The 72,089-nt window shown below is 41.3% G+C and overlaps 1 long non-coding RNA gene across 2 annotated transcripts; it reads left to right on the forward strand.

Moving 5' to 3' along the window:
* The first annotated feature begins 5,925 nt into the window (after nt 1–5,925).
* LOC112447148 (uncharacterized) lies at nt 5,926–30,865 on the forward strand. Of its 2 annotated transcripts, XR_003035257.2 has the most exons (4): nt 5,926–6,068; nt 17,944–18,049; nt 18,280–18,383; nt 28,762–30,865. It is a non-coding gene; the product is annotated as an uncharacterized lncRNA (long non-coding RNA). The 2 variants fall into 2 exon arrangements; XR_003035258.2 differs by lacking the exon at nt 18,280–18,383.
* The last annotated feature ends 41,224 nt before the right edge of the window (nt 30,866–72,089 follow it).

Below are 72,089 nucleotides of genomic sequence, written 5' to 3' on the forward strand. Positions count from 1 at the left end.
TAAATTGGAATCTTTTGGTGGCTTCCAAACATGGTATTTTTAAAGGTCTGTGAATGATTCCAGTCTACAGTCAAAAATGACAACATCTGGTCTAGAATACTGTCTAGCATAAAGGAGAAACCTAATAAATTCGGTTCAGTGAATGGAATTCAGGTTATATTAGAGAGGTTCTAAAGCTAGGCTTCCCAGGTGGCTCAGTTATAAGGAATCTGCCTGCCAGTGCAGGAGATGTGGGTTTGATCCCTGGATCAGGAAGAAGCCCTGGAGGAGGAAATGGCAACCCACTCTAGTATTCTTGCCTGGAGAATCCACATAGACAAAAGAGCCTGGCAGGCTACAGTTCATGGGGTCGCAAAGAGTTATACATGATGAAGTGACTAAGTATGCATGCACAAAGCTAGGAAGGGCTGGGGCCGGGGCAAGGGATCAAGACTGAAGTTTCCATGAACTTGAAATGTAGGTTTGAGGCCACTGTTCTCAGAGAGGGATTTTTATATATGCTTATTATTTTGGAGTGGGCACAGTCCAAGCGATAGATTAAAGTATTTCTGGCCAAGGAACTTTCTGCATAAGTACCATGGTGTGAAGCATGCTATTGAAACCATTCACCTCAGATTGGGGCTTGAATCCGACCAAAACCCATGGTCTTCCAACCGAGAAAACACACCTGGTTTCAAGACCCAATGAAGCTCAGGTTTTGATGTCTCATCACGGGAAGAATTCTGTGAGAGGCAAAGTAATAGATAAGAAGTGGATTTATTTAGAGAGAAGACTTCCCAGGTGGCACAGTGGTAAAGAATTCGCCTTCAAGGCAGGCGACACACGTTCAGTCCCTGGGTCAGGAAGATGCCCTGGAGGAGGGCATGGCAACCCACTCCAATATTCTTGCCTACAAAATTCCATGAACCAGGGAGCCTGGTTGGGCTAAAGTCCATGGGGTCACTAAAGAGTTGGATACAACTTAGTGACTACACAACAACAGCACACTCTACAGACAGAGCATGGGCCATCTCAGAAGGCAAGAGTGGCCTTGAAATGCAGGGTGGCTAGCTTTTATAGGCTGGGTAATTTCATTGGCTAATAACTATTTGGGGGGAGTGGCGAAGATTTCCAGGAATTGGGCCATTACCCACCTTTTGGTCTTTGATGGTCAGCCTTGGAACTGTCATGGTGCCAGCCTGTGGGTGTGTTGCTTAGCTTGCTGATGTGTTATAACGAGGATGAGATGGTTGGATGGCATCACCGACTCAATGGACATGAGTTTGAATAAACTCTGGGAGTTGGTAATGGACAGGGAGGCCTGGCATGCTGCAGTCCGTGGGCTCGCAAAGAGTCGGACATAACTGAGCAACTGAACTGAACTGAACTGAGCCTCAATGTCTAATGAAGTTGACTTGTCCGCCATCTTGGACCTATTTGGTTCCCATCAGTTTGTGTGGTGTCCTTGGGCTATGTCATTCTTTCAACGGTTGTGCCCTGCCTGCTTCCCTCCTGTTTCATTATAGTGGTTAAAGATTTGAAGTTAGGGAGTTGGATAGTTTGTGAAGTTAGAAGTTAAAGTTGCACAGGGCATGACCAGAAGGGAGGAGGGGAGGAAGACTTGAGGTTCATGGCTCTCAGATTGGACATTGATCTCAACTGAACTTGGACGTGCATTTGAGCAAACTCCAGGAGGTGGTGAAGGACGGAGGAGCCTGGCTTCTGTGCCACTGTTCATGGGGTTGCAAAGAGCCAGACATGATTTAGCAACAGAATAAAAACAATTCAATTGAACTGATTCAGGCTTACACTTCCTTCTATATCCTCATGACCCTAAATTCACGTTTTTCAGCAAATTTCTCAGGCTCCCTTAGTCTGAGATCACCTTTGCTTCCCTGGGATTGGGTTCACCTTACACTAAGACATACATACTAAAGTCTTATTGTAAATTAGTTAATCCATTTTCTTGCTTTCAAGAGAGTGTCAGATGAAGGCATTGAAGATTAGGAACGCAAAGAGTGGTAAAAAGTGGAAAATTCACCACTCTTACAATTGTGCTTATTGTTTAGTTGCTAGGTCATGTCTGATTTTTTTTGTGACCCCATGGACTCCAGCCTACAAGGCTCCTCTGCCCATGGGATCTCCCAAGCAAGAACACTGAAGTGGGTTGCCTGTTTGTCTCCTGCACTGGCAGTTGGGTTCTTTACCACTGAAATCCCAATTTTGCTTGAGGCTATTCCAGCCAGGGCTTCTAGTTAGCAAAGATAACAACAGAAACAAAAACAAACCATAAAACTAACCTCTTACCCAAGTACCATAATACTTCAGGAGAAACAGTGATGCCTATGACCTCTAAAATGGCACTTCTTCTTCATTTGATTAGATATTTACTGCTCACTTATCTTAGGCTTCTCAGGTAACTCAATGGTAAAGAATCCACCTGTCCACACAGGAGACCAGAGTTCGATTCCTGGGTCGGGAAGATCCCCTGGAGGAGGAAATGGCAACCCACCCCAGTACTCTTGCCTGCAGAATCTCATAGACAGAAGACCCTGTCAGGTTATGTCCATGGACTCGCAAAGAGTTGGACACAACTGAGCATGCACACATGAAGTGTCATCTTATCACAACTCTCAACCTCTGTATGGGATCACATTGAACTCTGATGGCGGATTAGGTGATTAGGGTGGGTCGGGCTTCCATGACAGAGCTAATTTATACTCCCCTCTGCCCAATATCTAAGTCATTTCCAAGGAATGGTTTATAAATAGTTGGATGGAGTATGGTCAGGTGGTGAAGAAGTTTGTAAATCATTATTTTATTATATGAAGAAGCAGTTGCATTTCTCCTCCTGGCGAGGTAAACATTAACTTTCTAGATGGAAAACTGCAGTCCTAATCACCTTGGCAGCCCTATGGTCATAAGACATATCTGGGGGCAGCTCCAGGTGGCAGTGTGTAAAACAAACGACACGGAGCCTCAGGTAATATTTGATTAAGAATTGTTTTCTTTGTGGGAGACAATCAACAGCCAAACCAGCTATGCTGGTAAACTCTCCTCCAGTGCCTGTTGCTGTGGCAGGATGTTGGAGGAAGTTTCTGGAGGACAAGTAGTACTCCTCACTGCAACAGCTGAGCCAAAAAAAAACAGTCACAACGGAATCAACATAGGAAAGAAGACTTTAGGCTGAAGACGGAGTTCTCCCCAGAGCAGCAGGACTGAGGAGGACCAGGTCTCTCTGCCCCATTGTTACTACCCTGTCCCAGGTGCCTCCCACCACCTAGAACCTGAGGCAGCTCCCCAGTAGGCATCCTGCCTCCAGACCCGGTCCTCCACTCCATTCCACAGTCTGCAGCCATCAGGCTCTTTCTAAAACGCCATTCTGAGGACTTCCCTGGTGGGGCAGTGGCTAAGACTCTGTGCTTCCCACACAGGTATCCGGGTTCAATCCCTGGTTGGGGAACTAGATCCCACACGCTGCAGCTAAGAGTTCACACGACTCAACTAAATGTCCCACATGCTGCAATGAGGACCACGTGCCATAACCAAGGCCTGGTGTAGCCAAATAAATAAACAAAATTAAAAAGTAAATGAATAACACCATTTATAATAATGGTGTTATTATACCTAATAATAATATATATATTAAATAAATATATGAATAATATAATACACATAAATAATATAATAAATACATAATATACTTATATATCATATAAGTATAATTATAAACTATATATATTTTACATATAACTATATAAATACATGCAAATATGTAAATATATAATAAAATATATAAATATATATTTATATATACATAAATAATACAATAAATATTAATAATAAGTGAATAAATAAACAACATTCTGGTTGTGTCAGCCCCAAGTAAAGCCCATTATATGACTTCTCGTTTCTCTCATTTCTCAGAATAATGTCAGCTCTGAGTACAGCTGAAAATCTCAATTAATGATTATTTCTGCCTGCAACTCCCAGTTTCCATTCTCCACTACATTAAACATCTAGTTTGTTTACACCAGTAAGCTCTCTGGCTTCCTCTTCTGGGAACCCTTTTCCTCTTCTTTTTCTCACGAATTCCTTATTTTTCTGGACTCAATTTAGATACCCTAGTGGGCACTCCTATAGCACCCTAAATTTCTCTCATCATAAGCTATTGCGTCTTTTAGGATGTTTAATTATCTGCCTGTCTTGCTGTACAGTATTAGCTCACATCCAGTGTTTAATACTCACCCCACCCTATTAAACATTTTCCTTGGCATATCTCATGTGATTCCCATAACAATCCTGTGAGAAAAACACTTGATTACAAATAATTAGACTGAGGCTCATGCTAAGTCATTTGCTTAAGTCCTACAGCTAGAAATCTCCCTAGGGCAAGATGGTATCGGTCTTGCCTCTCATTTGATCCCTAGCAATAAATGCGTACCTAGCCCTTAAACATAGCTAACACTTACATTGCACTTAGGATGTGCTGGGCATATCTCAACCTTCTGTCACTAACATGGGGAAACTGAGATAAAAGTGATCTGCATATGATCACACAGTAAAGAAATAGTCAGGTTGGGATTTAAACCTAAGCAACTGGCTTCAGAGCTGCAGCGCTCTTAATTGCTAGGCAGTTCTTCCTTTGCATAAGCAGAAATGCTTCAAGTTGCAGAAATGTTAAGGAAACAGATGAAGCAGTCAATAAAGCAAAGCAAATCGAGACCTCTTTTCGCAAGGCAATTTGTTAGTTATCTTCTGACAGCCTCTCATGAAGCTTTCACAGTGCCCACAGTAGGGTAGATGCATAGTTGCCACAAATGAAAACACATCTGGAAGCAAAAAAAAAAATCATTTTCTGTCTTCCAGTGTCTCAGCTTCACTGAGTAGTTATCAGTGATTAAAAAAATTTTTCAACTAAAATTTCCTTTTTAGCACTGCAGTATGTACTCAAATGACATTCTCTAGAGAAAATAGGGAGGGAAATCCAGTGGGATTATGGTGAAAAATTAAAGTCAGCCAGCTATATTGTAGAGGACTACAGTGACCTGGGAAAAAAGAACGGAAAAATCCTTGCATTTCCTAAGAAGGCCAAAAAAGAAAACAAAAACCTTAGTTTGGCCTTGTTAAGTACAAATAGAACTTGGGTAGCAGAGAGAAAGAAGCAAAGGAATGCTTTAGTAGTTGTGTTTATCTCCCTTCCCCAAATGGAAAATTGTATTACTGTTTCTTCTGATTTTTCTGAATTGTTTTGATGGTTTCTACCACAATGACTTGTTTTAGAAGATCATCTCTGTATTTTTTCCCTTTTAATAAAACAGAACAAAAAATTGAATAAATTTTTATTCATTTTATTCAACTGAAAATTGAATAAAATGGAAAACGTTTTACTTTTTGGAGAATGAGGGGAGAATGATGACTTGAGGGGATGCCCCTCATCATCAGAAGATGTGTCCCGGCAGCAGCTGGCAGCTCCAGAGCTGGAGACCCCCGTAATTGTCACAAAGGCAAGAACTTTATTTGACTTGGCTGCTGTCGTTTGTTAGAGACAGGAGAAAACTGTTGTTGACCAGAAATAATGGCTTGCTGATGGGGAGGAGCTCAGGTTAAGGATAGGATTTGTTAATGGATTTAAGGAGAAGTTAATAGGAAAGGAAGAAACAAGCATGACTCCTAGGTGTGTAGCTTTAGCTTCTGGGTGGGGTCAGTTATTGACATAAGGAAGGCTGTGGGTAAGAAGAGATTTCGGGAAGAAAATTGTTAAATTCAATTTTGCACGTGTTAAGTTTGAAATTTCTGAATGAGGGTCCTACCTGGTCTCCCTCATACTCCATTACGGTATCTGCTCTCTGGGCAGCAGCAAGAGGAGCCTCTTAAACTGTAACTCAACGTTGGATGTAAGCCATCCAGCGACTCCACCTCTAGCTACAGGGAAAAGCCAAAGTCATGACCTTGTCTCCTGCACACATCCTCACTCCTTCCCTTCCGGCTGCGCTGTTCTCCTGCTATCCCTTGGACATACCAGGTACATTCCCACTTCAGGATCTTTGCAGTGTATCTTCCTTTTTTGGGGAATGCTCTTCCTACAGGTAAGTTAACTATCTTCCTGACCTCACCTCCTCCAAACCTTAGCCTGAATTTTGGCATCTTGGTTAAGGTCTATGCTGATCACCCTATTTAAAACCACGACTGTTCTGCCATACCCAGCACTCTACTTTGTCTTCTTGCATAGCACTTTTATTTCATCACCCCCATTTTTGGGGTGGGGGTGGGCACCCTGCACAGCATGTGGGATCTTAGTTTCCTAACCAGGGACTGAACCCAGGCCCTCAGCAGTGAGAGTGCAGAGTCCCAACCACAGTCCCACCAGGTTATTTCTTTTTTATATGGTCAGTTGTTAATATTCTTTTCCTCTCACTAGAATGTAAGCAGGATGAAGGACAGTAATTTGATACTAGTATAGCCCAAGAACCTAGAATATTCTATGGCACATACTAAGTACCCAATACTTATTGATTGAATGAGTAGAAATAATTATCTGTTGTCTAAGAAATATCAAAAAGATGGTTGGATAGATGAGCATAGACCTAAGGAGAGGTGAGGTCTGGAAATATTCATCATGATGAATTAGTTAAAACTATGAGAGTGGATGAAGCTACCCAAGGTAAAGGCATGACCAGGAAAGAGAGGTTCCAATATTAAGACCTGGGAAATGTCCACATTTTGACATCATGCAGAGACGGAGAAACCAATTAAAAAAAAAAAAAAAGATATTTAGAACCAGTAATGTAGGAGAAAAACTAGGAGATACTTGGGGTAGGGGTGGTATTGTGTGAAGGAGAGAGGGGTCAATAATCTCATCTCCTGCTGTGTAGTTGGGTAAGATAAGGCTAGAAAAGCCTCCATTAAATTGGCAACAATGGAGATCTTTGCCAACCTTGGTAAGAACAGTTTCTGGGAAGATTGAAGCTGAGATGGATTGCCAAAATGGCTTGAGGATACTACTTGAGGACTGTGCTTAAATATGACTTTCCAGGTAGCACTAGTGGTAAAGAACCCACCTGCCAATGCATGTATATGACGAGGGTTCTGTCCCTGGCTTGGGAAGATCCCCTGGAGGAGGGCATGGCAACTCCCTCCAGTATTCTTGCCTGGAGAATCCCATGAACAGAGGAGCCCGGCAGGCTGCAGTCCATAGGGTCGCACAGTGTCAGACATGACTAAAGCGACTTAGCATGTACTTCAATGTGTGTGTGTGTGTGTGTGTGTGTGTGTGTGCATGCACGCTTAGTCACTCAGTCGTGTCCAACTCTTTGGACTGTAGCCCACCAAGCTCCTCTAGAAGTCCATAGAATTTTCCAGGCAAGAATACTGGGGTAGATTGCCATTTTCTTCTCCAGAGAGTGGGTTGTACTTAAATATAGCTCCACCGAATAAGAGCAAAGGATAACAAGAGATAATAACTCACAGGGTCAGGACTATAGGAAAAGAGACAGCAGCAGATCAGCAATGCCAACAATTTTTGGAAGATAAGAAGCACCTGAAAAAGTAGAACTTGACTTGACTTAGTAGATGAGGTGGGTACACGCCTATGTGACTGGGCGGCAGTGGAAGAATTGGGGTGCTTTGATGATGAACAAGTCCATTTGCTATGTAGAACTCTTCAGACGTTTTGTACTTGGGTCTAGAAGGTACTACAGAAGGTAAAGTTAATCTTCCTGGATAGAAACAGGGGTAGCGGTTGAAAAATTTTATAGAATAATTGATCTAACTGATTCCTTCCCTTATATGACCTGCCCAGAGGACTACAACTCCATGCACCTCCAGCCTGCCCAAAGAGTTTTATTCTCTGGAGAAACTGGATTAAGAGAGAGAGACTAGACTTTGGGACACAGAGATAAGGATAGAACAAGACATGGAGTTATAAAGGTGGGAATTAAGTGAAAATTTTCATACTGAATTATAATTTTTAGACTCCTTTCTCGGGCTGTGCTCCTGGAATTCTGTCCACAGATTGTAAAGTATATTGGCGGACTTTCTTTGAAGAATCTAAATTACACACGAGAAAAGACTGACAGAGACTGGTATCTCCAGAATCATCCAGTAAAAAGGCACTGTCTTAGTCTGCTCAGGCTGCTATAACGAAACACCATAGACATTTCTCACAGTTCTGTAGGCTGGGAAGCCCAAGATCACTGGAAGGTACGGTGTTCGGGAGTGCCCTCTTTCTTTCTTGCAGACAGCTGTGTTCTCACATGGTGGAGACAGAGAGAATTCTCTCTTCCTCTTCTTATAAAGCCTCCAATCATCTCATTTAATCACAATTACCTCCTAAAAACCCTACGTCCAAATACAGTCATATTGGAGTTAGAGCTCCAACACATGAATTTAGTGAGAGAGGGGGTCACAGTTCAGTTCATATCCCTGAACAGGAAATAACCATTGGTAGTGTGCCTTTTTATACGTTTGGGATCTGCTTTTAATGGCAGTTATCCCACTTTGATTAATGTAAGGGATTTCAACAGAGGAGAGGAGTGAAAAGACAGCCATGCACTAGACTTTTCTAGAGGACAACCAACCTCTCCTGCCTAGAAAAGAAGAGAGAGGCTTTCAGAGGGAGGGCGCCAAATGAAAAATGAAACCGATTTGTTGGAACATCTGGGGAAAATTATTGGTAAAGATTCAGCAAGTCTATTGAAACATTCAGAGAAACAATAAATGGTAAACACATGGGAAGCTAAGCAAAGGCAATTTCAACTCCAGGAAAAACAAAATGTTGTATGAAAAGGAAATATTCATGCATCTGGGTTAAACAGAGAATCTTTACTGGACATAGCAATGTAAACAAGAGCCGATTTAGTAAAAAATTATAATAAGTTTACATGGAGGGGATGAAGCAGGAAAGGGAAGTTGTGTGTGTGTGAGAGAGAGACATGACATACTTTACCTTCTGTAACAGGAGGTGTTTAGAAAATGTTTAAAGTATATTAAGAAATAGCATTCAGTTCAGTTCAGTCGCTCAGTCGTGTCCGACTCTTTGCAACCCCATGAATCACAGCACGTCAGGCCTCCCTGTCCATCACCAACTCCCGGAGTTCACTCAGACTCACATCCATCGAGTCAGTGATGCCATCCAGCCATCTCATCCTCTGTCGTCCCCTTCTCCTCCTGCCCCCAGTCCCTTCCAGCATCAGAGTCTTTTCCAATGAGTCAACTCTTCGCATGAGGTGGCCAAAGTACTGGAGTTCCAGCTTTAGCATCATTCCTTCCAAAGAAATCCCAGGGCTGATCTCCTTCAGAACGGACTGGTTGGATCTCCTTGCAGTCCAAGGGACTCTCAAGAGTCTTCTCCAACACCACAGTTCAAAAGCATCAATTCTTTGGTGCTCAGCTTTCTTCATAGTCCAACTCTCGCATCCATACATGACCACTGGAAAAACCATAGCCTTGACTAGATGGACCTTTGTTGGCAAAGTAATGTCTTTGCTTTTGAATATGCTATCTAGGTTGGTCATAACTTTCCTTCCAAGGAGTAAGCGTCTTTTAATTTCATGGCTGCAGTCACCATCTGCAGTGATTTTGGAGCCCCCCAAAATAAAGCCTGACACTGTTTCCACTGTTTCCCCATCTATTTCCCATGAAGTGATGGGAACGGATGCCATGATCTTTGTTTTCTGAATGTTGAGCTTTAAGCCAACTTTTTCACTCTCCTCTTTCACCTTCATCAAGAGGCTTTTTAGTTCCTCTTCACTTTCTGCCATAAGGGTGGTGTCATCTGCATATCTGAGGTTATTGATATTTCTCTCAGCAATCTTGATTTCAGCTTGTGTTTCTTCCAGTCCAGCGTTTCTCATGATGTACTCTGCATATAAGTTAAATAAGCAGGGTGATAATATGCAGCCTTGACGTACTCCTTTTCCTATTTGGAACCAGTCTGTTGTTCCATGTCCAGTTCTAACTGTTGCTTCCTGACCTGCACATGGGTTTCTCAAGAGGCAGGTCAGGTGGTCTGGTATTCCCATCTCTTTCAGAATTTTCCATAGTTTATTGTGATCCACACAGTCAAAGGCTTTGGCATAGTCAATAAAGCAGAAATAGATGTTTTTCTGGAACTCTCTTGCTTTTTCCATGATTCAGCAGATGTTGGCAATTTGATCTCTGGTTCCTCTGCCTTTTCTAAAACCAGCTTGAACATCTGGAAGTTCACGGTTCATGTATTGCTGAAGCCTGGCTTGGAGAATTTTGAGCATTACTTTACTAGCATGTGAGATGAGTGCAATTGTGCAGTAGTTTGAGCATTCTTTGGCATTGCCTTTCTTTGGGATTGGAATGAAAACTGACCTTTTCCAGTCCTGTGGCCACTGCTGAGTTTTCCAAATTTGCTGGCATATGGAGTGCAGCATTTTCACAGCATCATCTTTCAGGATTTGAAATAGCTCAACTGGAATTCCATCACCTCCACTAGCTTTGTTCATAGAGATGCTTTCTAAGGCCCACTTGACTTCACATTCCAGGATGTCTGGCTCTAGATGAGTGATCACACCATCGTGATTATCTAGGTCGTGAAGATCTTTTTTGTACAGTTCTTCTGTGTATTCTTGCCATCTCTTCTTAATATCTTCTGCTTCTGTTAGGTCCATACCATTTCTGTCCTTTATCGAGCCCATCTTTGCATGAAATGTTCCCTTGGTATCTCTAATTTTCTTGAAGAGATCTCTAGTCTTTCCCATTCTGTTGTTTTCCTCTATTTCTTTGCATTGATCGCTGAGGAAGGCTTTCTTATCTCTTCTTGCTATTTTTTGGAACTCTGCATTCAGATGCTTATATCTTTCCTTTTCCCCTTTGCTTTTTACGTCTCTTCTTTTCACAGCTATTTGTAAGGCCTCCCCAGACAGCCATTTTGCTTTTTTGCATTTCTTTTCCATGGGGATGGTCTTGATACCTGTCTCCTGTACAATGTCACGAACCTCATTCCATAGAAACAGCATTACTATCCTATAAAAATATGTCAATAATTACTAGTAAAAATAGCAAAGAAGTTGAAAGTGGGTTCCACTGGGAGTGGGGTGGGAGTGCCAGTTGAATATTTAAGACTTGTTTGCAGATACTGGATAAAACTGACACAAGTAACTTTTCAAAATACATGGTATATATACTTCAATTAAAAAAAATATATATATATATAGTCTTCCCCAGTGGGTCAGAAGGTAAAGAGTCTGCATGCAATATGGGGGACCTGGGTTCGATCCTTGGGTCAGGAAGATCCCCTGGAGAAGGGACTGTCAACCCACTCCAGTATTCTTGCCTGGAAAATCCCATGGACGGAGGAGCCTGGTGGGCCCCAATCCACAGGGTCACAAAAAGTTGGACACAACTGAGTGACTAATACACACACGTGTTTGTGTGTGTGTGTGTGTGTGTATATATATATATATGTATATATACACATATGACAAGTGCTGTCAGTCTGTTCAGTCGTGTCCGACTCTTTGCGACCCCATGGACTGCAGCACACCAGGCTTCCCTGGCCATCACCAACTCCCAGAGCTTGCTCAAACTAATGTCCATCAAGTCGGTGATGCCATCCGACCATCTCATCCTCTGTTTTCCCCTTTTCCTCCCGTCTTCAATCTTTCCCAGCATCAGGGTCTTTTCAAGGGAGTCAGTTCTTCGCATCAGTTGGCCAAAGTATTGAAGCTTCATCTTCAGCATCAGTCCTTCCAATGAATATTCAGGATTGATTTCCTTTAGGATGGACTGATTGGATCTCCTTGCAGTCCAAGAGACTCTCAAGAGTCTTCTCCAACACCACAGTTCAAAAGCATCAATTCTTTGGCACTCAGACATCACTTGTATATGTGGAATCTAAAAGAATAAAACAAACTAGTTAGTATAACAAAAAAAGATTCACAGATGTGTAGAATAAACTGGTAGTTATCAGTGGACAGAGGAGAGGGGGGAGTGGGAAAAGATAGGGTAGGGGTTACAAGATATAAACTACTGTGTATAAAATAAACAAATCACAAGGTTGTGTTATACAGCAGAACATAGCCAATATTTTGTAGTAACTATAAATTCAATATAACCTTTAAAAATCGTGAATTTCTATGTCATACGTCTGAAACATATAATATCATGAATCAACTATACCTCAATTTAAAAATACATAAAATGCATTGTACAGGAGGTTTAAAAGAAGAGATAGGAAATACGGACAGCTCTTTCAGGAAGCTTTGCTGGCAGAAGGGAGCAACGCAATGGGGTAGCAACTCATTCAAGGGTGAATCAAAAAAAATTTTTTTTTTCCTGCACCACATAAGATCTTAGTTCCCCAGCCAGGGATCAAACCAGTACCCCCTGCAGTGGAAGCATGGAGTCCTAACCATTGGACCACCAGGAAAGTCCCTGAATCTAAATATGTTTCGAGTGAGAATATTTAGTTACCAAATCAAACAGTGCAGGCTTTATAAAGAAAAGTGGAGTCTCTTGCCCCCCAACCCCTTTCCAACACATTGCTTTCCATTCACCTATAAACATTTAAACCATGGTTTCTCTCAACCCAGGAGCTTGAACAAAGTTTCCTGCCCTGGGAGGGGAGGGCATAGACAGGATTTTTGCCAATGGAGAGCAGTGTCTCACCAGCCCGTGTGCAAAGCTGAATGGCACATGCTCTGCTGGCATCTTATCACCACCCAGCCTGTAGGCAGACAGGAAAGCCCAGAAGAGAAGCAGGGAAGCATGCTGTTAGGGCATTGTTGCAGCGCTGCTTTGCAGAATTCTGTGATGTCTCAGACTAAGGAGGAAGAAAACACCCAGTTCTGTTTGCAGCATATCTTAGAGCCTTGGGGTCTGAATTTGATTTGGGGAGATCAAGAGAATGATTTCCTACTTCTGCCCCCCTTGAGAAGAGAAGGTGAAACGCTTTCTGTTGGTATCTTTACCCAGACCCTGTACAAAAGTGAAAGCGTTAGCTACTTAGTCGTGTCCGACTCTCAGTGACCCCAGTGACCTAGCCCGCCAGGCTCCTCTGTCCATGGAATTCTCCAGGCAAGAATACTGGAGTGGGTTGCCATTTCCTACTCCAGGGAGACCCTGTATACCATAATTACAAAGAGGCACAGGCTAGTTCTCATGGTCACACCTCTACTAAGGGGGCTGTAAGTAGGGATACATTTTATTGCACTCAAGTGGCTAGAACCATAATATAATGCAAACATACAGCGTTTACTTTCTGAACATTAATGAAACAACCACCCGAGTACAGAAGAACAACCAGAGCTATGAGGGATTTTTAAAACAAACATAAAAAGGCCCTCAGGAAAATGGCCTGTAGATCACCATCTAAAGATTTTTAAAGATTATATTTTAAATTATTTGGTATCCTATGTTTCTTCTTTTGCAGCATATTTAAGAGGATGACAGATTTGCCAGGTTTAATGTAATATTTAAGATAATCCATTATAAAAGTTACTGAACTCAAATATTAGAGGCAGGGCTAGTATAGAGACGTATGCCACTGCCTTGGAGTGGGAATCCGTTTTGGAGGGAGGTTGCCGTAACTAACTTGGGAAGCATCAGACGACCATTTCCAAACTGGTATTTCAGGTTTCCCCATCAGGGACCTAACTCCCTGATGTTTTCCATGACACTGTCTATTGAAATGTCGACAGACGAGAAAAGGCGCCATACCTTTCAGGTGTGTCATGGCTACGTCAGCCTAGAGGAGACTCAGATGTCTTCAGGGACCAGACCGGTGAGTAAAACGCGTGTGAAAGTGAGGCCCAAGAGAACATGGGTTAAATTAAAACCCACACTACACGTACACGGGCTTCCCAGGTGGCACTAGTGATAAAGAACCCCCCTGCTAATGCCGGAGACAGACATGGGTTCGATCCCTGGGTCGGGAAGATCCCCTGGAGGAGGGCACAGCAGCCTACGCCTATGCCTGGAGAATCTCATGGACAGAAGAGCCTGGTAGGCTACAGTCCACAGGGTCACAAAGAGTTGGATACGACTGAAGTGACTGAGCACACACACACATAGACATACACACACACACACATATATACACCGACCAGCCATACTGTGCTGGCCAAACAGGCATCTGCTGCTCACATCTTTCCTGCTGCTGCTGCTGCTGCGTCGCCTCAGTCGTGTCTGACTCTGTGCGACCCCATAGATGGCAGCCCACCAGGCTCTGCCATCCCTGGGATTCTCCAGGCAAGAACACTGGAGTGGGTTGCCATTGCCTTCTCCAATGCATAAAAGTGAAAAGTGAAAGGGAAGTCGCTCAGTTGTGTCTGACTCTAGTGACCCCATGGACTGCAGCCCACCAGGCTCCTCCGCCCATGGGATTTTCCAGTCAAGAGTACTGGAGTGGGGTGCCATCGCCTTATCCGCACATCTTTCCTAGGGGCTACCAATCTGTGATCTCTGCTTAGCTGTGGGAATAATGCCCCTGACAAACTGAGACCAGAATGCCCTCTAGAGCCACAGGGGTTTCTAACACCCTCCTGGAGCAGAATCAAAGCAGTTAGGCCTAAAGGAGTTAATCCAGAATGACTGCCTGAGGTCCCTCCTCGCCTTCAAGCCTCCGTGAAATCACCCCCTTTCTCCCTCTGAGACGGAGCCTTGCCTTCTGCCAGCTCTGCTTTGTAGCTCTGTTACAGCAGAGTGTTGGGTGTTGCAATGGCCTGGGTCTGTGTCAGCTTCGGCTCCCAGAACTCATGGCCCAGCCTTACTATGTAAACCTCTCTCTCTCTCTCTGTAAAATTTAAAGGAAAGAATTTATGAGTATTTGAATTGCATGTAGAAATTATTTTAAAATCCTAGAGCTGTATCCAAACAAAAGAGTACCTCCCACCTTACATATTCTCTCAGTGTTTCCCAAACTGGTGATCCTCAGAGCATTCGTCCCAGGAGATGTTCCCTGAAAAGTGCTCTGTGGTCAAACACTACTCTGTATCCTGATCGAGTCACATGGCACAGTGGTATTGTAAAGGCTCTGAGAAGATCAGGAAAATTTAAAGAAAAGTTTACTTTTGTTCACGGAGGGTTCTCCTCACGTATTTAGCCGTGGGATTCTTTTCATGGGACCATTTAAGGACTTGCTCCTTGCAACGTAACCTTTGCAGAGGCAGCCGGGACAGACTCTGGCCCCAAGCTGCCTACAAGCAACCCTTAGCATTCACTGTCCTTGGGTAAGTTACTTGACCTGAACAGGTTACTCGACTTGAGCTGTCTCATTTGTAAATTGGGCATAATAGCAGGACATCTTCTCTTATAGGGCTATTGTGAAAGTTAAATGAGTTAATGTACATATAAACTATGTGTGTGTGCGTACTAAATTGCTTCAATCGTGTCTGACTCTGTGATTCCATGGACTGCAGCCTGCCAGGCTCCTCCGTCCCTGGGATTCTCTAGGCAAAAATACTGGAGTGGGTGCCATGCCCTCCTCCAGGGAATCTTCCAGACCCAGGGATCAAACCCCCATCTCTTATATCTCCTGTATTGGCAGACTGGTTCTTTACCACTAGTGGCACCTGTATCTCAGCCTAAATTTGGAGTTTTGGTCAGAAAATCAGACTGTTCTCCCTGCTTCAAATTCAGAAAAAAAATTAGCAAGGAGAGGACATTAAAATGTTGGCTTTGCCACCAACAACAGCTGTTTAGAGGAAGCTCGTTATTAGGTCTATTAGTATGTTTCACCACCTCCCTGCCTCACCTGCTTCACTCCCATTTGATTCCAGCTTCTCCATCGCAGGTGGAGATGGATGCAGGCTGTTTTTCGTAGGATTAGGTCATATACGGAGAAGGCAATGGCACCCCACTCCAGTACTCTTGCCTGGAAAATCCCATGGACGGAGAAGCCTGGTAAGCTGCAGTCCATGGGGTCGCTAAGAGTCGGGCACGACTGAGCGACTTCACTTTCACTTTTCACTTTCATGCATTGGAGAAGGAAATGGCAGCCCACTCCAGTATTCTTGCCTGGAGAATCCCAGGGATGGGGGAGCCTGGTGGGCTGCCATCTATGGGGTCGCACAGAGTTGGACACGACTGAGGTGACTTAGCAGCAGCAGCAGCAGCAGCAGCAGCAGCAGCAGCAGCAGGTCATATACAGCAGAGTGGACAAAGTAAATGTTTGTCTTGTGCATCAGTTTGTTAGGGCTGCTATAACAAAGTGCCACAAACTAGGTGGCTCAGAATGACAGCAATTTACTGTCCAACAGTTCTGGAGGCCAGAAGTCTGAAATCAAGGTATCAAGGACCATGTTCCCTCTGAGACAGGTAGGGAAAGGCTCTTGCCTTGCGTGTTCCTGTTTCTCTAGCCCCGAGTGTTCCTAGGCTTGTGGAAGCATACCCCCACCTCTGCCTTCCTCATCGTACAGTATTCTCCCCGTCTATTCACACGGCCTTCCCTCTGTGTGTGTCCCTGTCTATGTCTACATTTTCCCTTTTTATAAAGACTTCAGTCATGTTGGACTAGGGACCACACTCATGACCTCATTTTATCTTGATTAACTGTGTAAAAACCCTGTTTCCAAATAAGGTCCCATTCTGGGGTACTGGGGGGTCAGGACTTCAACACAACTTTTTTCAGAGGACAGAGTGCCACCTGTAACATCCTGAGACCAGAGCCTCTAAAATAGAGGAAAAGGGACGGAAGATAAATTCTGATACTTCTTCCCTATGTTGCAAATCAGAGACATCGTTCCTCCTTGCTTGGGGAAGAGCGAGGTGGGGATCAAGGAAGTCCAGCGTGCTCCTACATCTGGAACTGAGAAATCTCCCTCCTTCTCTATGGAAAACGAAGAAGGAAGAAAACCTTTCCATTTCCACTCGCATCTCCAAACTGTAGTCCAAAGAGGACTTTGGGAGTAAATAGGTCTTTGGAATTGCTTGGGATCCTGCCCTAAAATTTGTCAGTTGGAGTCCCTCCATCTCTCCTGGGGCTCAAAGGGCATACCTGTATGTACTGAGAACACTGGTTGCCTAGGTGCCGGGGGACTTAAGGACTCCCTGGTGTTGCATCTGGGGCCAGTTTCAGTTGGCTATGCCCTCGGGAACAAAGTTCTTTCAAGCCTAATCTTTTTGGGAGGTTGAGGAGAAAATATTCTCAGTAGTCTTAGAAACAGCTATTAGCAGTTAGTACACAATATATATTTAGATTTTTGATAAAGATTTGAAGAAAGGGAATGAATATTCAATAATGAGGGGAGAAGTGGAGATATGCATGAGGCAGAGATATACATGAGGCAAAGATAACATTTCAAACAGCAATGGGTCGTGTGGGAGGGAGGCTCAAGAGAGAGGGGGTATATGTCCACGTATGGCTGATCCATGTTGTTATACGGGAGAAACCAACACAACACTGTAAAGCAATTATCCTCCAAATAAAATTTTTTTAATTAATTTCAAAATTAGCAATGGGTAGAACAAGCTGTGTGCGCGCTAGGTCGTTTCAGTCATGTTCGACTCTTTGCCAAACTATGGACTGTAGCCCGCCAGGCTCCTCTGTCCATGGAATTCTCCAGGCAAGAATACTGGAGTGGGTTGCCATTTCCTCCTCCAGGGGATCATGTTGGATTAGGGACCACACTCATGATCTCATTTTAACTTGATTACCTGTGTCTCCACCCAGGGATGGAACCTGTGTCTCATGTCTCATGTATGGGCAGGTGGGTTCTTTACCACTAGCGCCACCTGGAAAGCCCACAGAATGAGCTGGGCATCTTCGTTTGGGGAGAGGATCTACAGCTGTTACGTGTTTCCCATTTGCCTGACCTGCACTGTCTTGCTTAATCCTCATACCCTCTGAGTCTCGCTGGTGAGCTGTGGGGCAGGGCAGTCTGTCGCCAGGGCTTGTCCTCTGAAGTGCTGAGCTACACAGCCTCCTTTGTCTGAAACTCAGGAGGCTGCTCTTCCTCTGCGTCCTGAGAATGGTTTGTGTCATTTCTTCCACAGCACTGAATCCATATGGAGTTGTTCCCTTTCTTGATTGTGAGCCCCTCCAGAAGGAGCTGGTCCACACTTGTCTTCATTGTCTAATCTGCTGTCTGTCACCTTGTGGGTAAGTTTTTAGTGAAATCAATGAATAATTTTTTGTTAGAGAACCCTTGGAGATTTTTCTGATCTACACAGTTGTTATAATATTCGTGAACTGTGATTGCTTCACACACAGAAACAAAAACACTTAGGCTAATGATCTGCATTAGAGCAGTGACGATATGCTAACCAGTCTCTTTCGTTATTTAGAACTTTCCCCACAGTTTAAATTGAGAAAGCCCTATTTCTTCCTAGGTCTTTTCGTGGAAGTATCCAGGGTGTGGTGCTCAATGCATAGAGCCTTGGTGTCTTCAGGGAACCTGCTGAGTGGTCACTGACTCAGGCTCTTCCTAGACTAGGTAGGACAAGGGGGACTCTGGGCCACTGACACTAGAGAAGTACTGACAAATCCATTGCCCCATTCAAACCCGGCGTTCATTTAAATAGTGCATTTCGGAACACAAGAAATTAGCTGGCCTTTATGTTACATTCTGCTTCCCATGAGATGCCTAATTTTTGGAACCCATGGAGCACAGGCTTGGTCTAATAAATGCACAGAGGGACATGCACATATTAGAAGAATCTCAAATCAAAATCTAACAGCAACTGACCATGTAACCTGCTTTGGGATATGGAAAGGGAGACAGCCCCAGCTGTTACCTGCTTATTAAATTAAGCATCCTGGACCTTGCGCTACTCTAGGTGATTTTCTTATATAGAACAAATGGAAGAGCAAGGGGAAATACTACGTTCATGAGAAAATGGCAGGTACCGGAAGCTGCTGCTGCTGCTGCTGCTGCTGCTGCTAAGTCGCCTCAGTCGTGTCCGACTCTGTGCGACCCCATAGAGGGCAGCCCACCAGGCTCCGCCGTCCCTGGGATTCTCCAGGCAAGAATACTGGAGTGGGTTGCCATTTCTTCTCCAATGCATGAAAGTGAAAATTGAAAGTGAAGTCGCTCAGTCGTGCCCGACTCTTAGCGACCCCATGGACTGGAGCCCACCAGGCTCCTCCGCCCATGGGGTTTTCCAGGCAAGAGTACTTGGAAGCCAAATGGGAGGAATGGTGGCAAAGACTATATCTCATCTGTTTTCTAAACCCAAAGAGAGAGAAAAGTGAATATTACTTCTTGGTTTGGTGGTCTCTGGGCAGCTTGGCTCTTTAAATATTTGTTCAGTAGTTTCTATTTCTTCATTCATTCATCTATGCATTTATTAATTTGTTCAGGAAGCATTTGTTGTATACTACTTCGTGCTAGGCTCTAGACAGGACACTGAGGATGTAGGGACGAGTGAGCCTATTGCCTATCCTCCAGAGTTTAGGAGGAGTTTAAACACGGACATGGAGTAGACTGAAGACACTTTGAAGGCAGAGATGGAGACGTATTCATCATGGTAGCACCAATCTGTGGTATGGTGACTGCCATATAGGAGGCATTTAATAAACGTTTGTCGAATGACTCAATGAAGGTATTGGTCATACATTAATAAAGCAATTTTCACATTGTAGTGTTAAACTACTAAATATAGTTGAAGACTTCAAAAAATACTGGAAAGCTTCTTGCATGACAGTAACTTAAATGAAATTTTCTACTTGGAAAAATATCCAATATAATTATAATATATTGTAAGTATCAATATAATTTATACAATATAAATCTGTATACTGAAACCTCCATGGTGCTCTAGTGCTGCTGAGTGCTACCTATGTTTTAAATGATTCATCCTGAGTTAGAAGTCCCAGGGTAGACTGTTCTTCCTTAATACTAGTTAATATTTTTTTTTCAGTTGTGGCTCAACCTGAGTGAAACAACTGACATTAAAAAGGCATCAATTGTTCTAGTCACTTTGGTGAAAAGACCATGGCATGGGTTGACAGTCACTGTGAGGACATTTGAAACAGCTCATGTGTTTGTATTCTTATTGATTTCTGATAGCACTTTAAAAATAGAAGCCATAAATTATGTATAGCCAAGAACTATTAAGAACTTCAAGGGAACTACACTTAAAATAAATGGCCCTAGAACTGTAAAGTCAGCTGGCTTAGAGTAAGAATTTCTAACAATAATTCATTTCTAGCTGTTACTAGTCATGCTTATGGTCTTGGAGGATGCTAAGAGGGATCTCTGGTGTGGCTACAGCCATGGGTCAGATGCCAGCTGTGGATGGGACACATATAACCTAAACCCTGCCTAGGGCTAGGGTTTGTTTTTGCAAGTGGCTCCAGGGCCACGCTAATGTCCACAGATGACTGCCCACAGAAGGCCACCGAGTTCCTCTCATGAGACTATCCTTGATAGCTGAGCAGTGGTCTCATGTCGTGTGCAGAAATTTCAGAAAAGCATGAGATAGGACTGTGTTGGTCAATATCAGGGCCAGTGGCACTGCTCGTTTGGGCATGCTGCAGCCGTAGCTTGTCCCTTAGCTGCGTAAAGAGGACTCGAGTCAACAGCTACCCTGCAACAAAGTAGTTAGCATGCACATTAAGTTCTCCTAGTTAGAGAAGTCTGTAGACAAAGGATTGGAATAGGCATGTACATGATGTGGTCCCCTTACAGTTCAGGCTTAACAATGTGTGACGATTTGATTTGAGGCATTTTGAAAGATAACATTCCTTAACACCACCTAACGACAGTGGAGTTATCGTAACACATAGAAACAGGTACAGGAGTTCTTTAATGCCTTCTCACTGCGCAAGCAGAGGAAGATGTCCAGAAGAAGGTGGAGCAAGTTGTACAATCTGTATGGAGAACAGAGGGAAGCATACAGATAGCTTCTGCCTATCACGCACAGGGAGTTTGTGGTCACCTGTACTTAGCCTTCTTTTGCTAGAACCAGGCAGAGAACAAGCTAGTTGTTTTTCTGAAGAATGGCTGAGTGACCAGGGCTGGATAACAATCTCTGGGCATGACCTGGCTCAGTGACAATTAGAAGGGACATTCTGGCCCTTTTAAAAAACTCATCAAAGGTCAGGGACGGAGAATCTGGAAAATGGTTGGCCAAATGTTCTGAGACCTTTCCTCTGGGCATGTAATGTAGAAGTATAGTTCATTTTTTCAACTAATATTTGAACTAGCATGTAGTCTTTGCTACATGCTAGTTACCAGAACTACACTGGTAAATGAGAGATCCATCCTACCTTGATGGAACCTACTATTATCCAGCAAGGGGGCAATTTTCAAACCAAGCCACCAGATTAAATATACATTTTCAAACAGTGATATGTCTAACAAAAGAAGTATAGGATACTTTGTGAGGCCTTGTTATAGGAGAACCTAGTTTAGATTTGGGGCTAAGGAAGGCCCTACTTTGAGTAAATGACATTCAGCTGATAGCTGAAGGCTGGACTTGGAGTTGGCAGAGTCTGTGCGTGTGTACATGTGCCTGTGTGTGTGAAGAGTGTGAGTGCTGGGGACATTGGGAAATGTCGTGGGCTGAAGGAGCAGCAAAGGTCTCATGGGGGAAGCTTGACTCTTTGCGGAACTGAAAGCAAGCCGGGGTGGTTGTCATGGGATGTGTGAGTCAGAGATGGGTATGAGTTGAAGTGGGAGATAGGCAGGATCCACAGCATTCAGGACTTTTGTGGAACATCCTAAGGATGGAGTGTGTTTGTTGGTGACCTGCAGTAAGAAGATATGATGGGATGTACCCCAGCTGTTAACCTGAAGAATGATGCTTCTCAGCAGTGGTTCTTGAAAGTGAACCAGGATGGAAGTGTGACCTTGGGTGAAATGTCAGTGAGACAGGGTCGCATTTCATAACACATTTTATAGATTATCAGTGACTGTGATAGAGCTTTATCGAGGTTGTGGAAAAGGAATGCAATCACGCAGGAAAATACTTCATGTTGACTTGACGTCCCCCAAACCTCAAATACCATGAGCACACGTGCAGACATCCAGGAAGGCAGAAGCCGTGAACACCAGGGTCCCTTCCGAATCTGAGTCTGCAAGCAGTTGTTCACTCCACATCCTGCCCTGCTAGAACCTCTCCTCGTAAGCGCTCTCTCCTGCCCCTCAGTTTAGGAGATAGGAGGGGAGTTTAAATAACTCACTCTCAGGACTCTTCTCTTAAGCTTGAAAAAAAATTTTTTTCTTGTATGTTTCTTTGGAAAGGGAAATAGAAAATACCAAGCTGCAAAATCTCTGACAGTGAGAAGAAATGCCTCTGGTGCTGCCCACATTTGCAAAGCTTGGGCTGGGATTTTTTTTTTTTTAATCAATATTTTTCTTATTGAAGTGTAATTGATTTACAATGTCATGCTCATTTCTGCTGTACAGCAAAGTGATTCAGTAATACATTATATCTGCATTCTTTTTTATGTTCTTTTCCACTACGGTTTATCATAGGATATTGAATAAAATTCTCTGTGCTCTAAAGTAGGACCTTGTTACTTATCCATTGGGATTTTGCTTTTGATTAAGATTTTAACAAGGAGCGTGTATCTTATGAGATGTTTATTTTAAGTCCCTAATTTAGCATGTTTTGCATTTCACTTGGGGAAGTGACTTTTCTCTTAAAACTGGTGAATGGGAAGCATATGCAGTTATGTGTTGAAACCTACAACCCCAATGAACCAGATAAAACATTATGGATTAGTAGAGGAAAGCGTTATCATTTCAAGTTATGTTTCTATGAGTTCAACCAGCAAATATTAATAAAAGTTGTCACTTAAAAGCATTATTCATAGGCTACCAGATGGATTATATATAATCTATTGTCTACAGATATATCAGGTTAGAAGAGTAATGAATTTTTGGCTTTAAGTAAATACAGATCTCAACCATGATTGTTTTGAAATGAATCTGAATGAGTTGGAGAGGCAATGGACAACTGTTTCAAAAGACAGAATGAAAACAAAAATATGATAGGAATTCACAGTATATATGAATTCTGCCCAATAGATGGCCAAGTCTCCATTCCTAAACCAGTAAATCTGAATTAATACTTATCCCATTATATGCCTTAATTCATGAAAAATAGCTTTCCTTTCCTCTGTTTCACTTGCTTAATCTTAAGACAAATAGAAGATAATAATAATCTTGACTGCTAGAAGTATGACCATGAAAAAAAAATGATTCTAAAACCATTGGCAGATCCAATGGATCAACAACATTGAATAGTATGAGGTTTGAACAAATATTTCTCAAGTCCTATTTGCAATAGAACTATGAAGCTGGCCTTCTAGAGAGCACAGCCTGGTCATTTTTATCCCCTAGCTAGTCTGTCTTGAACAGTGAGACTGGATATAGCCAGCTGAACTAGACTGTCTGACCATAAAATGCGATAGAAACGAGATGAAAATAGACTCAGTGTTCCATAAAAACTTCATCATTACTAATGCTGGTTCTCTATTGCCCATTGATTCCCATTTCAAAAATCCAGAGGATTCCATCCTAGAGCACAAGGGAAACGAGCACTACTCAGCTGTGAAAATGGCATGGAGGTGAGAGGGTAAAAGTTTGATTGCCATTCAGAGCACAAATGATTTCAAATGCTTTACTGTGTTTTGGGCTTCCCTGCTGGGTCAGTAGGTCAAGAATTCACCTGCAATGCAGGAGACCTAGGTTCAATAATTGTTTCAAAACAACTTTTCTTTACAGTTACTTAGTTGTCAAGAAACTTAAGGACCCATTTAGGTAGCATGCTAATATTTAAGGAATGATCCCTAAAAAGCGTTGTTCTAAAGATTTATTAAATAATATTTGAGAAGTGCTAATAAAGAAGGAAATGATTTGACCATGCTAATCACTGTTTTATTTAGAATTGTATGAAGTGAAGTTGCTCAGTCGTGTCTGACTCTTTGCAACCCCGTGGACTGTAGCCTACCAGGCTTCTCCGTCCATGGGATTCTCCAGGCAACAATACTGGAGTGGGTTACCATTTCCTTTTCCAGGGGATCTTCCCAACCCAGGGATCGAACCTGGGTCTCCTGCATTAGAGGCAGACACTTTAACCTCTGAGCCACCAGGGAAGAATTGTATAGAGAGTTCTAATTTTACAATATGTGTTAGTGCTTTTTCTGGTGTTACACACTAAGTCACTTCAGGCGTGTATGACTCTGTGTGACCCTGTGCACTGTAGCCTGCAAGGCTCCTCTGTCTATGGGATCCTCCAGGCAAGGATACTGGAGTGGGTTGCCATGCCCTACTCCAGGGTATCTTCCCGACCCAAGGATCGAACCCACATCTCTTATGTCTCCTTCGTTGGCAGGCGAGTTCTTTCCCACTAGCACCACCTGGGAAGTCCAAAGTACACCAGAGCATTATTAAAATAGAAAATGTTGGGAATTCCCTGGCAGTCCAAAGGTTAGGACTCAGCACTTTCACTGCAGGGGCCCAGGCTCAATCCTTGGTCAAGGAACTAAGATTCTGTAAGCCAGGCATGGTATGGCCAAAAAAGAAAGAAAGAAAGAAAATGTTATGCAATTTCTGTATTTTAATATCTCACACTTTATAACCTCCCAACAACAAGTTGTGATGTTCCTAAAAATAAAAACAAATAAATGCTAGGAACACAAGCTACATACCTTCTTCAATAAACTGGGTGTTCCTGATATAGCTATAATCAAGAAAAGAACTGTCCTGTTTGCAGATGACATGATACTATACACAGAAAATCCCAAAGATGCTCCAGAAAGCTACTAGAGCTCATCAGTGAATTCAGTGAAGTCGCAGGATACAAAATTAATATACAGAAATCAGTTGCATTTCTATATACTAATAACGAACTATCAGAAAGAGAATTCAAGGAAACAATTCCACTTACCATTGCATCGAAAAGAATAGAATACCTAGAAATAAACCTATGTAAAGAGGCAGAAGACTTTTATTCCAAAACTGTAGGATGCTTATGAAAGAAACTGAAGAACAAATAAACAGATGGACAGATATACTGTGTTTCTGAATTGGAGAAATCAATGTTGTCAAAATGACCATACCACCCAAGGCAATCTATAGATTCAGTGCAATTACTTTCAAAAATACCAAAGGTATTTTTCACAGAACTAGAAAAATAATTTTAAAATCTATATGGAAACACAAAAGACCCTGAATAGCCCAAACAATCTTGAGAAACAGGAAGAGAGCTAAAAGAATCAGGCACCCTGGATATTCAGACTATACTACAAAATGACAGTAATCAAAACAATATGGTACTGGCACAAAAATAAACACCTAAATCAATGGAACAGACTAGAGAGCCCAGAAATAAACCCATGTGCTTGTGGCTAGTTAATCTACAACAAAGGAGGTGAGAGATATACAATGGAAAACAGACAGTCTCTTCAATAAGCAGAGCTGAGAAAACTGACAGCTACATGTAAAAGAATGAAATTAGAATATTCTATAACACCATGTAAAAAATAAACTCAAAATGGATTAAATACTAAATGCAAGACCGGAAACCATAAAACTCCTAGAAGAAAACATGGGCAGAACACTGACATAAATTGTTTGGCATAATCTATCTCCTCAAATGAAATAGAAGCAAAAATAAACAACTGAGACCTAATTAAACTTAAAAACTTTTGTACAGCAAAGGAAATCATCAACAAAATGAAAAGACAGACTACTGAATAGGAGATAGTATTTGCAAGTGATATGACCAATAAGGGGTTAATATACAAAATATGTAAACAACTCACATAACTTAATGCCAAAAAAAGAAACAATTTGATTAAAAAGTGGGCAGGAGACCTGAATGGATATTTTTCCAAGGAAGATATACAATGGCTAATTATATTGCTAATCACTAGGGAGATGTAAATGAAAACCACAATGAGATGTTGCCTCATAACTGCTGGAATTACTATCATCATAAAGGCTACAACTAACAAATGTTGGTTAGGGTGTAGAGAAAAGGGAACCCTGGTACACTGTTGGTGGGAATGTGAATTGGTGCAGCCACTGTGGAAAACAGTATAGAGGTTCCTCAAAAAACTAAAGATAAGGAGTTGCCTGGGGACCTAGTGTTTAGGATTCTGGCTTTCACTGCTGTGGCCCAGGTTCCACCGCGGTCAGGGAACTGAGATCCTTCAAGCCATGTGGCATGACCAAAAAAAAAAAAACACAACAAACTAAAAAATAGAACTACCGTATGACCCAGGCTTCCCATCAGGAGACACAGGAGATGTGGGTGCGATCCCTGGGTCAGGAAGATCCCCTGGAGAAGAAAATGACAACCCACTCCAGGATTCTTGCCTGAAAAATCCCACGGACTGAGGATTCTGGCGTGCTAAAGACCAATGAGTCTCAAAGAGTTGGACACAACTGAATGACTAAGCATAGCACCGTATGACCCACAATTCCACTCCTGGGTATACGGCCAAGGAAAAATTACCCTCAGAAACACTAATTCAAAAAGATACATGCATCCCAAGTTTCATGGCAGCATTATTTACAAATAGACAAGATATGGAAGCAACCTATGTTGTCATCAATGGATGAAATAGATAAAGAAGATGTGGTCTATATATATATGCTGCTGCTGCTGCTGCTAAGTCACTTCAGTCGTGTCTGACTCTGTGTGACCCATAGATGGCAGCCCACCAGGCTCCTCTGTCTCTGGGATTCTCCAGTCGAGAATACTGGAGTGGGGTGCCATTTCCTTCTCCAATGCATGAAAGTGAAAACTGAAAGTGAAGTTGCTCAGTCGTGTCCGACTCTTAGCGACCCCATGGACTGCAGCCTACCAGGCTCCTCCATCCATGGGATTTTCCAAGCAAGAGTACTGGAGTGGGGTGCCACTGCCTTCTCCACTATATATATATATACACCATATATTAATACATACACACGTAAAATGGAATACTAGTCAGCCATTTAAAAAACGACATTTTCCCATTGTAGCAACATGGATAAACTTAGAGGGTATTATGCTAAGTGTAATGAGTCAGACAGAGAAAGACAAAAACTTATATCACTAATATGTGATATGCAAAAAATATAATAAACTAGTGAATAGAGCAAAACAGAAGCAGATTCGTAGGAATAGAGACAAACTAGTGGTTGCCAGTGGGGAGAGGGAAAAGGGGGCAAAATAGGAGTAGGAGAGTAACAGGTTAAAAACTAAGCTAAGCTAAGCTAAGCTAAGTCACTTTAGTCGTGTCCGACTCTGTGTGACCCCATAGACGGCAGCCCACCAGGCTTCCGAATCCCTGGGATTCTCCAGGCAAGAACACTGGAGTGGGTTGCCATTTCCTTCTCCAATGCGTGAAAGTGAAGTTGCTCAGTCGTGCCCGACTCTTAGCGACCCCATGGACTGCAGCCTAACAGGCTCCTCCGTCCATGGGATTTTCCAGGCAAGAGTACTGGAGTGGGGTGCCATTGCCTTCTCTGGTTAAAACTATTAGGTACAAAATAAGCTACAGGGTGGTGGGGGTTGCAAAATGATATAATCTCTTTGAAAAACCATTTGTTAGTTTCAACTAGGGTTATGTTTCATGATACAGCAATTCTACCTTTTATCCTCCAAAGAAATGAATGTATATACTCTCTTATTTGTAAATTATATTCATGGAAGCTTTATTCATAATATCCCAAAGATAAAAGAATGCAAGTGCTTATCACACAAACAGATAAATAAATTGTGATAATTTATGTAATGGAATACTACCCATCAATTAAAACCAAAATAGTTCTAACACAAGGAGAAATCTCACAGACACTCTATTGTGTGAAAGAAGCCGGATACAGAAGAGGTCTAGTATGTGATTGTATTTATATACAGTTTAAGAACAAGCAAAACTAAGAGATGTTTTTAGAAGTCAGAATAGTGATCAACCCATCAGGGAAAAGAGAAAAAAGTGCACGAGACTTTTATAGGAAATATTCTATTGTTTTATGTCAGTGGTGGTTATTAAGATATATACATATGTAAAAATTCAAACTATAATGCTTACAATTAGTACATTTTATGCACTTTACTATATGTATTTTATTACTGAGTAAAATAAAGTTGATCAAGTCTGCAATCAATCAGTCAATAAGCTGTTAGGGCATATTGTACAATACAGGGAATGTAGCTGATATTTTATAATAGCTATAAATGGAGTATAGCCATTAAAATTGTGAATCACTATTATTGTATACCGATAGCATATAATACTGTACTTTAATAAAAGAAAGTAAAAACAAGTAAATGCTGAGTGTACAAGGTACATAACTTCTTCAGTAAACTGAGAGTTTCTAATACAGCTATTAACAAAAAAAGAAACTTCAGATGAACCTATTTGCAGGGAAGGAATGGAGACACAGATGTAGAGAAAAGACTCGTGGTCCCGGTCGGGGAAGGAGACTGTGGGATGATTGACGTATATACACTATTATGTGTAAAATAGATGGCTGGTGGGAAGTTGCTGTATAAGATAGGGAGTCCAGCCTGGCACTCTGTGCTCACCTAGAGGGGTGGGGTGGGGGACGAGAGGGAGGCTCAACAGAGAGGGGCTATGCATATAATTATGGCCGATTCACATTGTTGTATGGCAGAAACCAACACGACATTGTAAAGCAATCTTCCTTCAATTATAAAAAATAAAATAAAAAAATAAAAAAATGAAAAGAGAGAGAAAAAAATAAATAAATGTAAAAAATTTTTAATAAAAAAAAAGAAAAGAGGCTTCTGAAATTGTAACTAAAATTAACTTTGCATATCCTATATATTTCACTTATGTTAATAAACAAGTCAGATGAAGTCTAAAATTCTGTTATTTATTTTAAATTTTACTTTATTTTTTGGCAGCACTGCACAGTATGCAGTACCTTCCCTGACCAGGGATCAAACCTGTGCCCTCTACAGTGGATGCATGAAGTCTTAGCCGTTGGCCCACCAGAGAAGTTCTGTTAAATTATTTTAAAAGGAGCAAACATCTAGATCCTGAGCTATTTGGGAGTTACAGCAATTTACACGTACAGTTGAGAGGCCCCATCCTCCTGCCTTGCTCCTACCAGCTGCCTTTATCTGAATACTTTTCATGTGACAGTGTGAAAAATGGAGGAAAAGGTGGTCATTTGAAATAGTTTCTTTGGATTCCTTGGCAGAGGAACAAACTCACTGCCAAAAATATCACAAATTCTTGCCATGAAGCAATAATAAAACTTTTTTAACTCAACTGTGGTTATTTTCATGAAAACAGTGACAGGCTATTTTCCTGGACTCCAAAATCACTGCAGACTATGACCACAGCCATGAAATTAAAAGATGCTTGCTCCTTGGAAGAAAAGCTATGACAAACCTAGATAATGTATCAAAAAGCAGAGACATCACTTTGCTGACAAAGGTACATATATTCAAAGCGATGGTTTTTCCAGTGGTCATGTATGGATGTGAGTTCAGTTCAGTTCAGTTCACTCAGTCGTGTCCAACTCTTTGCGACCCCATGAACTGCAGCACACCGGGCCTCCCTGAGTTCACCCAAACCCATGTTCATTGAGTCGGTGATGCCATCCAACCATCTCATCCTCTCACATATATAGTCCAACTCTCACATCCATACATGACCACTGGAAAAACTGTAGCCTTGACTACACAGACCTTTGTTGGCAAAGTAATGTCTCTGCTTTTTAATATGGTGTCTAGGTTGGTCATAACTTTCCTTCCAAAGAGAAAGCGTCTTTTAATTTCATGGCTGCAATCACCATCTGCAGTGATTTTGGAGCCCAGAAGAATAAAGAAAAATAAAAATATGAATGTGAGAGTTGGACCATAAAGAAGGATGAGCACTGAAGAATTGATGCTTTTGAACTGTGGTGTTCCAGAAGACTCTTGAGAGTCCCTTGAATTGAAAGGAGATCAAACAAGTCAATCCTAAAGGAAATCAACCCTGCATGTTTATTGAAAGGACTGTTGCTGAAGCTGAAGCTCTAATATTTTGGCCACCTGATGTGAAGAGCCGATTTGAAAAGACCCTGATGCTGGGAAAGACTGAAGGCAGGAGGAGAAGGGGATGACAGAGGATGAGATGGTTGGATGGCATCATCAACTCAACGGACATAAGTTTTGAACAAATTCCAGGAGATAGTGAAGGACAGGGAAACCTGACGTGCTGCAGCTCATGGGGTTGCAAAGAGCTGGACAGGACTGAGTGACTGAACAACAAAATGTTTATTTTAAGGTACTTGATACATTTTATTTGCTGAAAGAAAGGCCTTATTAACAAATGCTTTTTGATACTATGTTGATATACTGATGCATAAGAATATAAGCTCTATCTAACTGTGGGAGTTAACTTCAATTACCTTGAAAGATTTGAAAGGGTTTATTGTGCCTTCCCTGGTGGCTCAGACAGTAAAACGTCTGTCTGCAATGCTGGAGACCCAGGTTCGATCCCTGGGTCGGGAAGATCCCCTGGAGAAGGAAACGGCAACCCACTCCAGTACTCTTGTCTGGAAAATCCCATGGACAGAGGAGCCTGGTAGGTTACAGTCCATGGGATTGCAAAGAACTGGACACGACTGAGCTACTTTGCTTATTGCATTTTTAAACATTTTAGATAAAGCACAAAAATGTTATTTTTACCCTACTGATTAATTCTAACACCTAAGGTTATGTTTCCCACAAGACCTATGGTTGGACTTTGGATCGTAGAATTTCTACATCCTGTGCTTCTACATCGTCCAGTTCTCTGTGGTTCATGCCATAGATTGCTAGAGTCTCTTAGAAGAAGGAAAATTAGTCAATTGTTTTTTTAATTTCAGTAGTTCTAGTAACTGAGGTGATAGCAATAGAAGTAATAAGCTTCTTTCCTTGTGTTTTCACCCACACTTCTTTTTGCCCTCAGTTCTCAATATTATTTTTGCACAACTTCTATAAGTTGTACTAAGCAATAAAATAATAAAAGTCTCGAGATATGGTCCATATGTCCTAGGCAGTTTATATCTAAAGAATTAGTAAGACTCTCTGAGACTTGGCAGAGCCTTTCAAGTGGGATTTGCCTCAGTTCTGCTTTAAAGAACAAAGCTGTGATCAATGGCATATAAAGTACTCTCATATTTTCACACCATTGAACAGTTTGGTCTACCTTCAGTCTGTAATTTACTTCTGGAACTCTGAAGTATTTTGAGTGTGTTGTCATTCTGGATAAAATGAGCTGTGTAAATAACAGGTAAGGTGGAGACTGCCAACTGTCTACTAGATCCTGTTCCACATTTTAAACTATAGACTTCCAGGTAAGGCCATGGCTAACAGGCTAGGAATGCCATTTCCAAACTTCCTGATGGCTAGTTACGGCCATGAATTTCAGGTCTGCCTAACAGAATGTAACCGGAAGTGATGTGTGCCGTTTCCTGGTTCAGACTGTGCAACACGACGTGTGAATTCCTCTATGCTCTTTCCCATCTCCAGGAGTCAAACATGGACCATGCTTGGACCAGGTCTCAACCATGTAGGTAAGCAAAACACCTAAACTATGGAGAAGAAACAAGAGTCGTTCATTCTTGCAACTAATGTTTACTGAAAGGTAGGCTTTAAATGCAGGCTGCGTTCTAAATTCTGGCCATACATCAGTGAACCAGAGACCAAAGTCTTCGCTCCCCTTGAGCACAAATGGGCAATAAAGAATAAGGAAATATAATACATAGTTTGTTAGAAATAAATGTTAAGGAGAAAAAAATAAAATATAAAGCAAGGAAGGGAGACTTGAAATCCTGACTGGCTATTTAGGTGATCATAGGCAACTAAAGGGAGAAGGCAATGGCACCCCACTCCAGTACTGTTGCCCGGAAAATCCCATGGATGGAGGAGCCTGGTGGGCTGCAGTCCATGGGGTCGATAAGAGTCAGATACAACTGAGTGACTTCACTTTCACTTTCCACTTTCATGCATTGGAGAAGGAAATGGCAACCCACTCCAGTGTTCTTGCCTGGAGAATCCCATGAACAGAGAAGCCTGGTAGGCTGCAGTCCATGGAGTCGCACAGAGTCGGACATGACTGAAGCGGCTTGGCAGCAGCAGGCAACTAAATGAGACAAAATAGTGGTATAGACAAGGCAATGGGAGAAGAAGCTGCTGCATTCTGAATGTTTTGAAGGCAGATCCAAGGAGGTTTGCCAGGGAACTGGAAACGAGGTGTGGGAGAGATCAAAAAAAAGGAGTCGAGGTTAACATAAAGGTTTTTTTCCCTTGAGGAGTTTGGCAAAATAGTGTTGTTGTTGATTAAGACTGGGACGACAGTAGGAGGGTTTGGAGGGAAATATTCAAAACTCAGTTTTGAATACTGAGGTTGTGATGCCTATTAGATGCCAATGGAGGTGTTAAGTGATCAGTAAAATGCGGGTCTAAAGTTCACAAGAGAGATCCAGACTACCAATATTTGTTTGGAAGTCATCAATATAGCTGCTATTGACTTTATTTGGCCGTGCTGGGTGTTCGTTGCCACGCTGGCTTCTCTCTACTTGCAGCGAGCCGGGGTGTACTCTTCAGTTGGGCGGGCCTCTCATTGCGGGGGCTTCTCTCGCCAGGGAGCAGAGGCTCTAGGGCTCACCAGCTCAGGAGTTGCAGCTCCCAGGCTCTGGAGCACAGGCTCAAGAGTTGTGGTGCAGGTGCTTAATTGCTCCACAGCGGGTGGGATCTTCCCAGACTGGTGACAAACCTGTGTCTCCTGCATTGGCAGGTGAATTCTTTACCACCGAGCCACCAGGGAAGCCCTGTTTCTTTTGTATGAATGTAAATATTTTTTATTTCGCTATTTAGTACCACAAGACTGGATGAGATTACCTAGGGAGTGAGTGATACAGAAAAACAGAAATAGCCCAAGGAGTGAACTCTGTACCTTTAGAGGGATGGCTGATGAGGGACAACTAGCCCCACCTCCAAAAACCGAGAAGGAGCAGCAAAAACGATAGGAGGTATACAGTGTCATTTAAACATATTCAAGGTTTGCTGGGGCTTTCCCAGGTGGCGCTGTGGTAAAGAACCCGCCTGCCAATGCAGGAGAGGTAAGAGATGTGGGTACAATCCCTGGATGGGGAAAATCCCTTGGAGAAGGGCATGGCAACCCACTCCAGTGTTCTTGCCTGGAGAATCCGGTGGACAGAGGAGCCTGGTGGGCTCCAGTCCATAGCATCATAGCTCAGACAGTAAAGCGTTTGCCTACAATGCGGGAGGCCCCGGGTTCGATCCCTGGGTCGGGAAGGTCCCCTGGAGAAGGAAATGGCAACCCACTCCAGTATTCTTGCCTGGAAAATCCCATGGACTGAGAAGCCTGGTAGGCTACAGTCCATGGGGTCGCAAAGAGTCGGACACAACTGAGGGACTTCACTTTCTAAAGTGACTTAGCATGCACGCATGCATATGGGTAGATAGATAAAGGCAACGGAATGCCGCTCAGTCATAAAAAAGAATAAAATTGTGCCATTTGTAACAACATGGATGGACCTGGAGGGTGAGGTAAGTCAGACAGAGAAAGACAAATACTATATGCTCTCACTTAGATTAGAATCTAAAAACCAAAGCAAACATGAATATAGCAAAATAGAAACAGATTCATTGATATGGAGAACAAACTGGTCGTTATCAGTAGGGAGAGGGATGAGAGGAGGGACAAGATAGTGGCAGGCAGTTAAGAAGTACAAACTACTATGTATAAAATAAATAAGCTGCTGCTGCTGCTGCTAAGTCACTTCAGTTGTGTCCAACTCTGTGCGACCCCATGGACTGCAGCCCACCAGGCTTCTCCGTCCATGGGATTCTCCAGGCAAGAACACTGGAGTGGGTTGCCATTTCCTTCTCCAATGCATGAAAGTGAAAAGTGAAAGTGAAGTCGCTCAGTCATGTCCTACTCTTAGCGACCCCATGGACTGCAGCCCACCAGGCTCCTCCGTCCGTGGGATTTTCCAGGCAAGAGTACTGGAGTGGGGTGCCATTGCCTTCTCCCTAAATAAGCTAGATGGGTATATTGTATAGCACAGAGAATGTAGCCAATATTTTATAATGACTAAGTAAGTATAATGTATAAGAATAATGAATCACAAAGTTGAACACCTGAAACTAATATAATATTGTAAATGAACTAAAAAAAAATTTTAAAGAAGAACACAGTCACTTGGGAGACAGCTATAAGCTGTGTGTGTGTGTGTGAGTGTTAGAGATTAAGGCATACTTCCTTATTGTATGATTCCATCTTGCACGCTATTCTTTCTCCAGAGACCTGGGTTAATGACATCAGTCTCTACACTCTGACCTGAGGCATCATTTCTAGTGATTCATTATGTTACTTCGGTGTGTTTTGAAGAAATCCTTGGTTTGTCTGGTCATCTGGGTTTTGGGTCTTCCCTTTTGCCAACTTTTTTTTCATAAGGGGTAGACAGGGCAGAGAGAACGATAGCCAAGGGGGAGGTAGGAAGTCTAACTTCCTGTGCATTTATGTGTATTTCTGACCGGAGTGTATGTATGGGGGACAGAATGACCAGGGAGTCTGTAAAGGGCCAGATTTTGAATACACACAGAAGGAAGCATAGAGGGGTTACCTGAGCTTGGTACTTCAGATTACAAGCACTGATTTACAAGGCATGGCAAAAAGATGGAAAGGAAATACACTGAAAATTCTGCAACAGCTATGCTTCAGGTCTAAGCCCTTGTAACTTTTTGATTTTTCTATATTCTATAATTTTTGTTCAGTGAACATTTATTATTAGAATGTGTTGGATTCCCAAACTGGGGGAAAAAAAAAACCAACTAAAGAACTTTGGTTTTAGTTCTGCTGCTGCTGCTTCTCCTGCTAAGTTGATTCAGTCATGTCCGACTCTGTGCAACCCCATAGACGGCAGCCCACTAGGCTCCTCTGTCCCTGGGATTCTCCAGGCAAGAACACTGGAGTGGGTTGCCATTTCCTTCTCCAATGCATGAAGGTGAAAAGTGAAAGTGAAGTCACTCAGTCGTGCCCAACTCCTAGCAACCCCATGGACTGCAGCCCACCAGGCTCCTCCATCCATAGGATTTTCCAGGCAAGAGTACTGGAATGGATTGCCATTAAACCTACCACTTCCTAATTCTGTGACCTTGGGCAAATTTTTAAATATTGCTTAGCCTCAGTCCTCTTGTTCTTAAAATGTGAATAAATCAGTTAATTGAGTGGATTAAATGAGATAATATATAAAAATGCTTAGTATACATTAAGGACCTGGCATATAATAGGGTCCAGTGAATTGTCTCATCATCATATTCATTTTTATTACTAGGGGATATGCTGACAGTAACGACTTATATATAGGAGTAGTTGACTATTCCAAAGACATTAAATGATAAGAACTTTTTCAGATACTGCATAATTGAAGAACATTGCAGTTCTCAGGAAACCAAGTACAAGGAGACTAAAAATAAATCCTACACCCTTTTTTACAGGGGGCCTTCAGACAGAGATTCATTTTAAATCTGAGAAAAACTATGTATCTTAAGCAGTATCTTCTTACCATAGGTGATTATGTACTCTCCAGATTTTTCTCATGAATCATAATAATTAGATCTACTTTTAAAATCATATATGTTACTAGTGGTCATAATGCCGGCACCAATAGTTGGTTATTCAAAGAGAGTCCCAGGTCAAGCTCTCAGTTCTTGTGAAAATGCCTCCCCAATCCCCAAACCCATCCAATTGGGAACTCTAATTCTTAAGATTTTAAATTTGTTTGTTAAAAACCTACAGATAATTTCACTTCACTTTGGAATATGTTTTTGCTTTAACAGTTGAATATGAACTGTTCTGATTCCTTAGAATTTATATATTAAGAGAAATAAAGCCATATTAAATTTCTGGCTGAGATGTTTTCAACTTCCTTACTTTTACTCATTCATCTAACCTTAGCTTTTCTGCTGGCTGTAAGCAGTTTCCTCCCTCTGACTACCACAAAGCACTGGCCTGATATGTTTTGTTTTGTTTTGTTTTGTTTCCCCTTGCTTTTCAGATTTTGTGACTTCCATCTCCATGTTTTGAAAAGTCTCTGGCTTATTCATTATTAAGTGATAGATATTGCTACTCTCAGGATTTTCACTAAAACTGTGTGTAAATCTGAAAAAGAGTCTTTGGATCATCTACTTGGAAATCCCGATTCTAGTGTTCATCTATATTGTAGAGCCATGAATCCTCATTTCTTATTAGTAAATATTTTGTATTGCCATTTATGTTCCTACTTTTAAAATTATAGTTTACTTGCAAGTCAAGCCTGATGTATTTAAAGAGTTTGCTTCATGAAATATGTGTTGGTGCATATTCCTTTTACAGGAAAAAAAATGATGGAGGATTTTTAAAAATAATACTTTTTAAAGAATTTGAACTGCAGGTATGTCATGAAGTCCTTAATTTTCAAATACTTTTGTATCCTCAAAGCCTAACACAGAGCGTGATCCTTGCAGGCCCTTGGTGAGGGTTTGTTGCTGTTCAGTCACTCAGTCGTGTCCAACTCCTTGTGACCCAAGGACTGCAGCAAGTCAGGCTTCCCTGTCCTTCACTATCTCCTGAAGTTTGCTCAGACTCAAGTCCATTGAATCACTGATGCCATCCAACTATCTCATTCTCTGATGTCCCCTTCTCCTCCTGCCCTCAGTCTTTGCTAGCATCATGGTCTTTTCCAGTGAGTCAGTTCTTCGTATCAGGTGGCCAAAGTATTGGAGCTTCAGCATCAGTCCTTTCAATGAATGTTCAGTGTTGATTTCCTTTAGGACTGACTAATTTGATTTCCTTGCTCTCCATGGGACTCTTATTCACGCTAAAGTGACCATTTCCTTTGGTTAAAAATCTGCCTATGTATTTTATTTGATAATATGTGGATCTGTATTATCAGCCTTCCAGCATATTAAACCATCTTGGTGATTTTAAAAAAGCCAGTGCTCAGGCCCCACTGAGCCTGAGCAGTGGGCCAGGCTCATTCAGGCCAATTCAGTACTTAATTTTGTATTATTTAAAAGGTTTCCAGGTGATTCTAATGTGTACTGGGGTTGAGAACCACTTACACAGGTCAGAGATTTTGGGAATTTATTTTAACCTTTACCTGATTGCAGGTTTTCATTTTGCAATCATTTATATTTAATAACTTAGGCTGCCTATGAGATTTAATGTAGGCATTTGCCCAATCTTTTCTTTTTTAAGCCAAGAAAAAAACAGTTTCTCTACCTTCTCCTCCTTCCCACTTTTATTCAGTACATTTAAAAATTCAATATGAGAAAGTAAGAGATCTCGTAGGTTACAGAGTTTTGCTTTCTAAGCTGTTGTTTTAGCCCCTGGGCTTATTTGGTAACGGGTACGGAAATTAGCTCTAGAAATGGTAGCTGACAAGTACATGTGCATAGTTATTGAAGGCCTCTTTTACAAATGCTATTTGTCATTCAACAAATAGTGACTTTGGGACTTGAAAAATTCAGTGAGAGAGTGCAGTTAAAATTTAAAAGTTATTTAAAGTTCAAGGAGATTTTCCCTTCAAAGGCAAGGCAAAGTTAAATTAAAGGGTTTAAAATCATAGTTCTGAGTGTGATGTTTTTAAAAAGACTTATTTTTGTAGCTTGTTTAGGGTATAGTTTTGCCTATGATTATAAACACTGCCTTCTAATCTCTTTTCTTCCATAAGCCTAGCCTGTTTTTATGACTCAAGGATAAGAAGCACCAGAATTACAGGGCTTTTTGATGTCCTTTTGTAGTAAAATATTGTATTCTTTCCATAGTAAATGAAACATTATGTTTCCACTTGTAAGATAAGTAGATGGATAATTATAGTAGTTTTAAAAAGAAGGATGCCACACAAGAATATAAACAAGAAAATGCTTACTTAGTGGATAAAAATAAGCTATCAATAGAGCACAACATTTTGAGAAAATATTTGTTCTATAGAAAGTAGCATTACTGGAAAATCATGAAAAATAGGTTTCTTCAAATTATAAACAAGTACCTTTGTACTAAATTTATCAGGTACAAAGTAAGAGAAAAATCGACTATTTTTTAAGGAAAAATCTAGTCAGCCAAACTAGGCTGACTAGCTAACACTCAGACTATATAGATTAGACTTAGTTAAATTAGCAGGATAATTACCAGTTTTGAATTTATATTTACACTTTATTACATTATTGTCATTCTAATTTTTTTTTCAATTTTATTTTATTTTATTTTTTTAAATTTTATTTTATTTTTAAACTTTACAATATTGTATTAGTTTTGCCAAATATCGAAATGAATCTGCCACAGGTATACCCGCGTTCCCCATCCTGAACCCTCCTCCCTCCTCCCTCCTCCCTCCCCTCCCCTCCCTCTGGGTCGTCCCAGTGCACCAGCCCCAAGCATCCAGTACCGTGCATCGAACCTGGACTGGCGACTCATTTCATACATGGTATTATACATGTTTCAATGCTATTCTCCCAAATCTCCCCACCCTCTCCCTCTCCCACAGAGTCTATAAGACTGATCTATACATCGGTGTCTCTTTTGCTGTCTCGTACACAGGGTTATTGTTACCATCTTTCTAAATTCCATACATATGCGTTAGTATACTGTATTGGTGTTTTTCTTTCTGGCTTACTTCACTCTGTATAATAGGTTCCAGTTTCATCCATCTCATTAGAACTGATTCAAATGTATTCTTTTTGATGGCTGAGTAATACTCCATTGTGTATATGTACCACAGCTTTCTTATCCATTCATCTGCTGATGAGCATCTAGGTTGCTTCCATGTCCTGTCTACTATAAACAGTGCTGCGATGAACATTGGGGTACACGTATCTCTTTCCCTTCTGGTTTCCTCAGTGTGTATGCCCAGCAGTGGGATTGCTGGATCATAAGGCAGTTCTATTTCCAGTTTTTTAAGGAATCTCCACACTGTTCTCCATAGTGGCTGTACTAGTTTGCATTCCCACCAACAGTGTAAGAGGGTTCCCTTTTCTCCACACCCTCTCCAGCATTTATTGCTTGTAGACTTTTGGATCGCAGCCATTCTGACTGGTGTGAAATGGTACCTCATAGTGGTTTTGATTTGCATTTCTCTGATAATGAGTGATGTTGAGCATCTTTTCATATGTTTGTTAGCCATCTGTATGTCTTCTTTGGAGAAATGTCTATTTAGTTCTTTGGCCCATTTTTTGATTGGGTCATTTATTTTTCTGGAGTTGAGCTGTAGGAGTTGCTTGTCTATTTTTGAGATTAGTTGTTTGTCCGTTGCTTCATTTACTATTATTTTCTCCCATTCTGAAGGCTGCCTTTTCACCTGGCTAATAGTTTTCTTTGTTGTGCAGAAGCTTTTAGGTTTAATTAGGTCCCATTTGTTTATTTTTGCTTTTATTTCCAATATTCTGGGAGGTGGGTCATAGAGGATCCTGCTGTGATGTATGTCGGAGAGTGTTTTGCCTATGTTCTCCTCTAGGAGTTTTATAGTTTCTGGTCTTACATTTAGATCTTTAATCCATTTTGAGTTTATTTTTGTGTATGGTGTTAGAAAGTGTTCTAGTTTCATTCTTTTACAAGTGGTTGACCAGTTTTCCCAGCACCACTTGTTAAAGAGATTGTCTTTAATCCATTGTATATTCTTGCCTCCTTTGTCAAAGATAAGGTGTCCATATGTGTGTGGATTTATCTCTGGGCTTTCTATTTTGTTCCATTGATCAATATTTCTGTCTTTGTGCCAGTACCATACTGTCTTGATAACTGTGGTTTTGTAATAGAGCCTGAAGTCAGGTAGGTTGATTCCTCCAGTTCCATTCTTCTTTCTCAAGATAGCTTTGGCTATTTGAGGTTTTTTGTATTTCCGTACAAATTGTGAAATTATTTGTTCTAGCTCTGTGAAGAATACCGTTGGTAGCTTGATAGGGATTGCATTGAATCTATAAATTGCTTTGGGTAGTATACTCATTTTCACTATATTGATTCTTCCAATCCAAAAACATGGTATATTTCTCCATCTATTAGTGTCCTCTTTGATTTCTTTCATCAGTGTTTTATAGTTTTCTATATATAGATCTTTAGTTTCTTTAGGTAGATATATTCCTAAGTATTTTATTCTTTCCGTTGCAATGGTGAATGGAATTGTTTCCTTAATTTCTCTTTCAGTTTTCTCATTATTAGTGTATAGGAATGCAAGGGATTTCTGTGTGTTGATTTTATATCCTGCAACTTTACTATAATCATTGATTAGTTCTAGTAATTTTCTGGTGGAGTCTTTAGGGTTTTCTATGTAAAGGATCATGTCATCTGCAAACAGTGAGAGTTTTACTTCTTCTTTTCCAATTTGGATTCCTTTTATTTCTTTTTCTGCTCTGATTGCTGTGGCCAAAACTTCCAAAACTATGTTGAATAGTAATGGTGAAAGTGGGCACCCTTGTCTTGTTCCTGACTTTAGAGGAAATGCTTTCAATTTTTCACCACTGAGGATAATGTTTGCTGTGGGTTTGTCATAGATAGCTTTTATTATGTTGAGGTATGTTCCTTCTATTCCTGCTTTCTGGAGAGTTCTTATCATAAATGGATGTTGAATTTTGTCAAAGGCTTTCTCTGCATCTATTGAGATAATCATATGGTTTTTGTTTTTCAATTTGTTAATGTGGTGTATTACATTGATTGATTTGCGGATATTGAAGAATCCTTGCATCCCTGGGATAAAGCCCACTTGGTCATGGTGTATGATCTTTTTAATGTGTTGTTGGATTCTGATTGCTAGAATTCATTCTAATTTTATTACCATGCATGATCATAATTTCACTATCTAGTAAATAATCAATTCCAAAATTTAATTTTTTAATCTTAAATAGAATAACAACCTTAATATTTCTTGTTAAGATTATAACACTTAAATTGAATTGAACTACCTAATGGTTTGGTCACTATCTACCCATGACAATATTATAAAGCAATTATCCTCCAATTAAAAATAAATTTAAATTAAAAGAAAATCTACCCATGGGTTTTGAGGTGAGTGTGAGTGTTAGTTGCTCAATTATGTCTGACTCTTTGCAATCCATGGACTATGGCCCACCAGGCAAGAATACTGGAGTGGGTTGCCATGCCCTGCTCCAGGGAAGCTTCCTAACCCATGGATCGAACCTGGGTCTCCTGCATTGCAGGCAGATTCTTTATCATCTAAGCCACCAGAAAAGCTAAACTTTGAATTAGCCTGTGTACATGAATTATGCTTCATTCTGTGTTTTCCCTCATACCTTTCAATGTATTTGTATAAACTAAGTGAACTACTTCTAGTCAAGGCTATGGTTTTTCCAGCGGTCATGTATGGATGTGAGAGTTGGACTGTGAAGAAAGCTGAGTGCCAAAGAATTGATGCTTTTGAACTGTGGTGTTGGAGAAGACTTGAGAGTCCCTTGGACTGCAAGGAGATCCAACCAGTCCATTCTAAAGGAGATCAGTCCTGGGTGTTCTTTGGAAGGAATGATGCTAAAGCTGAAACTCCAGTACTTTGGCCACCTCATGCAAAGAGTTGACTCATTGAAAAAGACTCTGATGCTGGGAGGGATTGGGGGCAGGAGGAGAAGGGGACGACAGAGGATGAGATGGCTGGATGGCATCACTGACTCGATGAACGTGAGTCTGAGTGAACTCCGGGAGTTGGTGATGGACAGGGAAGCCTGGCATGCTGCGATTCATGGTGTCACAAAGAGTCGGACACGACTGAGTGACTGAACTGAACTGAAGTGAACTGAAGTGAACTAAATGCTTTACAATTTTTGGAAATTTGTAAATATAGAAAGCACATCTGTAAAATGTGTTATAAATGCACATGTATAGCATTTTTTCCCACAGTCATGAGCTCTATTTATCTAAAACTCATACCCTCCCTAACTCCACTACCATTCACTGGGTTTATGAATGCCCTCCAAGTCAACCCAGACAGACCTAACTCATTTTTTCAATGACCATATATGATGTATAGGTCTACTAAAGTTTATTTAGCTATCACCCTATGGGCAGACCTTTAGATTACTTTGAATTTTTACTATTAGATAATGCAGCAAAGAGCATATATATGCTTACACAGTTCTGTAATTATCTCTCAAGGATAGAATCCAAGAGACAGATTTCCTAGGTCAGAGGATGTACGTTTTAAATTTGACAAGTATTGTCCGTGCATATGAGTCCCTATTTGTCCACAGTCTACTAAAAAAAATTGGAAGGAACTGTAAATGACTAATGACAGAGAAACAAATAATTATGGTGCTGCTGCTGCTGCTGCTGCTAAGTCGCTTCAGTCATGTCCGACTCCTAGTGACCCCATAGACGGCAGCCCACCAGGCTCCCCCTTCCCTGGGATTTTCCAGGCAAGAACACTGGAGTGGGTTGCCATTTCCTTCTCCAATGCATGAAAGTGAAAAGTGAAAGTGAAGTCGCTCAGTCGTGTCCAACTCTTAGCGACCCCATGGACTGCAGCCCACCAGGCTCCTCCATCCATGGGATTTTCCAGGCAAGAGTACTGGAGTGGGGTGCCATTGCCTTCTCTGAATTATGGTACTACTATAGATGAATTATTATACAGATATTTATAGGTGGATTATTAAGTATTAAAATAAGTATGAAGAAGGTCTTATAACATGAAAATGTTTATAATACAATACCAAGGTAAAAAGTATAACACTTTATATGTAAAATTATGTATTTATGGGGATGAGAAATAAAAAAAAGAAAAACTGTTCCTTTGGGTGGTAAAAGTATAGACAATCCCCCACCCCCCTGCTTTTTATTTTGTTTTCTGTTACTATTATGTGGTTCCTACAATAAATATAAAAAAAACTATAGCCTTTAAAATAATTAACAGGAACCATCAATATAAAAATTAATTCTTATCAGATTTATTGGTATCTTAATCTAATCTTGATTTACTGTTTGTCCCTTCAGATAGGCATTGAAAAATTTTGTGTGTGTTCTTGTTGTTGGGACTGGGTGCCTTAAAGAGATGGTCTTTTAATAGCAAATGCCACAATGCTATAAAAAAAAAAAAAATCACTGGTACATCACATTGTGGAAATTATTGGTATGGTGCCAACCCAATAGATTCAGCACATTTGTCTTGAATTTAGACAAATGTTCATTTGTTTAAATTTTCCTTTGTCTGAGAAGGTCATAAACAAAATTTTCAAATTGTTGTCTTCAGTAAATAGTATTTTCAAGTTGTAATGATAAAAAACCAAAGTTCAAGGATGATAAAATAGTAGAATTATGATGAAAAATATCTTTGCCAATCCTGAAGCAGGTTTTGAAGGATAAGAAGGCCTTGGTCAGGTACAGAGGAAATAGGCCCAGGTATTGAAGTCATAGCTTGACCCCAAAGATGACAGCAGGCATGGCCCAGAGTGGACAGGGTTCTGAGACATCTATATAACTCAAACAGAAGGTGCTTATTGTGATGAAATGGAAAATAAGGCTAGATAGGTAGAAATCTAGCCTCTAGGGGAGAGGAGGACAGGCTTGGAAAGCCAGGAAACAATGAGTTTGGATTGAATACATTAAATTGGATTGATTGAAATAAGGAGAAACTTTAAGATCCTTAGCCAGGAAATGAAAAAGAGTGAACAACTGTTATTTTTACCAGGATTGGGAGGCATGTTCTTATCCCATTCTGTGGAAGAGGCAAGGAGTATGTGCAGTTTGAAAACAAAACAGTATTTTGTCTCATTGCTTTATTTTTTTATATTAACCTATGAACTTTATTTTTGTCTTATTGCTTTAAATTGTTTTTAGCCACAAAGTTTGCTTCATTTCAATCTCCAAATAATATTAAAAACAATACATGGTTTTTGTTTGCGTATCAAATGAAATCATGGATTAAACATTGTTGAAAAACACAGAATATAAGCTTATGTATAAGCTACTATTTGATAGTATAATCAAAATAATGGGCTACAATAGATAGTTATGCTGCTGCTGCTGCTGGTAAGTCACTTCAATCGTGTCTGACTCTGTGGGACCCCATAGACGGCAGCCCACTAGGCACCTCCGTTCCTGGGGTTCTCCAGGCAAGAACACTGGAGTGGGTTGCCAGTTCCTTCTCCAATGCATGAAAGTGAAAAGTGAAAGTGAAGTTGTTCAGTCGTGTCTGACTCTTTGCAACCCCATGGACTGTAGCCTACCAGGTTCCTCCGTCCATGGGATTTTCCAGGCAAGAGTACTGGAGTGGGTTGCTATTTTTTATAATTTTTAAAAACTCTTCCTGTGGCCAGTCTCACTCCCTATTTCTAATCTCCCCTGTGTCTTGTGGTATTTATTTTTATACATGAGAATTACATGTTTATGCTGATATAATTTATTATATCTATTTATACATGGTCTTGGCACCTCACTCCAGTACCCTTGCCTGGAAAATCCCATGGATGGAGGAGCCTGGTGGACTGCAGTCCATGGGGTTGCTAGGACTTGGACACGACTGAACGACTTCACTTTCACTTTTCGCTTTCATGCATTGGAGAAGGAAATGGCAACCCACTGCAGTGTTCTTGCCTGGAGAATCCCAGGGACGGGGGAGCCTGGTGGGCTGCAATCTATGGGATCGCACAGAGTTGGACACGACTGAAGCAACTTAGCAATTTAGCAATAGCAATACATGGTCTATTGACTTTACACATTGGTAAGTAAGGGTTTAGCTCTCTTATATGATCAACTTACTTTTTTTCCCCTCCAACCTCCCAATATAATCAGATCCCAGATTTGGCTAGATTTTATTATGTGTTTACATTATTTTGACTGTCTACGCATATTTCACTGCTGAAACTAGCAGTGTACCATGATTATGCTTCTTTTCATTTCCCCTGGAGTCAACAGTTGTATCAGTTATTCATTTGGTAGTCTTCCAAATAATTTTTCTAAATATGGCACAATACTTGTCAAATAATCTGAGTTCCATTTTGAATTTATTTCCAAAAACTTTTGTTCTCCTGCTCCAATCTTGAATGGTTGCTTTCTAGTCATAGTTCATGATTTGTATGTTTGTTTGAGACTCTCACGCCTGACGACGGCCTTGAATTTGCAGAATATTCTCAGGGGTCACTCAGTTTCTATGTAGAGACCCTCAAGTCTTGTGCCTGGCTACAGGGATTTGAGGATCTGGAAGGGGAAACAGGGCTGGTGAAAGGGTGATTGTGTGTTTCTCCCATAAATACACAAACTTCCACTTAATCCACCTATTTTCAGCCCCTTGGCTCCCCTTGAGCTTTTCTGAACCTTTCTCTCCTCAAGCTCAGAACCTTTTTGATTCATGTTCTGAAGGAATTAATCTCATGTCTGAGGTTTTGGAAGAGGCTTTTTGGGGTCTAACTGCCTCTTGTATAGACTTTCAAACGATTCTCTGAATTCCAGATCTGTGCCTCACTGTCTTTCTGTACAACCAAGTTCCTGAGTTTGGTTTTTCCTCCTTTTTGGAAGAAATTAGATTCAATTTTCTCTACTCTCCCAATTCATCAGCTTTCCATCCTACAAAACCTGTTGTTATCATTTTAATAGGAATTCAGGAGAGAATGGAAGTGATACATCCATTCAATTTATCATATGGAATCAGAAATCCCCATTTAGATTTTAAAGCCTGTGATAGTAGTATATTATTTTCTCTTATTCTTTATGAAACTTATTTTTTCAAAGATAGTTTTGGCAGAAATATGTCATGAATCGAGTCATCCTACTCTTTTTTTTTTTTGGAAAAACTATTTATTTATTATTGGCTGCACTGGGTCTTTATTGCTGTGCAAGGGCTTTCTCCAGTTGTGGCGAGCAGAGGCTGCTCTCTGCTCAGGTGTGCAGGCTTCTCATTGCGGTGTCTCCTCTTGTTGTAGTTGTGAACTTACTTGCCCCCGAGGCATGTGGGATCTTCCTGGACCAGAAAGATCATTCTCTTTAAGATCTTTTCATTTCACTGGTGCCTCCTCATAACTAGTTTGTTATATTGACTCAAATACAACATTCCTAGGTTTGCAAGTATCATTCCTCCCCATATTCTTCAGTTCCTCTAAAAGTGCATTTCTCAGGAAGCTCACATTAATTGTTATAACTTCTCTATGTAACTCTATTTTTGGAGAATATAGTGACTGCATGATGTGAAACTGTCAAAGTCAGAACAAGACAATGGTTGGGGTTACCTATTTTTATACATATAACTCCAAAATTTTATAATAAATTTCTTTTAAAATCTCTAACTTAATACCACATATACCTGCCTTCATCTCTGAAATTGTCTGTGCATTTAGTATAGGAAGCAATAAAGGAAAGAATAAATAATAGATAATAATGCTGCTGCTGCTGCTACTGCTAAGTTGCTTCAGTCGTGTCCAACTCTGTGCGACCCCATAGACGCCAGCCCACCAGGCTTCCCCGTCCCTGGGATTCTCCAGGCAAGAACACTGGAGTGGGTTGCCATTTCCTTCTCCAATGCATGAAAGTGAAAAGTGAAAATGAAGTCGCTCAGTCATGTCTGACTCTATCGACCCCATGGACTGCAGCCTACCAGGCTCCTCCGTCCATGGGATTTTCCAGGCAGGAGTACTGGAGTGGGGTGCCATTAATATACATTATGTTGATATAAAATAAGGTGATAATAGTTGATATATAATATAAATAATTCATATATAAGAAATAAACACTGAAGGAAGAAAACGAAAGTATTTCCCATACACCAACAGCTAGTATAGTGGTTCTTCAGCAGCATTTCTAGTACTTAGGGTGACAGATTTTTCTGTATACTATCTATATGGAAAAACATTTGACATTTGAGATGCCAGACTACTGATATTATTTCTTTTCTTCACTGAATTGACTGTTAGTAATGCCCTGGTGGCTCAGCTGGTAAAGAATCCGCCTGCAATGCAGGAGACCTGGGTTCGATCCCTGGGTTGGGAAGATGCTCTGGAGAAGGGAACACCCACCCACTCCAGTATTCTGGCCTGGAGAACTGCATGGACTGTGAAGAGTCAGACATGATTGAGCAATTTCCACTTTCACACTTTCAATGTATAAGCATTAAATTTGCTCTAGTGTTCATACTTTTTGAGTTTAGTTTCATGCATGATACGCCAAAATTACCTGTGTGTATATACTCAGAAAGCAAATAATACGGGAAAAATGAAAATTTCAATCAATCATGCACTAGCTAATACCAAATCCTCAATTATAACCCTTACAGCAGAGCTATCTTTGAATGAAGTGGGAGCTCACTACATATTTGCTCCCTTTTTTCTTTTGTTGCAATTTGTTAAGGGCTCTCGTATATCAAACATAGGTAAACTATGAGGGCATCTGTCTAACTTAGTGTACATATATCATGTTAGAATGATTTTTTATTTGATACATAAAATATAGAAATGGATGTCCTTATTCTGGACTGGAAAATCATTATTCTGCTAGGAATTCTTCATATAGTCTCCAGTTAATCTAGTAAATTATCAGCTCACTTTATATCTTCTAGTTCTTCCAAATTGTGTCTCATTTTCCAAAACTTTATATAATAGAAGGCTATAGCCTAGGCAGGATGGAGAAGGCAATGGCAACCCACTCCAGTACTCTTGCCTGGAAAATCCCATGGACGGAGGAGCCTGGTAGGCTGCAGTCCACGGGGTCACTAAGAGTCAGGCACGACTGAGCGACTTCACTTTCACTTTTCACTTTCATGAATTGGAAAAGGAAATGGCAACCCACTCCAGTATTCTTGCCTGGAGAATCCCAGGGACGGGGGAGCCTGGTGGGCTGCCGTCTATGGGGTCGCACAGAGTCAGACACGACTGAAGTAACTTAACTTATAGCCTAGGCAGGATGCTATCTGCCTCACTCTCAGCAGCCTTTCTGCTTTGTTGACCTTCCTCTACACCTTCCAGCATAAATACGTTTTTCTCCAAGTCTTCCTGATCATGGAGTACAGCTTGGAAAAAATAGACAAAGCTCATTGGCTCTAAAACTACTTAATGATTTCCAACATTAGCTCAGTTTTACTCCCTGGATAACTTCCTCACCAACTGATCCCAAAGATTATTTCAAACTTCTATTACTTTAATCAGGCTTTATCTCTGTAGGTGTATGCCCCTTATCTCTATCAGAGAAAATAACAACAGCAGCTGCCACTTAATGAGCGCTCACTGCCAAGTGCTTTACAACACAGCTACACAGTAGATCTTTTATTCCCTTTCTGTAGGTGAGGACAACCTCAGAGAGGAAAAGAAACATACTTGAGGACACATAGCTCATCAGATTGCATGATTCGTGCCTTACTATCTTTTTCTTTGTTCTTTCTTTTATCATCTTTTAAAGTATAATATTTTACATGTACAAAAGTACATAATGTATCAGTTCAGTTCAGTCGCTCAGTCATGTCAGACTCTTGGCAACCCCATGGACTGCAGCATACCAGGCCTCCTTGTCCATTGCCAACTCCCGGAGCTCACTTAAACTCATGTCCGTTGAGTCGGTGATGCCATTCAACCATCTCATCCTCTGTCATCCCCTTCTCCTCCTGCCCCCAATCTTTCCCAGCATCAGGGTCTTTTCAAATTAATCAGCTCTTCGCATCAGGTGGCCAAAGTATACATATGTATACATATATGTATATATACATACATATACATGTATACAGATGTATACCTAATAGTTAAAGGTACATAATAAAATGGATGTCCACGAGCTCATCATCTAGTTTGGGGACTAGCACATCATCAGTACTGTTGCATCTACCTATGTGTTCCTCCCTTCCCCACCCTCAGGCCTCTCTCACTACTCACAAACGCTACCACTGTTTCCAGTTTTCTACTTACTTTTTCCTTGCTATTTTTAAACATTTTATTTAAAAATAGTTTAAAACACAGAGAAGATTAAAGAATATTGCCAGACATTTCTGCATACCCTTCACTAAACTCAACAGCCATCATTTACCACATTTGTTTTCTCATTTTGTGTCTCTGTGCAATGGTTATTGTTGTCAATTCCGAACCATTTGAGAATAAGCTAGTAGATATTTTACCTTTTTGCCTCTAAATACTTGGGTATATATTTTCTAAAACAAGGACATCCAGTTATCAAAACTGGAAAATTTAACACTGATGCATTGCTATGTTTAACCTATAGCCCATTTTCAACTTTCACCAGTTACCCTAATAAATATCCTTTGTAGCCATCCTGGGCTACCCTGGTACTTCAGTGATAAAGAATCTGCCTGCCAATGCAGGAGATGTTGGGAAGATCCCCTGGAGAAGGAAATGGCCACCCTCTCCAGTATTCTTGCTTGGGGAATCCCATGGACAGAGGATCCTGATGGTGGTGGTTTAGTTGGTAAGTTGTGTCTAACTTTTGCAACCCCATGGACTGTAGCCTGCCAGGCTCCTCTGTCCATGGGATTCTCCAGGCAAGAATACTGGAGTGAATGGCCATTTCCTTCTCCAGGGGATCTTCCCAACCCAGGAATCAAACCCAGGTCTCCTGCATTGCAGGCAGATTCTTTACCAACTGAGCTACAATTCACTGGTAGGCTACAATCCTTGTGGTCACAAAAAAGTCAGACACGACTTAGTGACTAAACAACAACAAGCCACTCTGCTGTTAGCAAGAGGAGTCTGTGGGGTCTGACTGCTCATCGCTCAAAAGCAATAAACAGGCCAAGTTGGTGGAAAGGAAAAATTGCTTTATTTCAGATGCCAGCAACTGGGGAGGATGGTGGCGGACATCTGTCCAAAGACTAACTCTCCCCCGCCCTGCCCCCTGGGGCAAGAGATTCTTAGAGCGAAGAGTGGGGAGGGCCACATGCAGAAACAGCACAGTCAGCTCTGACAGTCATCTTCAAATTGGTCATCAGTGGTCTGACCAGCGTCATCTCGACTGTTTCAGGTACAGTTAATCTTCAGTTCCAGGGTGCATTTGTTCCCATTTCTTTGAGGCCGATTCTCAGAATTGTGGCAGCTTCTGTCGTGGATACAGTCTGGTCATCAAATAGTTAACTTCTTCCACTCGGTGTTTTGGTATCTATGACAGCTCACAGGATATGGCTCAGAATATTATCTACAGTCCTTGGGAAAGAACTAAAGGTTCCTGACTATGCTTAATGACTACGTGATTATTATTTGATCTCCTTTGACTGTTTAAAAGATGCTTACTCCTTGGAAGGAAAGTTATGACCAACCTAGATAGAATATTCAAAAGCAGAGACATTACTTTGCCAACAAAGGTCCGTCTAGTCAAGGCTATGGTTTTTCCTGTGGTCATGTATGGATGTGAGAGTTGGAATGTGAAGAAGGCTGAGCACTGAAGAATTGATGCTTTTGAACTGTGGTGTTGGAGAAGACTCTTGAGAGTCCCTTGGACTGCAAGGGGATCCAACGAGTCCATTCTGAAGATCAGCCCTGGGATTTCTTTGGAGGGAATGATGCTAAAGCTGAAACTCCAGTACTTTGGCCACGTTATTCGAAGAGTTGAGTCATTGGAAAAGACTCAGATGTTGGGAGGGATTGGGGGCAGAAGGAAAAGGGGAAGACAGAGGATGAGATGGCTGGATGGCATCACCGACTCAATGGACGTGAGTTTGAGTGAACTCCGGGAGTTGGTGATGGACAGGGAGGCCTGGCATGCTGTGATTCATGGGGTCGCAAGGAGTCGGACACTACTGAGTGACTGAACTGAACTGACTGTTTCCCTTTTTTTCCTGTGTTTCTCATTTCTCTGATTAAACTTATTCTTTGACTAGTTTTCCACAGACGAAAGGCACGCAGAGGACATGGGGTGGGGGGCAAGGACCATAGGGTTCTGCTCCATTTCACTACTCCACCCCCAAGCCCATCCCCCCACCATAGGATCTAGTCCAGGATCACCCCAGTCCAGGATCACATATTGTACTTAGCGGAATTATCTCTTCAGTCTCACTTCCCCAGTCAGTCTTTGTGTTTTTTGACCCTGACATACTCAAACAGTTCAGATCGATTATTTTTGTAGACTCTCCATCAATGTGGTGTTTCTTCGTGATTTTCTTCACAGAATGTTTCTTCACAATTAGACTTAGTTAATAACTTTTTTAGCAGGAATATTATGAGTGAGGTTGTGTCCTTTTCCACATAACGCTCAGGAAGCATACTGTGTCATTATTCTCTGTTTTTGGTAATGTCAACTTTGATCACTTGGTTATGGTGACACCTTCCAGGTTTACCATCTCTAAAAGCACTATTTCCTCCTTTGTAATTAATAAGTGATTTGTAGAGAGACACTTTGAGACTATGTAGCTATCTTATTAATCAAATTTCAACCTAATAGCTTTGACATCCATTGACACTTTTGTCTGAATCAATTTTTACTGTCAGTTCAGTTAGTCACTCAGTCCTATCCGACTCTTTGCTACCCCATGGACTGCAGCACGCCAGGCCTCCCTGTCCATCACCAACTCCCAGAGTTTACTCAAACTCATGTCTGTTGAGTCGGTGATGCCATCCAACCATTTCATCCTCTGTCATCCCCTTCTACTGCCTTCAATCTTTCCCAGCATCAGGGTCTATTCTAATGAGTCAGTTCTTCACATCAGGTGGCCAAAGTATTGGAGTTTCAGCTTCAGCATCAGTCCTTCCAATGAATATTCAGGAGAGATTTCCTTTAGTATGGACTGGTTGGATCTCCTTGCAGTCCAAGGGATTCTCTAGAGTCTTTTCCAACACCACAGCTCAAAAGCATCAGTTCTTTGGCGCTCAGCTTTCTTTATAGTCCAACTCTCACATCCATACATGATTACTGGAAAAACCATAGCTTTGACTAGACTGACCTTTGTTGGTCTAGTAATGTCTCTGCATTTTAATATGCTGTCAAGGTTGGTCATAACTTTTCTTCCAAGGAGCAAGCATCTTTTAATTTCATGGCTGCAGTCACCATCTGCAGTGATTTTAGAGCCCAAAGAAAAAAAGTCTGTCACTGTTTCCACTGTTTCCCCATCTATTTCCCATGAAGCGATGGGACCAGATGCCATGATCTTCATTTTCTGAATGTTGAGCTTTAAGCCAACTTTTTCACCCTTCTCTTTTACTTTCATCAAGAGGCTCTTTAGTTCTTCTTCACTTTCTGCCATAAGGGTGGTGTCATCTACATATCTGAGGTTATTGAGATTTCTCCCAGCAATCCTGATTCCAGCTTGCGCTTCATCCAGCCCAGTGTTTCTCATGATGTACTCTGCATATAAGTTAAATAAGCAGGGTGACAATGTACAGCCTTGACGTACTCCTTTTCCTATTTGGAACCAGTCTGTTGTTCCATGTCCAGTTCTAACTGTTGCTTCATAACCTGAATACAGATTTCTCAAGAGGCAGGTCAGGTGGTCAGGTATTCTCATCTCTTTAAGAATTTTCCAGAGTTTGTTGTGACCCACACAGTCAAAGACTTTGGCAAAGTCAATAAAGCAGAAGCAGATGTTTTTCTGGAACTCTCTTGCTTTTTCGATGATCCAACAGATGTTGGCAATTTGATCTCTGGTTCCTCTGCCTTTTCTGTAATAGTTGCTAAATGGTCATTTGCTATCTCTTCATTCCTTCTACACGAGATTCCTCTAAAAGGGAGAATTTTTCCTTCTTCCCTGTTTATTTATTACCAAAAGAAACTCACCTACTTATTTACTCTCAGTTCTCAGTTCATCACTGATCAGCATTGTCACCTCTGTCACGTACCAGGTTTCCATATATTCTTGGGTCTTTTGGGCTCTCCCTTTTGTTCAGTGACCTTTTTTCCTTCTCTGTATCAAAACAACATTATCTCAATTACTATGGTTTCACCATTAGTTTCAATTGTTTCAGTGTCTGTTTGACCAAGTTTCTCCTTCAATAAAAATTGAAAAGTGCCTTGGGTTTTCTTCCTTTTCCATATAAATATCAGAGTCAGCTGTAATGTTTCACAAAACCTCTCTTGATATTTTGATCAAGATTATGTTAATTCTGCACATCAACTGGGGGAGAATCACTTTAAAAAATTCAGCCTTTGTGTCCATGAATATATTTCTCCATTTACTTAGATCTTCTGAGTGTCTTTTAATAATGCTATATATATTTTCTGTACAGACCTTGTACATCTTTTATTAAGTTTAATTTAGATGTCTATTTTTGAGCTATTTAAATACAATCTCTTTCTAAATTATGTTTTCTATGTGGAGATCAGTCCTGGGTGTTCATTGGAAGGACTGGTGCTAAAGCTGAAACTCCAGCACTTTGGCCACCTCATGAGAAGAGTTGACTCATTGGAAAAGACTCTGATGCTTGGAGGGATTGGGGGCAGGAGGAGAAGGGGATGAGATGGCTGGATGGCATCACCGACTCAATGGACATGGGTTTGGGTGAACTCCCGGAGTTGGTGATGGACACGGAGGCCTGGCGCGCTGCAGTTCATGGGGTCGCAAAGAGTCGGACACGACTGAGCGACTGAACTGAACTGAACTGATGTGTATATTGTTATAGAAGCGTTTTCTGAATACTTGTTAAATTTTACAGAAGTGCAGTTGAATCTTACATATTAATCTTATGGTATATTCTTATTACTTTTAATAAGCAAAGTTCTCCATTTTTTACATAGATTATCACATCCTTTGAGAAATAGTGTAGTCCTAGGTCTTCCGTTCCAGTCTTTTTGTCTTTGATTTCCTGTGTGTCTTTCAGCGTGAGATTAATAAAATGGGTAGGAGACCCTGCCCAGTCCTGCTCTCCAAAACCCATCCTGGTCCCCGCTGTAGTCTGGCGCCATCTAGCGGCGCTTGTTCTCTCCAGTTTGTCCTGATGGGAAGGATTCAGGGTCTGCCGTTGACTTGAGGGCAGCGCCAGTGATTCCAGGAAATTGCCGGCTAGATGGCAAAAGTTTTGTTGGCCCAGTTTGGGAATATTGAGTTGGGAGGTCGCTGAGCTAGCAGGAGTCAAACTCCACCTGCCTTCTGGGTTTTGCGCTATTTTCCTGCCAGGCTCCTCCCTCTACCCCCTGTCATTTTCCATTCCCCAACCCCAGAATAAGAACCTCACTCTTCTTTTGTACCATCTGCAGGATTCGGTGGTGGTGAGGAACAAATCATCCGTTCTATCATCTCAGAATTCATCATATCCTGTGTGTATTTTCACAGGATTTTACTGTATTTATTTGTATATTTCACCCTGTCTTTCCAGTATAGTAAACTTCAAAAGGATTCTTATGTCTCATTCACAGTCATATTTTCATGAATAGAAAAGTTCCTAGCATGCAGGCACCCGAGAACATTTATTAAATAAAATGAGCAAATGACACAGAAATCTTCCATTACATGATACATTTATTGGTTTCTTCCTGTAATTTTTGGATGAAGCACAAGCTTGAATAAAGATTGCTGGGAGAAATATCAATAATCTCAGATACGCAGATGATACCACCCTTATGGCAGAAAGTGAAGAGGAACTAAAGATCCTCTTGATGAAGGTAAAAGAGGAGAGTGAAAAAGCTGGCTTAAAACTCAACATTCAAAAAACTAAGATCATGGCATCTGGTCCCATCACTTCATGGCAAATAGATGGGGAAACAATGGAAATAGTCATAGACTTTATTTTAGGGGGGCTCCAAAATCACTGCAGATGGTGACTGCAGCCATGAAATTAAAAGACGCTTACTCCTTGGAAGAAAAATTATGACAAACCTAGACAGTGTACTAAAAAGCAGAGCCATTACTTGGCCGAGAAAGGTCTATTTAGTCAAAACTATGGTTTTTCCAGTAGGCATGTACAGAAGTGAGAGCTGGACAATAAAAAAGGCTGAATGCTGAAGAATTGATGCCTTCAAACTATGGTGCTGGAGAAGACTCTTGAGAGTCCCTTGGACTGCAAGGAGATCCAACCAGTCCATCCTAAAGTAAATCAGTCCTGAATATTCATTGGAAGGACTGATGCTGAAGCTCCAATACTTTGGACACCTGATGTGAAGAGCCAACTCATTGGAAAAGACCCTGATGGTAGGAAAGATAGAAGGCAAGAGGAGATGACAGAGGATGAGATAGTTGGATGGTATCACTGTTTCAATGGACATGAGTTTGAACAAACTGGAAAATCGTGAAGGACAGGGAAGCCTGGTGGGCTGCAGTCCATGGGGTCACAAAGAGTCAGATACAACTGAGCGACTGGACAACAACAGTTACTTAGAAAATTTGACGGATTTTGCTCAGAAGCATGCAAAATTAAAATCGCTGCAGCTTCTTGATGAACTCAGTCTTCCTTGATGATGTTTTTAGTTTTTTGGTTTTGGCTTTTATAGTTTTGGTCATGAAGCCTATTTCAAGACAGTGCGCTCAGTGGTCCTGCCAATCTGTCTCTTGCTTCAGAGTGTTTGATGCAACAGACCCTGGGATGTCCCTTGCTCCAGCCTCTGACCACCTTCCAGCTTCTCTTCCAAGTGCAACTTTAGAACCAGCCACTCGGCCATCCTCGACCTCTGGGACCAGCCAACACCAATTTTTGAGCTTAGCTCCTTATTACCGATTAACCATGAACTCCAAGATTCCTCAGAATTATTCCACCAAGGTCGAGGCTGCCTTCAACTTCCTGGTCACCTTGCATTGGCCAGCCTCTTACACCTACCACACTGGGCTTCTATTTCCACCACAACAGCATAACTCTGGAGGGCATGGGCCACAGTTTCAGGGAATTGGCCGAGAAGAATTAGGGTGCTGAGCCTCTCTTGAAAAGGAAAAACCAGGGCAGTGGCTGCACCTTTTTCCAGGATGTACAGAAGCCATCTCAAGTTGAGTGGGGTAAAACCCAGGACACTGTGGAAGCTGCATTCTCATGGAGAAGAAACTGAACCAGGCCCTCTTAGGATCTGCCCATGCAGACCCCCACCTCTGTGACTTCCTGGAGAGCCACTTCCTAGATGAGGAAGTGAAACTCACGGAGAAGATGGGCAATCTCCTGACTAACTTCCAATGGTGGACTGGTCCCCAGGCTGGGCTGGCTGAGTGTCTCTTCCAAAGGCTCACCATCCAGCACGACTAGTCGGAAGGAGCCTTGGAAGCCCAGCAGCCTTTGAGAAGGAGATGGTGATGGACAGGGAGGCCTAGCATGCTTCGATTCATGGGGTCGCAAAGAGTCGGACATGACTGAGCCACTGATCTGATCTGATCTGATCTGGTGTCAGGGCTTCCGCCTGAAGCCTCTCTCTGCAGGCACTAGGCCACTTTTTCACCACCCTGGAGCCCTCTTCCAAGCCTTGGACCGAATGGAAACAGTAAAGCTTTTTGCAGCAACAAAACAAAACAACCCTCCCCACCCCACCTACTCCCCCAAAACCAAAAAAAACCCCTCCTATTTAAATGCTAACATGCCATCAAGCTTTCTTCTGGTTACCATCTACCACATATGTCTTTTCACTTACTTTTACTTTCAGCCTTCATATGTCCTTATGCTTTATGTCCCTCTCTTCCAAACAGTATTTAGCTGGATTTTCAAAAACACAGTTGTACAGTCATTTAACTGGTAAATTTAATTCATTTATGTTTATGATAATTATTGATGTATCTGAATTTATTTCTACATATGTTTAACCTGTTTATTGCCTTAGATTTTTTTTGATGATTGCATTTCTAAAAAATTCTTTTGCTTCTTTTTCAGATCAGGTTATTCTTATTAGTCTTATTTTACCCACTCATCTTTAATTCTATTATAATTTTTAAAATTCTATTGTTTATTTCTGTAAACATTCTATACCCAATCTCCATTCTCCAGTCAAGTTGTAACAGTTATACTGCTGCTGCTGCTAAGTCGCTTCAGTCGTGTCCGACTCTGTGCGACCCTATAGACGGCAGCCCATCAGGCTCCCCCGTCCCTGGGATTCTCCAGGCAAGAACACTGGAGTGGGTTGCCATTTCCTTCTCCAATGCATGAAAGTAAAAAGTCAAAGTGAAGTCGCTCAGTCGTGTCCGACTCTTAGCGACCCCATGGACTACAGCCCACCAGGCTCCTCCGTCCATGGGATTTGCCAGGCAAGAGTACTGGAGTGGGTGCCATTGCCTTCTCCAAACAGTTATACTAGTCACATTTAAATAGTGCTAACACAGCTGTTAAATAATTAGCTAAACCCATATGTGCCAGATACTCTTTTTAAAATTTTTAATAAAGTATTTTAAGCTAGTTTACCCAAAGTATTTTTTCAACCAAGTACTCTTTTAAGAATTTTACTTTCATTAGCTCATTTAAGTCTCATTCTACTGATTAACCCCATTTTATGGAATAGGAAACTGCAACAGAGAGAGAGGTCAAAAATTTTGGCCAAGGTCGCATAGGTAGGTAGACTTTTTAGCTGGGATTTGAATGCAAGTTTTTAACTATGCTCACTGTGTGCTGTGCTGTGCTTAGTAGCTGCATCGTGTCAACTCTGCCAGCCCATGGACTGAAGCCTCCCAGGCTCCTCTGTCCATGAGGACTCTCCAGGCAAGCATACTGGAGTGGGTTGCCATGCCCTCCTCCATGGGATCCTCCCAACCCAGGGATCGAGGAGAAAAAAACCCCAGATGGCGTTTTTGGCAAAATAAAATGTTATTTTTGCTTTTTTGTTTTTTAATGCTAGTGATTTTCAACTTTCTCATATAGTAATTGGCTTTCTGTACATCTTCTTTAGTTCATTTTTCATATTCTTTGTCTATTTTTATCTTGGAGTCATAAATAATCTTTTGTATTAAAAACTCCTTGTCTTAACTACAATAAATGTATTTTTATTTAATACATTTTTCATTTTACCAGAGATAATTTCTCAGTTAACGTTTTAATTTCCTAAGGAAATTTAGAAGAGTTACATAATTCCCTTTTCAAAGAAACATATCTCTGCTCTCCTTCATCCGCACTATCAGGAAATTCTCACGTATTATTTTACAGTTCCTGAGCTCAAATTTCCAAAGGAAAACATGAAGAAAGTAAAATATATATATATATATATATATTAGATATATCAAAGAACTAAATCTATTTAATATGCCATAAGCATAATACAATACAATGAATAAATAGACAATTTATATTTGTGTTATTTTAAGGAAAAAAACAAAATTTTCAAAAAGGTGAAGATTAGTGATCATAAAAGATATAAAAAAGAATACTCTGTTTTCAAGAATGAGCCACTACAGAGATCCTTTATGGAAAGATCCAAAGTCTTATTTGATTTTTAAAACAAACAGGCAAACAAAGAATCATGCAGTTCCATTTTGAGGCTCTCAACATTTGCCATGGTCAGAAACTGTCCTGGGAAAACAGCACAATGTAGGAATGTTGCCATCTAGTGTTCACTTTTAGAATTGGCCCCACAAAATTAGTGTAATCTGGTCCCATCACTTCATGGGAAATAGATGGGGGAACAGTGAAAACAGTGTCAGACTTTATTTTGGGGGGCTCCAAAATCACTGCAGATGGTGATTGCAGCCATGAAATTAAAAGAAGCTTACTCCTTGGAAGGAAGGTTATGACCAACCTAGATAGCATATTGAAAAGCAGAGACATTACTTTGCCAACAAAGGTCCGTCTAGTCAAGGCTATGGTTTTTCCAGTGGTCATGTATGGATGTGAGAGTTGGACTGTGAAGAAAGCTGAGCGCCGAAGAATTGATGCTTTTGAACTGTGGTGGAGAAGACTCTTGAGAGTCCCTTGGACTGCAAGGAGATCCAACCAGTCCATTCTGAAGGAGATCAGCCCTGGGATTTCTTTGGAAGGAATGATGCTAAAGCTGAAACTCCAGTACTTTGGCCACCTCATGTGAAGAGTTGACTCATTGGAAAAGACTCTGATGCTGGGAGGGATTGGGGGCAGGAGAAGGGGACGACAGAGGATGAGATGGCTGGATGGCATCACTGACTTGATGGATGTGAGTTTGAGTGAACTCTGGGAGATGGTGATGGACAGGGAGGCCTGGCGTGCTGGGATTCATGGGGTCGCAAAGAGTCTAACACGACTGAGTGACTGAACTGAAACATATTATTTCAAAATATAGTGACTCTTTGAAATTGGAGCCAGAGATCAAGAGAGTTTTCTGAGGTAACTGAGAAGTTTTTAAAATTAAGGAGAGAAAGGAGAAGGTTACTAAAGATGTGTATACATACATGTAAAGACAGCAATGAATCAGGATAGACAATGGACAGAGAAAATGGCAAACGCATACGACTCTTTAGAAGGCGATGGCAACCCACTCCAGTACCCTTGCCTGGAAAATCCCATGGATGGAGGAGCCTGGTGGGCTGCAGTCCATGGGGTTGAAAAGAGTTGGACACGACTGAGCGACTTCACTTTCAATTTCACTTTCATGCATTGGAGAAGGAAATGGCAACCCACTGCAGTGTTCTTGCCTGGAGAATCCCAGGGACGGGGGAGCCTGGTGGGCTGCCGTCTATGGGGTCGCACAGAGTTGGACACGACTGAAGCAACTTAGCAGCAGCAGCTTAAGACCCTTTAGAGAGAATAAAGAATGTGAGAAGGCGGAGGGTCAAATCTTTGAAGCAGTAGAAAAGTAGCAGTCTTTGAAATGTATTGGATGGGAAATTTAAAGAATAAAATGTATTGTGCATTTACAACTTTTGAAGGATTTTTGTTTTAGATAATGAAAAGTTACCATCTGTTGAGGACTTAGTGAGTACCAGCTATTATAAATGCTTTGCATGTAGTATATATTTGACTTCTATAATTACTGTTACCCCTGTTTTAAACATGAGAAAATTGAGGTACAGAAAGTTTACAGAGTTTGGTAAGTCGCAAACCCTCGTTATTGATTTGTCTAAACCAAGAAGCTGTTTCCAGTGTTCATACTCTTAACCCACATACTATGTACTTCCTTCTAAAATAAGTAGAACTTGAGCTGGGGTCAGCATGTAATGTTAGTTAGAAGGTTTAGTCAACTATCCAAAGAATTCTGACCAAATTTTATTATTTTTATTATCTAGATCTGGGGTTTAAACTGATCACCTCATCTAACAATGGCTCAGTGTTCCCTTTTACATCTGTGTCATGTTCTTTTTAAGCAATATTTATTTACCTATTTGGCCGCATCAGATCTTGGTTGCAGCACTTGAGGTCTTTCACTGCGGTGTGCTGGTTCTCCAGCTGCTGCGAGTGGGCTTATTTGCCCCCTGGCGTATGGGATCTCAGTTCCCCGTCCAGGGATTGAACCTGAGTCCCCTGTATCACAAGGCAGATTCTTGACCGCTGGACCACCAGGGAAGTCCCCTGTGCTATTTTCTTGCTAAAGTTTAGCACATACATGTCTTAGGTATAGAAATATTACAGTGTTTCGTTTTCTTTTGTAGAGTGTGTATATCAACTTCAGTAGTGGTCAATTTCTTCTCTCAACTGTCGGTCCCCTTTCCTCTCACCAGCACAACTGTGTGTGGGTTGAGTTGCATCACCCCACCCCGTGTCCCATTCATATGTTGAAGTCCTCACTCCCAGGACCCCAGAATGTGGCTGTATTTAGAGATAAGGTCTTCAAAGAGGTGATTAAGGTAATAGAAGGTCATTGGATTGGGCCCTAATCCAACAAGAAAAGGAAATCTGGGTGTGAACACTTACTGGCAAGACCCTGTGAAGACACAGGAAAACACAGCCAGCTAAAAGTCGAGGGAGAAGCCTCAGCAGAAACCATCCCTGGTAACAGGTTGATCTCAAACTTCTCACTTCCAGAAATATGAGAAGATACATTTTTGCTGTTTAAGCCACCCCGTCTAGGGTACTTAGTTATGGCAGCCCTAGCAAATGGAATGGAGTGCATGCATTATTCAGGCTCCTGGTTTATAAAGCAAACAAACTGCTCTCGATAGGTTAAGAAGAAGAAAAAAGGACAGTTCCTAAGGAATGTTGGATAGCTCAGAGAATCTTCGGAGGACTAGAGAGCCAGGTTGAGAGGCCACACAGTCAGAAACAATGCCCAAACCACATCACCACATTGTGCCAGTGAAGGCTTCAGTGAAACTTGACTGTACAGGGCACACCACTCACTGTGGACTTGAGATGCCAGGACTTCCGTCTTCTGACCACAGAAGATGACATCTCAGCAGCTACCTTTGCCCCCAGAATGGAATTCCTGCAGCTCTGCCTTGCCACATAGCTCATGTATGCTTTAATGTCTCCTGTGGTTGTGTGTGCTTGGGAAGCCTAGGTTCCATGTCTGCAGCCTAGTTGTGAGTGAGCCAAGGGAGTGAGTCTTCTGACTTCTGCCACATGGAGGTGGATCAAAAGGCAGGAAGCTGTCTAGACATGGAAAGAGTGTTAGTGGAAAACCAGAAAAGGCACATGAAGGGAGTCAACTGTAAAATCTCAGTAATATGATTCTTGGACCAGTTGCTCTGCTAGTACGTTTCTCTGAGACCTAGTTGTCATTTCCATAGTCCTTACACTTTTCTTGCATTTATTTTTATTTTCATTAGGTAAAACTCTCCCTTGGAGACCTTTTTATGATTTGATGAGAGAGAACATACTTGCATATATTTTTCTGTATTTTTTGCTTTATCCAGATTTACTCTTGAATGCAACAGAGAAATATTTTGCTGTTTCTTGCATCCCAGTGTTTGGAGGTCAGCATATGAGTTAGTTGCATTAATTTTGTTTCTTTTTAACCTATATGTCTCTACAGGTTTGACCTTTCCATTTTTTCCCTACATCTGACTATTATAGGTTAAATGCTGGGGTGTACACACATGTTTAATAGAGGAGTAACGTAAGTTCAGGCAGACTTGCAACTCTCTGTCTTCTGTAAGAATTTATGAGCACTATCAAATCACAGTAGTACCTCACTTTGTTTCATCTTTTAGCTTTCAGTGCCTAGTTTTAGCTGTCCTTCTTCTTCTAATCATAAATCAGTTTCCACTGTACTTAAGAGCAGCTGTTGTATTGATGTAGACAGATCATTATCACTAATTTAAATCTAATGTACTTTGGGGGAAATATTTTTGTTAAAGATACTGTATGGTACCTAGATATATTAAGAATCTAGTTCTTGAGTTGTTTTTCTGCATAAATTACAAAATGAGACATAAATGAGTGCCCTGGAGAAACTATAGACATATGTACCATCTTGGTCTGTTCAGTTGGTTGTAATAAAATGCCTCAGACTGAGTGGCTGATAAACAGACATTTCTCTCTCATGGTTCTGGAGGCTGGTAAGTCCAAGATTAAGGCACCAGCAGGATAAAGTTCAGGGTCTTCCCAGGTGGCCCAGTGGTAAAGAATTAATACAGAAGATACAGGAGACATGGTTCAATGGTTCAATCCCTGGGTCAGGAAGATCCCCTGGAGAAGGAAATGGCAAACCACTCCAGTATTCTTGCATGGAAAATTCCGTGGACAGAGGAGCCTGACAGTCCATGGGGTCGCAAAAGTCAGACATAACTGACTGACTAACACACACACACATACACACACAACACAGCTTCTGGTCTTCTGACTACCTTACGTGAAATGAATCTATGTGTTTCTCAGAACACCACCTTACAAAGACTCAGATTAGTGTGACCTACCTAGTATTCTGGACATCAGGGGAGAAAAGGATTAGGGACGAGGGAAGGCTGGGCAGAAGGAAAGGGGAGAGGAAGAGGAGGAAAGAAAGAGAACTGTATTTAACTGTGGTTAGCACTTTATATTCTTAGGGCAAATTCTGAGTATCCCCAAGCCTGTAAATAACAGGATAATGTTCTATCTCTGAAATTAGGACCTTGATTTATGTTATGAATTTATAATTTCCTAATTGCTATTGATATTTGTTGCAGCCTAAAATAAGCACACACGCTTTTAAATTAGATTTGCCTATTAAAAACTAATGGATGTCTCAGGTTCAATCCAATTTTATTGGTTCCTTATAGTATGGAAGTATTTTAATTTTGTTTTCTATAAGAAATATGCACAATTAAATTGGCTTCTCTGTGATTAAATATTTTATAACTTCCTTTATGTATTTGACTTGTGATTTTTACTGATAAAGTGGTTATTTTCAAAAGTTCGTGCGTGCTAAGTCACTTCGGTCATGTCCGATTCTTTGCGACTCCATGCACTGTAGCCCACCAGGCTCCTCTGTCCATGGGATTTTCCAGGTAAGAATACTGGAGTGGGTTGCCATGCCCTCCTCCTGGCGGATCTTCCTGACTCAGGGATGGAACCTGCATCTCTTATGTCTCCTGCATTAGCTGGTGGGTTCTTTTACCACTAGTGCCACCTGGGAAGCCCCTTCAAAAGGAAGTGAAAGCAAATGATTGTAGTAAATGTAGGGTAAAGGAGTTAGAGAAGGCGAGGTTCAGAAAAAGAATGAGACTTGCACTTTACAGGAACAGATCGCCTTTAATGAGGCAAGAAGGGGCAGCAGTCAGATTAGTGAGCTGATGCACTAAGTGAAGAAAAGAGTAAGTATATATAGACATATATGTGGAAATCTACTGTCTTAAGGGGGCCTGTTCTTCTCCAAGGTTGTTCAGAGTAGTTATCTCTTAAACTGCTGGGGCAAGGAATTCTGGAAATCAGCCAGAGGCTGGACTGGCTGGGAGCTGCGCGTAATCAACCTTGATGTCCAATTTTTTTCTTTGGGTGTGAGAGTTCTTTGTTTTGCATAGAATGGTGGGGAGGAACGCGAGGGGAGTTTTTACTTCAGGCTAGTCTGAGCCATGTAACTTTCCTTCAGTAAACAGTGAAATTATTTAAATATTTATAAATAAATAATGTATTTCCTCTAAAATAGGTCATTTCTGAAGCAGACACATGTGTTTACAAATGTAGTTTAGGCACAATATGTTAAGATTATGCAATACTTTTTCCAAAACATTTAATATATTTCTTTATCTATTGTTTTTAAAATATTACTTCAAAACTTATTGGTTTAAAACAACCACCATTTTGTTATGCCTCACATTCCTGAGGAGGATATGGCATTCTTTCCTCAGAAAGAGAATTTCTAGAATTCTCAAGAATTCTGGTATTCTTGCCTGAAGAATCCTATGGACAGAGAAGCCCAGTGGGCACAAGTCCATGGGGTGGCAAAGAGTCAGACACGACTGAGCTCACATAATTTGTGGATTGAGATTTGTCTATGGCTTATTGATTTCACTACTAGTACTGGACTGGAATATGCAGGATGCCTGCTTCATTCACATTAGTCACTTGGATAGATTGGACTGATTGGCTGGAATGGCTCTTGTAGGGTCAGATATTTGGTGCTTTGGTTCCCCCTGCTGGCTGGGTTCCTTGGTCTTCTCCACGTGCGTCTCCATGTAATTCTTCGGGCAAGGTGGCCAGACTCTTAAGTTGCCAGGTGTAAGCCGGAACAGATACACAGTCACTTCAGCCACATTCTGTTAGCCAAAGTAAATCACAGGGTCAGCCCGGATTCAGTGCGGGAGACAACACAGGCAGTGAGTACTAGGATGGAAGATTCAGAGGGGAGTGGAGGTACCCTGTGGAGTTTAGCTACATCAGTCCATGTGTCCTTAGACAATATCATTTCCTGGATCTTCAAGGGCAAAACTGAATATTTCTCCAGATGCATCCTTTGTGTTATCTGCAGCTTAAGAAATGCCTTTCAGGTGACAGTGCAAATGATAGCCCTTCTCTTGGGTTTATAATGGAATCCTAAAAGCAGATGGTGACTGCAGCCATGAAATTAAAACCCGCTTCCTCCTTGGAAGGAAAGTTATGACCAACCTAGATAGCATATTGAAAAGCAGAGACATTACTTTGCCAACAAAGGTCCATCTAGTCAAGGCTATGGTTTTTCCTGTGGTCATGTATGGATGTGAGAGTTGGACTGTGAAGAAAGCTGAGCGCCGAAGAATTGATGCTTTTGAACTGTGGTGTTGGAGAAGACTCTTGAGAGTCCCTTGGACTGCAAGGAGATCCAACCAGTCCATTCTGAAGGAGATCAGCCCTGGGTGTTCTTTGGAAGGACTGATGCTAAAGCTGAAACTCCAGTACTTTGGCCACCTCATGTGAAGAGTTGACTCATTGGAAAAGACTCTGATGCTGGGAGGAATTGGGGGCAGGAGGAACAGGGGACGACAGAGGATGAGATGGCTGGATGGCATCACTGACTTGATGGACGTGAGTTTGAGTGAACTCCGGGAGATGGTGATGGACAGGGAGGCCTGGCGTGCTGTGATTCATGGGGTCGCAAAGAGTCGGGCACGACTGAGCGACTGAACTGAACTGAACTGAAAAGCAGTAAGGATTTTCCAATATACAAAATATTGATTTTGTTTAACCTGGCATTTCCAAGCATTTAAGTGCATAGAACCATGCCTGGTACTTAGTAATCACTTATAAATACCTGTTGAATGAGATTTACCCTGGGACATACCACCCCCCCTCTTTTTGTTCAAAACATACATGAACATTACTAAGAACTGGTATTTCCAAAGGAATTGTGATCCCATGAACCTCAGCACACCAGGCCTCCCTGTCCATCACCAACTCCTGGAGTCCAACCAAACCCATGTCCATGGTGATGGACATTGTGATGCCATCCAACCGTCTCATCCTCTATCATCCCGTTCTCCTCCTGCCCTCAATCTTTCCCAGCATCAGGGTCTTTTCAAATGAGTCAGCTTTTCGCATCAGGTGGCCAAAGTATTGGAGTTTCAGCTTCAACATCAGTCCTACCAATGAACACCCAAGACTGATCTCCTTTAGGATGGACTGGTTGGAGCTAATTAATTGTTGTACTTTTGTCTGTACGCCCCCATCTCCTGGTTGCAGGTGAGTAGACTCACATGGGCATCTGACCCAAAGCCAGTTATCTACAGGCTGGCCAGCAAGAGCACTGTGCTACAGCCTAGCACAAGAGCTTTTACCAAAAGTAGTCTAAACTGGGTTGTGATAGGCAGGCCAAGTTAGATCCTGTCCCTTGGATGGTTTGAATGCGGGAAAATCAGTCAGTTAGTTGTTAGGGGTAGGAGCAGTAGAAGCAGAAGCAGAGAACAAATGAGTTTCCATTATATGGAGCCCTAGGATGCTGTTTCTTCATTATCCTGGTTGTGTGGCTGCTGAAAACACTTCCTAGTTCCCTTTCTCCACGCATATTTAAAATGAAACCCCATTAACTGAGGTAGCCCAAGCGTGTCTCTATGTCTTACTGTCTGAAAGAGCCCTACATGATGTCAGGAAGCGAGGCCTTATGCTATCTTATTCAGAATCAGAAAACACTCTATTCAATCATCTCAGGAGAGAAATGCTGCTATAACATGTCCCTCCAGAAGCATGACTCCTGCCAGTGGCACCAACATTAAGTAGAATGGTAGGGGAGGCTGGCAAATGAATTGCTCAGGAAATTTTTTCAACTGTTGTAGGAAACTCTTTGGTTAATAGCTACAAAAGAAACCAGATGGGACTGAGACTTTTTCTATTAAGAGTCTCAGAAATACATACTGAAAAGTCAGTTCAGGACATGTTATTTTCCCTCACTGACTACCAGAAAGGAATAAGGAAATTAATTACGGAAGGGAGGTGACAGGTGGAAGCAGAAAGCACATGGATACCAGAGAAGCTGGGGCTCTGGTGACAAATTTAGTTGGTTACTAAAGCTCCCCCGTCCCTGGGATTCTCCAGGCAAGAACACTGGAGTGGGTTGCAATTTCCTTCTCCAATGCATGAAAGTGAAAAGTGAAAGTGAAGTCACTCAGTCATGTCCAACTCTTAGTGATCCCATGGACTGCAGCCCATCAGGCTCCTCCGTCCATGGGATTTGCCAGGCTAGAGTCCTGGAGTGGGGTGCCATTGCCTTCTCCGGCACTGGCAGGTGGATCCTTAACCACTGGACTGTCAAGGAAGCCCCACATTTAGAATTTAGCACAAGAAAGAAGCATGTTTGCTCTATGGTGTCAGGATTCTTTCATTTTATTAAAACAGTTTTATATTTACAGAAAAATTAAGTACATGGTACAGAGAGTTCACAAATACCTGCACACCCAGTTTTCCCTATTGTTAACACTTACCTTACAGGGTACGGCGCTACAGCTAATGAACAAATACTGATATTTTATTATTAACTGTAGTGCACAGTGTATTCAGATTTTCTTAGTTTTTGCCTAATTTCTTTCTATGCTCCAGGGTCCCATCCAGGATATCACACTGCATTTAGCTGTCCTAGATGTCCTCCTTCAGCTCTTCTTGGCTGTGACAGTGACTCAGCCTTTCCTTCTTTTTTAATTGGCATATAATTGCTTTACGATGTTGTGTTAGTTTCTGCTGTATAACAACAGGGACCAGTTGTAAGTATACATATGTCTCCTCCCTGCTGAGCCTCCCTGTGGTCTACAGCAGCTTCCCACTGGCAATCTATTTTACACATGGCAGTGTATATGTCCGTGCTACGCCCTCAGTTCCTCCTCCCCTCCCCTTCCCACTCCCTCCCCTGTGTCCACGTGTTTGTTCTCTATATCTGCATCTCTATTCCCGCCCTGCAAATAGGTTCATTTGTACCATTTTTCTAGATTCCATATATATGCATTAATATATATTTCTTTTTCTCTTTCTGACTCACTTTCTGTATAACAGACTCTACATTCATCCACATAATGACAAATGATCCAATTTCACTCTTTTTTATGGCTGAATAATATTCCATTGTCTATATGAACCGTATCTTTTTTACCCATTCATCTGTTGATGGACATCTAGGCTATTTCCATGTCCTGGTTATTGTAAATAGTGCTGCAATGAACATTGGGGTACATGTGTCTTTTTGAACTATGGTTTTCTCAGGGTGCATGCCCCGTAGTGGGATTTCTGGGTCATATGGTAGTTTTTAGTTTTTTACCGCCATACTTTTCTCCATACTGGCTGCATCAATTTACATTCCTATCAACAGTACAAAAGGGTTCTCTCTGCTCCACACCCTCTTCAACATTTATTGTTTGTACATTTTTTGATGATGGCCATTCTGACTAGTGTGAGTTGATACCTCATTGTATCTTTGATTTTCACTTCTCTAACAGTGATTGATGTTAAGCATCTTTTTATGTGTTTGTTGGCCATCAGACTTTCCCTGTTTTTGATTATCTTGTCAGTTTTGAGTACTGGTCAGGTATTTTGTAGGTTATCCCTCTATTGGAATTTGATGTATTTCTCATGATTCAATTGGAGCCAAGGGTTTTGGAGGAAGATCACAGAGGTAAAGGGTCATTTTCATCACATCACATCACATTAAGACTACCAACCATCAACATGACTTATCACAGTTGATGTCAATCTTGATTACCTGACTGAGGTAGCATTTGTCAAGCTTACTAGCTGTAAAGTTTTTTTTTTTTCTCTCTATTTCCATAATGTACATCTGGAAGGAGGTATGCATAGCCCACATTTAAGGAGTGAGGATTTATGGTCCCTGACCTTGAGACTTAAATTATTTGGAATTCTTCTTCATGGGAGATATCTCTTCTCCCATTTATTTATTTATTCAATCATTTATGTATCAATATGGACTCACAGATATTTATTTTATACTTGTGATAATCCAATACTACTTTGCTCTGCTGCTCAAATTGTTCCATCTTCGGCCATGGGAACTCTTTCACTTGGCTCTTGTGCTCCTTGGACAGAATGACATGAATGTGGTATTTTGCTGTGTTTGTTTTGCTTTGTTTTTTGAACTCCCTCACTTTCTGTCATGATATGCTCCAGGCTCATCTTGTATATTTCTTTGCTAGTCTTTAGGTCAGCTATTATTCCAAGGAACTCTGGTTACTATTATTGCAAGTGGCATAAGAAACCAAGATCTGGGCATTAGGTATACTTGTTATGATGAGTGGAGTGTTGTTTCTTTAGAGCTTTCTCAGTTGACAAAGCAAAGAACCATCTATGCACACATCACTTATGCACATACACGAATCTATCAATGATGATCTATGTGTAATGAAAGTTGACTCCCACTTTGCGCCACCCATTTACTTGTTTAATTCCACTGTACATGTACAGTAACATAAGAATTATTCATCACACACTCGTACGGAATGGCTTTATCAACTAGCGTACAGTGCTTATGTGTAGTTCCTTTGGCCTTTGGTTTTACAGATTCTACTCTTTTCCAAATTTACTTAGTTCAGCACCACACTTCCCTGTAGTGACACTGTAAGGAATTGACGAGGATGGAGAAGTAAATTTACAGACTAAAATAGTCTTAGAGATGTATAATACTTTTGAAATTGGTAATATTAAATTACACCATCCAGGGATGTACATTTAAATGGTGAAAGGAAAAAAGGCAAAGAAGTTGTGACTATAGAAGTAACCACATACAAGCAACTCCTCCTTCTGGGCAGATAAATTGTCAGAGACTGGATGTACTATCCCACCTGAAACAGGTTTTAAAAAACCCAACAAGATAATATATGAAACAATGGTTTTCAGACAGTAGATACCAGGAAATTCAGGGCGGTGATTCCTGAGAGATGAGGAAATAAATAAAGTAAGGCCTATAATTGCCTTGGCTTAACTAGGAGAGAGCTTTGAGGCTACAGTGCAGGAAGGGGGAGCCCCAGAGGCCAGGAATTCCCCTGAGTTAAGGAAATGGCACTGGGAATCCAACCTCCAAGGAGTGGAGTGCAAGAGAGGAGAGAGTTACCATAGTGAAAAGCTTCACGGGTGGCAGGAAGTCCACCTGAGCACAGGCGAGTAGGAAGCTAATGTAGGATGGAGAACAATACCCTCCGAAAGGAGCAGAGGGAAAGTGCCTGGAACTCCACCGGGAGAAATGACGTCCCCTCTGGCCAAAGAAGACCTTGACTTTGCGCAAAATACCCACTGCTGCTGCTGCTGCTGCTGCTAAGTCGATTCAGTCATGTCCGACTCTGTGCGACCCCATAGATGGCAGCCCGCTAGGCTGCCCCGTCCCTGGGATTCTCCAGGCAAGAACACTGGAGTGGGTTGCCATTTCCTTCTCCAATGCATGAAGGTGAAAAGTGAAAATGAAGTCTCTCAGTCATGTCCGACTCCTAGCAACCCCATGGACTGCAGCCCACCAGGCTCCTCCGTCCATGGGATTTTCCAGGCAAGAGTACTGGATTGGGGTGCCATTGCCTTCTCCAAAACCTCATTCATTTCACTGAATTAAGCAACACAGCCTTGACCCCAAAACACTCACCCACAAACCCTAAGAAAGGCATGTGCTGCACCCTGCCTTGACCTGCCAGTGTGGCCCCTCAAGGTGTGCCATGTACTTTATTCAGGACCTGTGAGTAATAAACTTCTCTATCTCAGTTTCTCTTGTTTGCACTTGAGCCACAACTCATCCAGTACCCTATGTTCCACTTAACAAATGTCAATTTGACCCAATCATAACAACATACAATGAAGTACTACCAACCATCAATAAAATGGAATGAACTACTGACACACCCAATAATATGAATGAATCTCAATATTTATGTTGAAAGAATGTAGGGAAAATATCTGTGCTGTGTTTGGTGCTGTATTCTATTACTCACTATTTAGCTACTTTAACATACAGAAATTATTAACACAGTGCTTTACAGAACGTAAGGTACTTAAAGACAATTTGTGGTTTTGATTAAATTATTATTTACAGGTATAGATAACACACAAATTAACCTAGTATAATTTTAGAAGAAGAATCTTTTGAGATAAATATATCCAGCTGCTCCCCCATCCCACGAGAATTTGCATGATTTACCCAAAGTCATATATTTAGTAGAAAACCTAGATGTCTAGCAAGTTATTTCCACTCACTCCGAAGATCTCCTCTGAATTATGAATAAGCTACAATTTTAAAACATAATCTTTAGCAACTGGTCTTATGAAATCCACTATCTGGGGACTTTTTCCTAAGGAAAAAAGAAAAGTTAGCCACAAGGAAATGCTTCAGATGAAATTGATAAGTGATGATTCAAGGTTTCTTTAAGGCTTGTTTCTTTATTCAATAAAATCCCTCTGGTGGAGAAGACATTTACTTATCTTCATGTATTTTCTCCACAAATAAAATATAGAGAAGATGGAACTGCTTTGACTAGAGGCAAACAGAGCAGTATTTTGTTCACTCTACAAATGAATTAGAAATCTTCTCACAAGTCCCAGAGACTCTAAAGGAACTTTCCTGAATCTCTGGTGATTCCCTCCAGATGGAAACCAAACATTCCTGGCTGCTTCTCAACCACTACACCAGTTCCTCAGCTGGTAAGGATTTAACAATGGAATGTGGAGGGTGACTGAGACTCTAATCGTCATTTATCTCTGGCTTGTGTGGCATCAATTCTCCCAGAACTCCTAAGACTGATGCTCTGATATCACCAGGGTAAATGACTTAACAATATTACCAAGCTTACTTACCTATTACTCTTTCACTGAGGGAACCTGTGTACCCAAAGGGTTAAAATACACTTTGCTCCAGGTTTCCTAACTTTTATACCTCCTCAGTTTAGCTTAAAATATTTAATTTTTTTCTTTTCAGTTTTGATGACATTTGAAATATATAGTTAAATTACACGAGAGATCTAATGTCTTCAGTTAATTACTTAGTTATGGATACTCAGGAATGCCCACCCATTACTTAGAGCAATAGTTCTTAAAGTATGGTCCTCTCTCACTAATAGTCTTGCTTCATACTAAATGAGAAAATAAAAGCCTTCGGTGGAAATTCCCTCATCTTCCCACCACCTATACAAATGGACTGGCATCTCTGCCCCTCTTCTCCTTTTAGCTTATTTTGCATAAATTACTTACTGTCCATCAAAGGTCCATCTTTATTTGTGCTCTGGATTCTCAGTCACAAGGACCTCCATCCATCAGTTACCCCCCCTCTCTCTCTCTGTTGGATCATTCTCATCAGCATACAATTTAGTTTCTCCTTTCTTTTTAAATTATCTTATTTTGATTCTGTACTATCCTTCAACTATATCCCATGTCTCTGCTCCTTTTTTCAAGTCAAACATCTTAAGAGCTGTTCTCACATGCTCACTTCATTTGACTTCTAATTCAGTCTTTCCAAAAAACGTTTCTTGCATGCGTATGTCAAAATGATATATCCTAATAGAGTCAAATAATGGTTTAAGGAATTTTAAAACAGAGAGCAAATCCTTAGTCATCTTCCCCTACTCCCCCAATTTCCTTCCCTGGAGGCAACTGCTCAAGTCTTTTAGTGAATTTCCTTGGAATTCCCTTGAAACAATAGGCACATTGCTATTCTTGGTCTTTATGTTTTACACAATATCTATTATCCTCTCACT

The sequence above is a fragment of the Bos taurus genome, chromosome 6 (assembly GCF_002263795.3).
Source record: "Bos taurus isolate L1 Dominette 01449 registration number 42190680 breed Hereford chromosome 6, ARS-UCD2.0, whole genome shotgun sequence".
Taxonomy (NCBI): Eukaryota; Metazoa; Chordata; class Mammalia; order Artiodactyla; family Bovidae; genus Bos; species Bos taurus.